General features: G+C 33.7%; 2 protein-coding genes, 2 long non-coding RNA genes and 1 other non-coding gene across 6 annotated transcripts; 3 read left to right on the top strand and 2 right to left on the bottom strand.

The window, feature by feature from the left end:
• The first annotated feature begins 5334 nt into the window (after positions 1-5334).
• LOC136228138 (small nucleolar RNA R71) lies at positions 5335-5441 on the top strand. Its single transcript, XR_010688472.1, has one exon. It is a non-coding gene; the product is annotated as a small nucleolar RNA R71 (small nucleolar RNA).
• A 15628-nt stretch (positions 5442-21069) lies between these two features.
• LOC136226583 (uncharacterized) lies at positions 21070-24621 on the bottom strand. The gene is made up of 5 exons (XR_010687779.1): positions 24357-24621; positions 24116-24276; positions 23309-23345; positions 22317-22387; positions 21070-21925 (listed from the first exon to the last, which is right to left on the bottom strand). It is a non-coding gene; the product is annotated as an uncharacterized lncRNA (long non-coding RNA).
• Positions 24622-26226: 1605 nt separating this feature from the next.
• Positions 26227-36293, top strand: LOC136226138 (protein TOM THREE HOMOLOG 1-like). Its single transcript, XM_066014472.1, has 11 exons — positions 26227-26698; positions 27050-27140; positions 27244-27296; positions 27383-27475; positions 27564-27635; positions 31181-31253; positions 31355-31400; positions 33301-33364; positions 34005-34058; positions 34369-34446; positions 35908-36293. Exons 1-11 carry the CDS (start codon positions 26540-26542, stop codon positions 35998-36000), a joined length of 876 nt encoding a protein of 291 aa, XP_065870544.1. The 5' UTR covers positions 26227-26539; the 3' UTR covers positions 36001-36293.
• On the bottom strand, positions 32226-37202 carry LOC136226139 (uncharacterized). Its single transcript, XR_010687612.1, has 3 exons — positions 36997-37202; positions 36549-36842; positions 32226-32363 (listed from the first exon to the last, which is right to left on the bottom strand). It is a non-coding gene; the product is annotated as an uncharacterized lncRNA (long non-coding RNA).
• A 1555-nt stretch (positions 37203-38757) lies between these two features.
• Positions 38758-46609, top strand: LOC136225772 (uncharacterized). 2 transcript variants are annotated; one of them, XR_010687302.1, is made up of 10 exons: positions 38758-38901; positions 39180-39296; positions 39680-39748; positions 40423-40452; positions 41440-41472; positions 42094-42164; positions 42554-42635; positions 43565-43660; positions 44790-44900; positions 46319-46609. XR_010687302.1 is itself a non-coding variant. In XM_066013881.1 (9 exons), exons 2-9 carry the CDS (start codon positions 39219-39221, stop codon positions 44835-44837), a joined length of 507 nt encoding a protein of 168 aa, XP_065869953.1. In that variant the 5' UTR covers positions 38758-38901; positions 39180-39218; the 3' UTR covers positions 44838-45054. The 2 variants fall into 2 exon arrangements, 1 of the variants encoding a protein (XP_065869953.1); XM_066013881.1 differs by lacking the exon at positions 46319-46609 and having other exon boundaries at positions 44790-45054.
• Positions 46610-72089: the final 25480 nt, after the last annotated feature.

The raw sequence follows: 72089 nt of genomic DNA, 5'->3' as shown, positions 1-72089 counted from the left end.
AACTAAAGAAACAAGGTTTCTGTTACTTAGTGAAAAAATGGTGTTTGAAGAAAATCAGAAATTTGATCTGACAAAGATGAAAAGATCTGTAACAGAACCAAGATCCTTATGGACGAATTTATAAGATTTTAGGACGAAATGAGGTGTTGTTTTGATGCGAAAAGGCATAAAATTACACCCTTCAGAATTGAAGAAACGTAAGTTTTCGTTTATGAAAGGGTTTGTCTGCAGGTTGAAGATGAATTAGGCCTGATAGTGCAGGAATAACGCGTGTCGCGATCGAGAATTCCAAATTCTCGGTCGCGACACGCTGATTTCCTTGCGGAAATCAGGTGTCGTAACCTATTCTCTGATTCACGGTAGAGAATTAATAATTCTCGGTAAGTTCAGAAAAAAACCTAACCTATTTGGACAACTCTGAAAAAGAGGATTCTCGGCTGAGAATTCCAAATTCTCGGCAGAGAATTGCGTGAAACTTTAATTTCGGTCTAATTTCCTAAAATCAAATCTAAAATCATGAAGTAAACATATTTTATGCATTTAAATCATAACATTAAGTCATCTAATCATAAAAATGGCATTTGGAAAAAATAAAATAAAATAAAATTTAATAAAAATGAACAAAAATATAAAAAGAAATAAACCAAAATAAACTGTGTAATAAAATAAAATAAAACTAAAAAAACTAAATGATTTATACGTCAGATAATCTTGTTATGAACTCAATTCCTATTTGTGAAATATTTTCGTAATAGATTTTACATTGATTACCATTAACTTTGAAACGAACTCCGTTAGGACCTTCCAGTTCTAAAGAACCATAATCGAATGTTTTGACGACTAAATACGGTCCTATCCATCTGGACTTAAGTTTTCCTGGAAATAAACGAAGTCGTGAATTAAATAACAGCACTTTATCCCCAATATTAAAGTGTTTGACTTTAATTTTGGCATCGTGCCATTTTTTAACTTTTTCTTTATAAATCTTTGCATTTTCATAAGATAGATGGCGTAACTCATCTAACTCATTTAAATCGAGCAAACGTTTCTTACCTGCTTGTAGTAAATCAAAGTTAAGTTCCCTAATAGCCCAATAGGCTTTATGTTCTAATTCGACTGGCAGATGACATGCCTTCCCATACACTAAGCGGTATGGAGTCATTCCTATTGGTGTTTTAAATGCAGTACGGTAAGCCTATAACGCATTATTGAGTTTAGAAGACCAATCTTTTCTTGAAGATGAAACTGTTTTCTCTAGAATCCATTTGAGTTCTCTATTTGATATCTCCGCCTGACCATTTGACTGAGGATGGTATGGCGTCGACACGCGGTGGCGTACTCCATATTTTTTCATAAGCGTTTCAAAACTTCGGTTCATAAAATGGGTACCGCCATCACTAACAATGACTCTAGGACAACCAAATCGACAAAATATATCGCCAAGAAAACTAATGACTACTTTAGAATCGTTCGTCGGGGTTGCAATTGCTTCAACCCACTTTGAAACATAATCAACGGCAACTAATATGTAAGTTTTACCAAAAGAAGGGGGAAAAGGTCCCATGAAATCTATTCCCCACATATCAAAGACTTCAACTTCTAATATGGTTGTGAGGGGCATCTCATCTTTCCTTCCTAGATTTCCTGTTCTTTGGCACTTATCACAACGAGTAATAAATGAACGGACGTCTTTAAACATCGTAGGACAAAAGAAACCACATTCAAATATTATAGTTACTGTCTTGCTAACTCCATTATGTCCTCCATAAGAGCTAGAATGGCATTCCGACATTATGGATTCATATTCATTTTCACCAACATCTCCTAATTATCCCGTCACCACAAGTCTTGAACAAAAAAGGATCTTCCCAAAAATACTGTTTAATGTGAAAGAAAAATTTCTTCTTTTGTTGGAAAGTTAATCCTTCCGGAACAATGTTGGCTGCAAGATAATTTGCAATATCCGCATACCATGGTGACATGACATCTTTTATTTGGTAGAGATGTTCATCAGGGAAATCATCTCGTATACTGATAGTTTCACCTATAGGACCATTTTCATCTTCAAGTCTCGATAGATGATCGGCGACAAGGTTTTTTACTCCCTTTTTGTCTTTAATTTCTATATCAAATTCTTGTAACAATAAAACCCATCTAATGAGACGTGGTTTTGCATCCTTTTTAGCAAATAAATATCTTAATGCTGTATGATCAGTATAAATAATAACTTTCGAACCTAACAAGTATGACCTAAACTTATCACGTGCAAAAACTACAGCTAACATTTCTTTCTCTGTTGTGGTGTAGTTTAATTGTGCACCGAACAGTGTGTGACTTGCATAATAAATGACATGAAGTTTCTTATCCTTCCTTTGACCTAAAACACATCCGACAGCTAAATCACTTGCATCACACATAATTTCAAAGGGTAAATCCCAATCGGGTTTAGCAAAAATAGGTGCACTGACTAGAGCTGTTTTCAACGTTTCGAAAGCTTTAACGCAATCTTCATTAAAATCAAAGGTTGAATCTTTCATGAGTAGATTAGTAAGTGGTTTGGAAATTACAGAAAAATTCTTGATAAATCTTCTGTAAAAACCGGCATGTCCTAAAAATGATCTTACTCCCTTAACAGTAGTTGGAGGGGGTAATTTTTCTATTACTGAAGTTTTTGCTCTATCCACTTCTAATCCTTTTTCAAATATTTTGTGACCTAAAACAATTCCTTCGTCAACCATGAAATGACATTTTTCCCAGTTTAATACCAAATTTGTTTCTTCACACCTAGACAAAACTTTATCCAAGTTTTTTAGGCACGAATCAAAAGAATCTCCATAAACTAAAAAATCATCCATAAAAACTTCCATGATATCTTCAATGAAATCATTAAAAATCGCAGTCATACAACGTTGAAATGTTGCAGGTGCGTTACATAGACCAAAGGGCATTCTCCTATATGCAAACATTCCGTAAGGACACGTGAAGGTCGTTTTGTCCTGGTCATCCGGGTAGATATATATTTGAAAGAATCCGGAGTAACCATCTAGAAAACAGTAGAAAGCATGACCAGCTATCATTTCGATCATTTGATCAATGAAAGGAAGAGGAAAATGATCTTTCCTAGTTGCTTTATTAAGGTTCCTATAATCTATACAAACTCTCCAACCAGTGGTGGTTCGTGTAGGTATTAATTCGCCTTCTTCATTCCTTACAACTATTATGCCTCCCTTTTTAGGTACACAATGGATTGGACTAACCCATTCACTATCCGAAATAGGGTAGATGATTCCATTGTCCAGAAGTTTAGTAATCTCATTTTTTACTACTTCTTTCATATTCAGATTTAGGCGTCTTTGCCTATCCGCTTTAGGTGGCTTATCTTCTTCTAAGTGAATTCTATGCATTACAATACTCGGATTAATACCTTTTAAGTCTGAAATTTGCCAACCCATACTTCCTATCCTATTTCTAACAACTTCTTTCAATTTCTCTTCTTGAACCTGTGTTAACTTGTTAGAGATAATTATAGGTAGAGAATCGCCTTTGCCTAAGAAAGCGTACCTCAAATGACTTGGTAATTCTTTAAGTTCTAATTTAGGTGGAACTATAATCGAAGGCGGAACCGGTCCATCTTCTCGAATCAAAGGTTCTGGGTCCTTATCTTCTAGTTCCTCACTCATTATAAGTTCTATTATTTCTTCTTTTTGAACAATGTCATTGACACATTCTTCAATTAAATCAAGTTTCATACAAGCGAAATCTTCCATAGGATATTTCATCGCTTGGTTCATATCAAACTCAATCTTATCATCTCCTATTCATAACACTACTTTCCCTTCCGACACATCAACTAGAGTACGTCCCGTGTTCATGAACGGTCTACCAAAGATTAGCGGACAATTAACGTCATAAGCAAAATCTAAAATAACGAAATCAGTAGGAAAAATAAATTTATCAACTTTAACTAAAACATCCTCAATTATACCGTATGGTCTTTTAGTGGTTTGATCCGCTAATTGCAAAACCATATTGGTACGTTTGATATCTTCTTCTAAGCCTAACTTATTAAAAATAGATAATGGCATCAAGTTAATGCTTGCTCTTAAATCACAGAGACAACTGGGAAATTCAATATCTCCCAATTTACACGGAATGGTAAAACATCCGGGATCTTTGAGTTTTGTGGGCAAATTACTTGATACAATTGAACTGCAATCTTCAGTTAGTGAAATGGATGAAATTCCTTCCCAACTGATTTTCTTTGAAATTAAATCTTTGAGGAATTTACCATAATTGGGAATTTGCGTAATTGCATCTATAAACGTCAAATTAATATGCAAATTTTTAAGTTTGTCTAAAAATGTTAAAAGTTGTTTGCCATAGTCCTTATTGCGGACTTTGTGTGGAAAAGGTGGTTTGGGTACAAAAGTTTTTGTACTAGAGTCAATTGATGCATCTTTTTTATTTAATGTATCTTCTTTGGACTTTGGTAAATCAGTTCCAGGTAAAGTCGAATTTCCGGTTATTTCCGGACCTAAGTAATTTTTCCCTGAACGAAGAGTGATAGCCTTAACATGCTCTTTCGGATTTTCTTCCGTATGGCTTGGAAGACTTCCCTCTTTGCGGGATGGAATTGATTTAGCGAGTTGTCCAATTTGAACCTCCAAAATATGGATGCTAGATGATTGGTTTTTAATAAGCTGATCGAATTTATTCTCGATCCGTTTAAAACCATCGTCGTGATTACTTATTTTTCCGCTCATAGCATCAATAAATTTGTCGATTTTAGAAGATAAAGTGCTAATCGTATCTCTCGATTGATTTTGATAATTGGTGGTACGATTTTGATTAGCATTAGCATTATTATTATTATCTTTCCAGTTAAAGTTAGGATGATTTCTCCATCCAGGATTATATGTATTGTAATAAGGGTTATTGTTTTGATTTTGCCCTTGGACAAAATTTACCTGTTCAATTTCGCTCATACCTTCGTAATCCATATCCGTTTGGATTGGCTTACCATTAGGATCACACGGTGCCATAAACCTATCAATTTTGTGCGATAAGGCAGAAAACTGGGCTTGCAACATCGCAATTGGATCAAGATTCACTATACCTTTAACTGATGACGTTGCTGAGGATGATGGTTTCACTACTGGTATGTGTCCATGTTCCGCGGGCCACGTACTGCTGTTAATTGCCATTTCCTCCAGAAGTTCTCTTGCTTGGGCAGATGTTTTCTTCATGAATAACCCTCCAGACATAGCGTCCAATGAACCTCTAGTTGTAGGATTTAGTCCATTATAAAATGTTTGCATTAAAAGTTCAGCGGGCAATTGGTGGTGTGGGCATAAACGTTGAAGTTCTTTAAAACGTTCCCAAGCCTCATAAAGAGTTTCATTATCATTTTGAGAAAAAGATGTTAACTCTTTAATGACTCTTGCGGTTTTTGCTAAAGGAAATTTTTTTGATAAAAATGCTTGGGCTAATTGCTCCCAAGTCTCAAATGATGCGGCTGGCATAGAAGTTAACCACTCTTTGGCTCGATCCTTCAAAGTAAAAGGAAAAAGGCGAAGTTTGATTGCTTCTGCAGTTACATCAGTAATTTTAAAAGTGTCACAAATTTCTAAGAAATTTGTCAAATGGGTATTAGGATTTTCGTTAGGTAACCCGTAAAATGTTACGTTATTTTGCAACATATTAAGCAATGCTGGCTTAATTTCAAAATGGTGTGCATTAATTTGGGGTCTAACTATACTGTTTGTTACCCCGGCCACTCCTGGCCTAGCGTAATCCATGAGTGTAGCCATAATTTCTGGCTCGGTAACTCTGGTTTTTATTGGGGTCTTGTTTTTGTTTTTGTTTTTGTTTTTGTTGTTGTTGTTGTTTTTGTTGTCTCTTTTGTTCTTCTTAAGATTCCTTTCAATTTCTGGGTCAATAGGCTCTGGTGGCATGCCCGAACTTCGAGAACTGCGCATGAACTTGAAATTGTGCACGAACCGGAACTACCTTCAAAACAGAATTTGAAAAATAAATATATTAGTAACTAAAAATAAATAAAATATAAAAGTTTGAATAAGTATGAATAAACCTAGATTCTAAATAAAATACGAAAAATATAAATTTTTGTCAAAAATTTTGGCGTTCCCCGGCAACGGCGCCAAAAACTTGTTGAGCGATTTCCGCAAGTGCACGGAATACGCTTGTAGTAATAAAAGATATCGATCCCACAGGGAACGTTTTTTAACAAAAACTTATTTTGAATCGGTTAAATTTACTTATAAGATTTATAGTAAGGAAAATCGTTAAATCGGTTTTGGTTTTGAAATTGCTAGAATGAGAATTAGATTAGAGTATGAAAATGTTAGAAAATATTCTGATTTAAGAATGAATTTGCAAGACAGGAACGCTTAGTACTTTTTAGAAAAGTAAACAAATGTATTTGTTTGCATTAAGCAAAGAAAACAACTTTAAACTTTGTATAAATTAGAAAGATGAAATAAATGACGGAACCTCTAATTTTTAGGCTTTGAACGCAACAATCCTCCTAACTGGTTTAGATTGCTTCCTTAACCAAATTAAAACTCTACCGAGATAATAATTTGTCTAAGTGTTCAACAAAGTTTCCTTGTAAAGATTTTGAATTAAACTGCGTTTTAATGAAAACACCAGCATCAATCCACTTCGGATCCTTTACCAAAGTGCTGCATAAAAATCTATCGAATAGAACAGACTTTATTAGATGAAATATAAATTGATACAAGTTTATAGAGAACAAGGAGCATGGAAACATTCGACGACTTGCAAGTGAACGGGTTGTCAATCCTTTCCTTGGGTTTCGTTAGAGTTTGTCAGACTCAGGGGCGGATCCTCTACTCAATCTTCTCGTTGAATCTTCGTAATAAAGACGGGGTCTGTCTACTACCAAAATGTAAACTAAATTTGAACAATGTCTAAACGCTACTGTATTTGTTATTGTTGAATAAACAATGTGTGTACATCATATTGTTTTGAACAGAAATGAAATCTAAATTCTGAATCACTTGACTCGGAATTTCTGCATAAATTCTATACTAATCTCTTTCTTCTACATCTCTTCAACTCTTCATCAACTCTTTATTTATAGATGTTGAAGAGTCTTGATTGAAGTGTCGTGTCCATTGTGAAGGATCGTATCCGTTGTGAAAGGACGTCTTTATCCACCCGAACGAACGCGTTTCGTCGAAAACGAAAGTGTGCAATTTGGCTTCTACAGATTTTCTGCTCTTACCGAGAATATTTAATTCTCGACCGAGAATGGGGGAGCATCATTTTGGTCTTCGAACGAAGGGAAGGAGGAGCTGAAGAGAGCGTGTCGCGACCGAGAATTGGGGGAGCCGCGGTCGCGGTACGGAACTTTTTCGCTTCTTCGGCTTTCGTTCTCGTCCTCGATTTGGCGTTATTAATTTTCGTCGTCTTCGACTCCTTTTGTAGGGTTTTTCTTCTGTTTTTGATCCTTTTTCACTCCTATTTGGATGTTACCAAATATTTATGTACCTTGCATGAAAGAAAACATATTCGAGAGTAAAAGTATTCTAAACAGATATAAACAGCACAAATTCATAGCAATATTGATGTAATTATTGATGATATTTTAGGTATATTTTGGGCTTAACAGTGAGACAGAGTTAGACCTTCTGAATTCCTACTGATTTGTAAGACCAGGAACAAATTTAGATTTCCAAGATATTTGAGTGCAAAAATTTGATTAACTGCGTGATGAACCACTAGATCATGGCTGCATTAGTACCTATAATAATTAAATCATCCACATACACAAGGATATAGATAATGGATGTGTGAGTAATATGAACAAACAACGATGCATTAGACTAACAAGCACGAAAACCCTGATTAACCAGATAGTGTTTGAGCTTATTAAACTAACCCTTGGTGCTTGTTTGAGTCCGTAGATGGCTTTGTGAAGGCGACACACATGAGTTAGACGACTAGGATCCTCAAAACCACGCGGTTGTTTTATGTACACCTCTTCTGTTAAATCATCATTAAGGGAAGCATTATTTATATCAAACTGCCAGATACACCAACCATTGGAGAGAGCAATCGAGAGCACTAACTGAATGATGGTCGGTTTGATAATAGGGCTAAATGTCTCAAAAAAATCAATGCCCGCCTCTTGGCTGAACTCTTGTGCCACTAACCGAGCTTTGTGTCGCTCAATCGTGCCATCGGAGCACTGTTTTACCCTGAAAATCTACTTACACCCAACAAGATTAACATTAGTATGATAAGTAACAAGAGACTATGTGTTATTTCGCATGAGGGCATCATATTCTGCTTGCATTATTTTTTTTGCCAACATGTATGTTTAATTGCTTGATTAAAGGTGTGTGGCTCATTATCTAGATTAGAATAAAGGGTAGTGGATTTTTTTTGGCTTGAGGGAGTTGGTGCGGGCTCGAGTAACAATAGAGTGTTGATTATGCTCAGCAGCCCGATAGTGAGATGTAGTAGGTTGAGACTGTTTCGCACGGGAGCTAGCAGTTGATTGTTGATATGAAGGAATGTGGGGTTATGTGTGAGGAATGGTAGGTGGGGTTGAGGAGTGTTGTGATTCGGTCGGAGAAGTAGATGGAGTGGGTCCGAAGAAGTAGACGATACTGGTGAGCACAAAGGAGGCATGACAGCAACATGTTTAAGGAGAGTTGGGGTGGGAGCTGGTGATAAAATAGGAGGAAGATTCGAGATTATGTTTGGTGGTTTAGCATAAGGAAAAATGCCTTTATTAAAAACAACATGGTGAGAGATATAGATACAGGATGATGGTTTGTAAAAACAGAGGTAGCCTTTATGTGCCACACTATATCCAATAAACACACATGGGAGAGATCGAAAATCGATTTTATGATTGTTGTAAGGCCTAAGAAATGGGTAACAAAGACAACCAAAAGTCTTTAGAAAACCATAATCAGGATGTTTATTATAGAGTTTTTGGTAGGGTGATTGAAAATGAAGTAATAGAGTGATAGTGCGATTGTGGAGGTAGGTTGCTATTTTTGAAAGCATGTTCCTAAAATTCTAGAGGGGGAGATGATTGGGCTAAAAGAGTGAGTCCTTTTTCAATGATGATATGATCGCATCGTTCAATGACACCATTTTGTTCTTGGGTTAATGAGCAGGAAATTCGATGTTGAATGCCATGATTTTGTAAAAAAGTGGATACATTTCGAAATTCACCACCCCAGCCCGTTTGAATACTTTTAATATTACTATCAAATTGAGTTTTGGCCATTTGACGAAATTGTACAAAGGTTGAAAAAACTTGTGATTTTTGTGACAAGAAATAAATCCACACAAATTTAGTGCAATCATCAATAAACAAAACAAATAGCGATTTCCATTCATTGAAAATAGAGGGGAAGGTCCTCAAACATTCGAGTACACTAATTCAAACGGTTTGGTAGAAGCAATGTGAGAAGTAAGAAGGGGAAAATGATGACTTTTTCCAAGTTTACATGAATCACAAACATTCGGAAATTTATTTGATGAAATAGGAAGGTGAAATAATGAAATGAGACGTCGTAATAGAGGCTTGTGAGGGTGAGCAAGACGCTGATGCCAGTTGTGGAGGGTCATGCGAACACCGGTAAGAGCCATGGTGGAAAGCTTTTTGTTTGTGGCAAAAGGAATCTGATACAAACCATGATTAACATCCCCTTAGAGGATTGTTTGTCCTTGAAAAATCTTAACATAACAGTGCGTAGGCCAAAATTCCACGAATACATTATTATCTTGGGTTAATTTGGACACACTAAGAAGAATTTTTGTGAGTTTAGGGACAATAAATACACTAGCAAGCAAAGATTAGGCAGAGAACATGAACCAACATGAGAAATAGACATATGGTTACCATTGCCAACTTGTAATTTATCATCTCTGTTGTAGTCTTTAACAACAGTGAGTTTTTACGGATGTCCGGAATGACATGATCGGTGGCACTGGTGTCGAAGTACCAGGAAGGATCAATCACATTGGAGGAATTGCCATGTTGAGCCACATGTGCCCATCGAGGTTGGTCCTTCAGATTAGCACGTCGAGATGGGAAATCAGTTTGGTTAGTTCTTTTCCAATAATCAATAGCCTTGTGGTCAGGTTTACCGTGGAGTTGACACATGACTCGACGACAATGAGAATCATTGTTGCAATCAGAGGAAGAGCCTATACTATGGTTGTTGTGAGAAGAAAAGTTTCTGCCATTAGACCGGTTGACAGTAAAAGCTATAGAGCCAGAAATATATTATGTTGGAGAGGTGGAAAATGGAGGCACAAGAGTGGACTAGTGAGCATATTTGTGTTTTAGACGAGCCTCCTCTTGGAGAAGAAGTTTAGCAAGGTCATCAACGGAGACTACATCTATCTTCATCAGGAAAGCCGAAGCGAAGGCTCCATAAGAGGAATCAAGGGCCACTTAAGAGATGGCCAATGAGGTCTTCATCGAAGATGGGATGAAGATTCTCCGTAAAGGAGTCAACTGTGGAGCTTTTATGCTCGATGTATTCTAACATAGAGAGGGACCTTTTTGACAGAGTCTGTAACTGAGCTTTTATAGCCATTTGGCGATCTCAGGTTTGAGCCTAAAAGGTTTTTTCAATATCGATCCATGCCATCTGAGAGGAATTCGCACGAGCAACCAAGGCAAGTGCGCATTCAGATATGGTAGATTTTAGTCAGAGAAGAACAAAGTGATCTCACTTATTCTAAATAATGAATTCAGGGTTGGGTGTGGTGGTTGTTTCACCGACTGCATCGGTGAGAAAATGAGTCTCCGGTGGTGGGGAAGGATTGAGAATGAAGGCTTCAAGATCGAATGTTTCAAAGGCAGAAATGACAGTGGATCGCCATAAGGAGTAATTGTCGCGATCAAGTTTGATACTGATGGATGGAATTTGAAGATTAAGAGAGGAGGTGGTTATGTTGACAAAAACCAGGAGACTCTAATTTATAGATGCCATGAGAGCTAAATGTAAAACAGAGAAAAGGGAAGAATAACAAATTATATAGCTATGGATACCATATAGAGGAAAATGTTCTTTGTACTTTTCATATCTCTTCAATACACAATTACAAGATATATATTCAACAACATAACAGAAGCCAAATATAATTCCTAATTATAAGGCACTACACTAACAGATTGCATAAGACTAGGAAACAAGTATTTGAACTTTTCAAACTAGTGTCTGCAATAGTGGAACAGATGCATTTGGTTGTTAATATGAAACTAATTGTTTGAATTGAGTGGTTTGAACTATTGAGTATATATGTATTTGTTGTGAAATGTTTGGATGACATGAATGAGATGGTTATATTGCTGAGATTATTGGGATATGATCAGAACAAAATATTGTGAAGTTTGTACAATTTGATTTATGATGACATTAAGATGATTATGAATTATGAATTTGTGTTGGATTATGTTTGAGCTAGAACAAACCATAAATAGCTAGCTTGGGTGGGTATATTCAATGGTCTGGAGGTTTGATAAATGTGATCACATGCACCTGTCTCGTCAAGGAGGCGATAGAGTGTTATTTTGCTCTAATTTGAGCTTGTACTGTGTCCTGAAATTGAGGGTGATACAGTACCATGTTATTGAGATAATTATTATGAGATTAAAAGGTTACATGTCCTAAAATTGTGGACGATAATGTATACATGTGTTGAAATATTGTTAACCACGAGACCATTGAGTATATTTTACTTAGGTCTAGCTGGCCCCTTAAAAATGAACATAATATGTTATAGTTTTGCTGTTTGAATAAATCGAATCATGTACGAGATACTATGTTTATATTTTATTTTTTATTGATTGATTGTTTTATTAATTAAATATATGATGCATGAAATTATTTGTATATTTGTGCGTGTAAATATAGGTAATTATGTTTATTGAGTAGACAGCTCACCCCTTACCATGTTGAAATTTTCAGGCTAGGTTCGGAAGATTCATGTTTGCTAGTTTTCTCAGTTTCATTCTACATTCAGGTTGACCAACACAAGCATCTTATTCCCATTAACAATTTTATGGACATTCATTAGAATTTAGTATATCGTTGAATTGAATTATTTTGTTTAGATTAAATGAATTTTTATTGATGGATTAAACTGTTTTATTAGTTATTTAGCCTTTTGATTATGAGTTTTTGATAGGCAATAATGAATAAGGAAACTTTATTTGGTTATATTATTGTTTGTGTGCAATTATGATAATTGCTTAGGTTTCTATGTATTTTTAATATGACTTAAGACGAGGGTACCATTTTATATGGACAAAGCACATTCATTGAGTAGCCCAATGGTTGTTCGATCACTTGATGTAAATAAAGATCATTTTCGACCTCAAGAAGACGAGGAAGAGATTATTGATCCTGAAATACTATGTCTTAGTGCAATAGGTGCACCAATGTATTTTGTTAACAATACGAGACTGATATTGCTTTTTCTGTCAATTTGTTATCCAGATATAACTATGCACCTACACAAAGGCATTAGAATGAAATTAAGCATATATATGATATCTCCATGGAACTATTAAATTGGGTTTATCTTATGCATATAAATCTAAACCTAAATTAGCTGGCTATGCGGATTCGGTTACTTATCTGATCCACACAAAGCTCGATCACATATAGACTATTTATTCACATATGGAAATGCAGCTATATCCTGGCGCTCTAAGAAGCAAACTATTACAACTGCTTCTTGAAATCATGTTGAGTTAATAGTTATTCATGAAGCAAACCGATAATGTGTTTGGCTAAGATCGTTAACCAATATTCAACAAATTCAATCAAGTGACAATCTGACAGATTTGTTTACAAATGCATTAACTTTTACAACTTTTAAAAAGTTGGTTTATGGTATTGAAATGCGAACCTCGGAGATCTTTAGTAATATTGCGAAAAACATGGTACTCTTTTCCCTTAACCAATGGTTTTGTCCCACTGAGTTTTACTTGGTAAGGTTTTTAATGATGCAGTGTAATATTCGCATGGATGGACTTGTGTAAGTAATTATTTAATATATGTCCATCACATTAAATGAATGTCCACCAAGAATTAAACATGTATTAATTATGCACATATGATGGTTAAAGATAAGTACAAATAGAACCGTTTATTTTGTAAGTCTACTACTATAAATAGACTTATCTCCTCATTTGTAATACACACAAAGATTAAGGCTTTTATACATTTATTATTTTCTCACAATCTAAGTTGTTCATTATAATATATATATAGAGGAGAGATCAGGTGTGACACATTGCTTATGGTACGACAAGCTTTATTGTGTGACAAGGACCAATTTTGTAATTAACCAAAAGGATGGGGCAAATTTGTAAATAAAAGAAAAGAGAAAATTGTTTTATTTTTTTTCTTTAAAATGCATTTTCCCAACTTTTCCAACCTCGTTATTCAAAAAATTTTATACCGTTGGACTCGTCTTAATTAAAACGGTCATTTTAAGATCTATGAAGCTCAAGTAAAAAAAATTCCGGTGAACGGAATCCGGGTGGGCGTTTTCCGGCAAGAAAAAAATTATCCAGAAAATTCTCAAAAAATTCCAGAAAATGTAAAACATTATTATAAGAAACTTTAATTCTTGAGTCAAAGCGAGATTTCTTACGGTTTAGTCCCAATAAAACTTTTTCCTTAATTTTATCCATTTTACATGCTTCAACAATTTGTTGGGTAAAAACTGTAAGGAATCTCGCTTTGAGCCAAAAATTAAAGTTTCTTAAAATAATGTTTTACATGTTTTAGAATTTTTTGATAATTTTCTGGACACATTTTTTGTCCTACTTACGTTGTTCCAAATCAATATACCATTTGTTCCAACATAATACTTGTATTGTTCCAACAGAAAATTGTTTTATTTATTTTATTTAAAATACATTTTTCTGACATTTCTAACCTCGTTTTTCAAAAATTTTTATACTATTAGACTTGTTTAAATTAGAAAGTCATTTTAAGATCTCTGAAGCTCAAGTAAAAAAAATTCCGGTGAACGGAATCCGAGTGGACGTTTTCTGGCAAGAAAAAAAGTGTCCAGAAAATTCTCAAAAAATTCCAGAAAATGTAAAACATTATTCTAAGAAACTTTAATTCTTAGGTCGAAGCGAGATTTCTTACGGTTTAATCCCAATAAAACCTTTTCCTTAATTTTATCCATTTTACATGCTTCAACAATTTGTTGGGTAAAAACTGTAAGGAATCTCGCTCTGAGCCAAGAATTAAAGTTTCTTAAAATAATATTTTACATGTTTTGGAATTTTTTGATAATTTTTTGGACATGTTTTTTGTCCTACTTACGTTGTTCCAAATCAATGTACCATTTGTTCCAAATCAGTGTACCATTTGTTCCAACATAATACATGTATTGTTCCAACAGGAAAATGTTTTATTTCTTTCTTTAAAATACATTTTCCCGACATTTCTAACCTTGTTTTTTGAAAAATTTTATACTATTAGACTCGTCTAAATTAGACGGTTATTTTAAGATCCCTGAAGTTCAAGTAAAAAAAATTCCGGTGAACGGAATCCAGGTGGGCGTTTTCTGGCGAAAAACAAAGTGCCCAGAAAATTCTCAAAAAATTTCAAAAAATGTAAAACATTATTCTAAGAAACTTTAATTCTTGGGTCGAAGCAAGATTTCTTACGGTATAGTCCCAAAAAATTGTTGAAGCATGTAAAATGGATAAAATTAAGGAAAAAATTTTATTGGGACTAAACCGTAAGAAATCCTATTTCGACCCAAGAATTAAAGTTTCTTAGAATAATATTTTACATTTTCTGGAATTTTTTGAAAATTTTCTGGGTACTTTTTTTCTCACCGAAAAACGCCCACCCGGATTCCGTTCACCGGAAATTTTTTTACTTGAGCTTCAGGGATCTTAAAATGACCGTCTAATTTAGACGAGTCTAATAGTATAAAAATTTTCAAAAAATGATGTTAGAGATGTCGGGAAAATGTATTTTAAAGAAAAGAAATAAAACAATTTTCTCTATCATCTCTTTCATTTTATTTACCAATTTGCCACCTTGCCCTTTTTAATTATCATCAAAACTACGTAGTTTTGTTATGTCACACAATAAGCTCATTGTCACAACTTAAGCCCTTGTCACGCTGGATCAAACCCATATATATATATATATATATATATATATATATATATATATATATATATCAATCTATATATAAATGTGATTATAATCACATTATAATTCGGTAAATTTTATAACATATATATATTTATATATTAATGTTATTAAGGGGGTGTTTGTTTACCTACTTTTCACCTCCTGTTTGCCTTTTGAGTTTAAAATGCAGAGTTTTAGGTATTTGGTTAAACACCCCCTGTTTGCCTTTTACAGCTGAAAAGTAGCTTTTTACAAAAGCAGATAATCTATGCTTTTTGGAAAAGCAGTCTTTTCCAAAGACAAACAACAAACAGGACAGCAACCAGCAAACAACAAGTAGCCAAATGGACCCTAAATTCTAATGTTTACTTTAACTTCACTTTTTTTTTTCTATGACTTATTGTCGTACCTTTTGTTTTCTTTTAGATTGTACATGGCTAAATTGAAAAATAAAAACCGAGCTGCTAAGAAACTCTTCTTTTCTTCATCCAAATTTTGTTTGCTTTGTTTTCCTTTTTCTTTATTGAATAATTTTTTTAATGATTTATTATAGTAGCTTTGTTAGTTTCTTCTTTATATAGTTTTTTTTTTATATTTCCTTTTTTATGAGTATTGTGGTATGTCTCTCTGTATTTTTTTTGGTATTATGGATGTTTGGAACCAAACAGAACAGAAAAAACAGGAATAAAAAAAACCAAAAAAAAGAAAAAAACCACCAGCAGCTACATGCTCTCCATAGGATCAGAGACCCTTCTAATTTGGAACACTCCTCTAAAATCCTCATCCAAAAGACGTCTCAGATTAACAGGTGGTTCCACGAGGATATGTTTTCCCCAAGGCGAGTTCCTCGCCTCTCCAGCTAGCCAGTCCGCACACTGGTTTGCTTCTCTATATATGTGCTTGAACCTAACAGTTAGAATTTTTTGGAATCCTAAGATGTTACCCAGGATAGCCTTCAGTGGGCGGATACATAATTGGTCTTTAGCCTCAATGAGGAGGGTGATCAGTGTTGAAACACCTTTCCACATGATTTTGATTTGACAAAATTATTTAAGTAAAATTAAATATATTCTAAACACACTAAGTTTAAATGCTTTGATTTATTACACTAATGTGTTTGTTCAATGTTGAGTTAAATTGTTTATAAGACATAAAGACTAAATGGCTTAAAGCCCAATACGAAAGTCAAAGCCCAAGTCAAACAGATCAAGACCACTCGGCCCGCGTGTGCAAAACGCTGTCGTTATGAACAAAACGCAGCTCAGCGAGAGAAGGATCTAGAAGACCTTCGTTGAACAACTTCGGAATGAAGCTGCTGAGTTGAATCGACAAAGAGTACAAGACAGCAGCTGAGCAAGAACAACTTCCAGACAAAGTGTTTCCACTTTGGGTAAAGTTCAGAAGACACAAGACGATGTCTAGTTGACCTTACCATAAATGGAGAGACATTCTGCCGAACTGACTAAAAGTTGACCGAGGACAGAAGATACTCTAATCTGATTGGCCGAGAGCTCTGAGTAAGACTGAGTGACAACGACAGGAAGCCGTTTCCCTCCAACGGTTATTTCGAAATTCGAAATGACTGATGCCTCAGACGTCTCTATAAATAGAGCCCTTCAGTTGCTTCATTAAGACACAGAACTTGATCAAGCCATTACGCTGACCAAAATTCTACTCAAAGTTCTGTGAGAAAAAGCAAAGCAAATACTTACACCAAATTATATATCTTTCGTGTAAAAGTCTATAGTGATTATTCAATCATCTAAGGTGTCTTAGCAATTGTTGTTTAGGACAAATCTTTATCATTTCTAGAGATTAGAAAGGAGAGGCTGAGTACTCGGTTATAGTACTCAGCGAGAGATTAGGAGTGAGTAGAGGTATAGAGGAAGGTACTCTTGTTATACTCAGCTTCTAAGTTGTAAAAGGTTTGATGCTCTACCGTTAAAGAGCTCAGTAGAGAATTCGAAAGCTCGGAGCGTGTTCCGGGGATAGGACGTAGGCTTAGAGGCCGAACCTGGATAAATCTGCTGAGTAACATCTTTCTAACCTTAAACTCCTTAATATATATATTGCTTGCTTAACCAAAACTAACCAAGTAAAGAGATCACGCTGAGTTGTGTTGCATTGAGTATCTGAGTTCAGGAATAGACTCAAGTGCTATCTCCTGACTCAAAGAAAGAAGCTGACTTAGTCACCAGTTGACTAAGCTAGTGTCTTAATTTACTCAGCGCGCTGTGTAATCCTTTTTCAAAGAAAAAGAAGTCAGCCTTAACGTATTAAAATTTTAAATAGTTCCTATCCCCCCCTTGGAACTAACTTGTTACGTTATAAGGGACCAACAATCAGTTCAAAGCAGTCAGATTCGACATAGATGAATTTTATTTCGAGCTCTGCCGCCATGTCTCTCTGTATAGGTATTATGTTTTTTTTCTTGAAGAAACAAAAAAGTTTTATCTATCATCACATATATCTTATTCATTGAAAGATTGTGAAGTCATTTCTGGAGAAAAAAGATAATAAAGTCGATTATGGATAGAGTGTGTTTCTCGTTGTTGTGTAAAAACAGTTTCAAGCACTGTTTATTTATTATTGCTTTATCACGATCTATGATATTGAAGATGTAAATTTAAGTTTCTATGATATGCTTTTAGATTATAATTTTTTTATTACTTAGGTCGAAATGTACTATTTTTTTCCATAAATGAAATAATTATCTTTATTCCAAAAAAATCATTTTACTTTCTTATTTATTTTAGTCACATATTCCTTTCTTATTTTGCCTACACTATTTTTTGTACAGAGCAAATGTTTATAAAACTATAGAAGATACATCAGTTTTCTCTCTTTCAACTTCCATTCTCCATCCGAAAACTATTTCTTCTTCACCAAAATCGCTTTATTCTTCTCCTCTTCAATTTTGCAGCGCAGCTTTGTTTTTTAGCAAATTCATCAATCGATTTTTTTGTTAATTGAGTATTCTTCTATTTCGAGTTGTAGTTTTCTATTTGAGGAGGAAGAAGGAAGATTGTCTTCCTTTTTCCTCATTGCACCGTTCTATTTTTTTTTTCTTTTTTTGTTCTATAATTTCTTTGTTTTTGGATTTCATATATTATATCGGATCGTTTAATCCGCTTGAATTGCATCTGTTGTTTATTATCTTTTCATTTATAATGTTTTCTGATTTAGGAAGAGCAGAAATGATAGATCTTATATGTAGATCACTGCATCTACATGGTTGTAAAAGAAAGAACTATGATCCGAAGATTCAAAAGAGTTTAAATGATGAAGATTGGATTCCAAATGCTTCTCTTTGAATTTGGAGTTTCAAGAAATATATGTATCTATTTGTGTTGTTTGTGCTATTAGTACCTGTAATGGTTTGTTTTGCTCTTTGTAGTCTTTTTCTTGCCTATATGGATTTTATATTAGATATAGCCTTGTGTAAGGTTTTATTCCTTACTTTTCTTGTTGTACTTAATTTTTTTTTTTATCTGATGTACTCATTTTCATAAAAAAAAATGTTTATAAAACTTTTCATGTGCACCCTTATTCTTTTTTCGAATTTTCATTCAATAAATCAATTATGAAAAATAAATTTGCCCTTTCAAATAAATAAAATTACGAGATATTTGATTATTAAAAATAAATTAAATAAATTAATATAAAATATTTTATTTGATTATAAATAAATAGTTGTTTTAACGTCTTCACGAAATTAATTTTGACCACGTTATATATTGGAAAGATCTTCGAGAAAATTTTGTAATTTCATATTTGCAATTTAAATATATTAATGCATTATTTTTCTTATGAAGCGAAGCGCTATCTTTCTAGTAGATTTGTTTATAAGTTTGTTAGTCTGTCTTAGCCCGTCTTTTATGGGTGGGTTTGGTTATATATGTTTGATAATTGATCCGGTCTACCCTGAAACTGTTCAAGCCCGCACATCAAATAGATTGAGTTTGAAATTTATTTTAAAAGCCTGAACTTCACTCGACCATATCTGCCTTTATATTATAATATATCTTTGTACATATGTTTTTTTTATCTAACTAATTTTTATTACTTTGTTAAATATTTATTTTTACATAAATATATTTTTGTTGTGTTTTATTGAATTAATTAAAATTTTAAAATGTTGTATTTTTTATTTTTGATATTTATAATTATTTTTTTATATAAATATATATTAGTTAGATGTACTAGCTGGGCTTGGGATTAACTTTCTTGCTCTGATCCAACCTGGCTCGAGTCCAATATAATTATGATGCGAGAACAAGGTAATTCATTCAGTGTGAAATCCGATTAGACCATACCCCATCCCCGAATCCGAACTCGTCCCAGTCTATGAACACATTTAGTTTCATAGCATATGATATAAGGGGGCGTTTGGTTAAAAGTTCGGAATCAGAATCGGAATCGGAATCGGAATCAGAATGTTACGGAATTGGAATCGGAATGACTATTTATTTCTTTGTTTGGTATAAACGGGAATCGGAATCCAACTATAAAAATTGTTTGGTTCAAATTTTGGTATCGGAATCGAAATGAGATGAGATCAAAATTTATTAGATTATGATAATAATACATTAAAATAATAATAATAATAATAATAATATATTTAACAAATAAGAAATTAGAAACTCTATTTATAATAAAGAAATCTAAATATAAAAATCAATATAATTATCAACAGTATTGAAAATTTCTAATAAAAAAAGTTAATTAAAAATATTTACTAATATCAACTTACATTAAAACAGTTCTCCATAAAAAAAACTTACATTAAAACATAGAAATATAAAATTCAAAAAATAAAAATAACATAAACGTGGAGTCTAGTATAATAAGGCTGGTTATTTATATATATATATATACTAGTTGTAGACCCGTGCTTTGCACGGACTTTTTTTACATTATACAGTAATATCATATATTGATTGCATTGTAGTAATTTTTCATTAAAAATAAGAAACTGAAACTAAAAAAAAAATGTAGTAATAAATTAATGACAAATTTTAGGAAAAAGCTGCTTTTTGTAATTTATATAAAATTATTGTTCCATTCATTAGTTGTGAAACATATATATACACTATTGGTAATTAAATTAAATAAAAAAAATTAATAACGTAATAAGTCAATTTTTTCTTTTAACTTTAGAAACTACACGTACAATTGCCATGGTTAAAACATGAAAGCATATTTTCAATATTCTACAAAACTTTTTTATACTTTTTTTTTTTTTTTTGCAGATTTATAGCCCATTTAATTCTCATTTTTGTAGCTTTTTTTTAAGTTCTAGTTCAAACTATCTTTCAATCAAACCGAACATGCCTTTAATTTGAGTTAAATTATTTAAATACTTAAAGTAATATTGTCTTAACTTGTTAGATCTATATACTTTAGCTCTAAATTTAAATCTAAAATTTTATATTATAAGGTTTATGTGTTACAGTTAATCTATAATTACCAAACAATTTTTTTTTTTTTTTTTAAGAATAACATCAAATAATATTAAACTTTAGAGTTAATCTCTAATTTAGTATAATCATAAAATTTTCACCATAAAATAAATAATTGTCCTTGCAGAACTATGGACATTATAAAACCTCATAATACATTATAAGAAGGTCATCCCAAGTTTAATTTGATTAGCTTAAAAGCTTATACTAATACATTAACAGACTAATCATTATATTTTATTTTTTAATAATATAATAAAATTTCTCAACAATTATATTTTCTTTTTTTAATAATATTGCAAACTTTCTCTGTAATTATATTTTCTTTTTTAATGATATCCTAAACTTTTTATATTTTCTCTTTATTCTCAAGAAACATAAGTGATACTGTTTAAGAGCTTGGAACATTACAACTTGGAACATTACAACTTGATAAACTTATGTACTTTACATAATTTATACAAAGACAGTATTAAAAGAAAATTGAATATCACATTAACATTAACAACACACATGAGATGGTCCTTAGTCCTTGTTGACTAAGTCATGATGATTCCCAAGTACGGTGATACAACTTGGAAGAATTGAACCCAAAAAAACTTAAAAGGTATTCTTTAAGTATTTGAGTACCGAAACCAGAGCTGCTAGAGTGTCTAGACCAGTAGCATGGAATCCAGGAGGAAATCGGAAACACAAACACTCCTATGTTGAGGTTGGATTCAAATAATTCTCCTTCACCACCCGCTAGAGAGGTCATTGACCCCATAAAGTTATGACCTTTGTGACTGTACCATTTCAAGAATTCCTGACGCCCATGGAATGCTATGAATTTCATTGTCTGCAACTTCAAGAGACATGCCAAAGATAATGATATTCCTCGTTGAAACATGAAGCGGAGTGCCTAAATATAGAATTCTCACAAAGAAAGAATACATGTGAATCCACCAAATATCATGTAGTTATCAAATAGCAGAGCACAGTAAACAAAATATATCATAGATAGAAACTAATCCCATATTCATTATACAGTTAACATGGTTTATATCCAAATTCAACATCCTTGCCACATCTAGCATATTACGAAGGCCATTCCAGTCAATGTATAATAAGAATAATCAGAAAAGGTTCAAACATCCATCCATACAGAGTGTGTAATGAGTCTAAACTACTTCAAGGAAATGATTTCACATCCAAAATTCATAAACTAAGTCTGTATTAATTACTTACAATTGGGAGAATAGGTATATGTCTCTTCCATAACACCTGCACATGGGAAGATTGCAAAGTGAGCAGGAATTTAAAACCTGCCAAAAACTTTGAGCACAAAGATGAGGTTCATTTTGCAAAACCATAGTGAAAATGCCAAAAAATACTTGAATTCTGAAGACTTGAAACAAATGTAAGACCCGAGTAAAAATCAATTTACACAAACAATCACAAATACATAAGAAATAAAGACTTGAAACAAATGTAAAACGGAGTAAAAATAAAGTGAACCATGAAAAATAACTCGTAACATAAAAAAGATATAATTATTTAATGGCAACTGCATTTATGCAATCATAAACACCATGGTTGGACCAGATTGGAAGTACAATAATGCCATGTTAAAGAAACAACTCCCATACAGAGGATATAGGTGAAATATATTTACCAAAAATCAAGGAGAAGACGAAAATAAATGGAACTGCCCGTTTTTGCAATTGGAAGCCTTATAGAAACCGTCTGCAATCAAGATCAGAGTCTTAACGAATTCATTAATGGCGGAGAGCTTGATACACAGATAGTAAGTGTCAAAAATTCATTAAAAGAAACAAATCAAATCAAACTTGAAAACGGAGAAGAAGAAATTGATAAAAGGGAAAGAAACGATAACAGTCCATCACTCTGTTCAAATGCAACCGAATTCCACAAGCATCATTAACATTCAATCACATTTCATAGTATCATAATTCATTAATGGCGGAAAATCGATTCATGAAAATTTGCACTTTAAAATCTACATGTTTAAAGCCCCAAAAAACAATCCACAACTCCGTAAACAACCCAGGAATTTTTTTTATCTTTTCACATTAAGAAAATTTGAAACAGTCCGTATATCAAGGGAATGAACAATTTTTTCAATTAACTCGTTAAACAACTCCAATCATTCTCAATATCAACCCAAACAAAATAATAAACTTGGAAGAATTCAAATGTTTACAGAGACCCAGAAAGACAGATAGTAAGGGTAAAAAATTCACTAAAAGAAACAAATCAAATCAAACTTGAATTTACATCAGGATGCTCAGGTAATACCAGGGTTGTAGCCTTTGGATAACCGATGAAATTAAATTTCAAAAGAAAATCTATAGGGTAAACAAAAAAGAACATGAAAAGGGGAAACATGTAACTTCTAATGACTGAATATTTTTTGAGCATATAAGGCTGCCATGACAATGTCTATAAAGGTAATTTATTTAAAAATTATCTGGAAAAGATAAAGAAAACCAGAAATAGTTTGCAAGAAGATTAAATTGCATACTCTAAATCCTAATATTTTCTACTTGTCTTTCTTCCTCCATAGCCTTTAGCTTTATCACATGGGATTAGGGCTGATTTATTTGCACACAAAGGATATAAAATTTCAAAGAGGAAGATGATTACCTGCATAGTTGGAAAATCTTGAGTTGAAGTTGAATTGCTAGAAAAAAAAAACAAAAAAAAAACACTTTCAAATTGATTTAAAACATATTTATGAATTCTAAGCTTTAATTTAAAACTTATATTCAATTATGTGTATATATGTACTATGAGAGGTCAATTAAGTTGCTCTTGAAATTCCACCCACCATCCATAACAAATCCAAATTAAAAAAAAAAAAGTAGATATTTATATAACACAGTTGCTTGAGTTTGCAACTGAGAATGATGCAGTACATATTTATACACTAAGAAAAAAAAATAGGAGGCATGATCATTCTTAAAAAACTCAACAGCTAGGGAAATCCAAACTGCCAAAACCATGGTTTCCACCACCCTCTAGTTCAAATGCAGCCTTACCCAAAAGCAAATAGAGAGCAACCTTAATGTCTCCATCCTCCCCTCTAATTTACACTGTATGTTTTCCCAAACAGCATTTAACAACATGAAAATCTCAAATACTCAATTGCTCCCTCTTCTAACAGTATGTGACACCAAAAGTGAATGTGATTAAATTTTATCCAGCCTCTGTCATGAGGATTTTCTCACTAAAACCCAGAATTGTGTCTATCAAGCAAATTAACATGCAAAAAGTTATAACAATGGTTTGATCATATTAATAAAATAACCAATATTACTCTACAGATACATAATTTGGGAACAAAAGAGACTATAATAGCACCCAAAAAGCCCTAATTGAACATTTCAAGACACTACCTGTATGAACCAAAATTGTAAAAATTGAGAGAGAAGTGTGGCGAAAATAGGTTACCTAAAATCATACATCACAACAACTGAAGAGTATAATCAAAACTGAGAATGGCTGAGGAAAGTGAGAATGCATCTACCACTTTGGAGCAATTTATCCAGTCTCTGCCAAACTGCGCATTGAGTTTCTAAGAGTTTCCACTTTGGAACAATTTTATCCGGTCTCTGCCAAATGCGTTTATATAAAAATAAGAAACTTTGAATTCGACGGTGAAATTAGCATCTCGATCAGAAGATAGTGGAACCTGAGGTGGACGCGGTCCAGTCGAATGCGAAATTAGCATCTCGAATTTTCTCCCGATAGAATATTCAGATCCAGGTAGAGAGCAGTTGAGAGAGATAGATTACAGGAATAAGAAGTTGAGCGATGATTGAAATTGAAGAAGTGGGAGAGAAACGGTAAGAGAAATTTCAACCAAGAAATATAAAACTGTTCGAAGGTCGTGTTAAAAGCGAGAATGGGAGTGTTTAGAAAATTGACACCTCAACAGAGAAGGTTTTAGAATACGACACATCAGAAATACTCTCTACAGATTTAGTATATATATATAGATATATAAAAATTTGGTTAAAAAAGCAAAAAAATAACCATCAACAAAGATGATGGATAAAAACGTGGATGGGGTGTTTGTTAGAAGGGATATAGGAGATGAGATAGGGATAAAAAAATACGAGATAAATTATTTTGTGTTTGTTAGGGAGATAGAAGAGTGAGACAGATGAGGGATAAGCCTCTTACCCCTCAAATCCTGTACCCAAGAGGAGGTGGTATAAGGAGGTGAGATAAGCTCATGCGATTTTAATATGATGGAAAAGTCCATCTTATCCCTCAAATTAATGTTATGTAGTTTAAATAAGGTTAAAATAGTAAAATGTATTATTTTATCTCTATCCCTATCCCACGTACCAAACATTGAATAATAATTCTCGATTATTATATTTTTATCCTTATCCCAACCATTTATCATTGTCTTATCCCAACCATTATCCTTATCCCTATCCCAATAGAATACCAAACGCCCCGGGAGTGTAACAGATATAAGTGGGAATCAATTTGATTACCATGGCTAAGGGAGGGAATGACTCATTCCATGATTTATTGGAATCACACTTCCATTCCATGATTAGAATTACTAAGGGCCCGTTTGGTTGCTACTTTTCACGCTCCTGTTTGTCTTTTCATTTCAAAAGGGAGAGTTTTAGGTGTTTGGTTAGTTATCTCCTGTTTGCCTTTTAAATCTGAAAAGCAGCATTAGGTGTTTGATTAGTGACCTCCTGTTTACATTTCACACCTGAAAAGTAGCCTTTAAATCAAACATTAGGAATGAGATTAACTCACCCTCATTCCCATTCCATGGTATCTTTTCACACAACCAAACACTCCCTAAATGTAAGAAAAGAATGGATAAGGTGTAAACAACAACAAAAAAAGAAAACATTAGGAGAAATTTTACCCCTAACATCCAAAATGGCGTAATTTTATTCTTAACTTTCACAATCAAAAGCAACTTTACTCATAATGTTGACAAATTGCATCAATTGGAGAAATTATTAATCAAATTGTCTTATTGGTTATGAATCTTGTCATCTACACTTCACATGTGCGTCATTTCATCACTTATTAGTAACTGGTCACAAACATATGATTGAACATGAAATTTAAAAAAAAAAATATTGCATTTTGTACGAGTTTCAGAAAAAAATTTCAAAAATTTCACCGAATTTAAAAATATTAATCTTCAATTCTATCATTAAATCATACAAAATATGAATTTTTTTTAGAATCAACTTACGTGCAATTGTTGTAGAACAAAGAATAAAATATCTGCGTTTTATATTAATGTCTAAAATTGACTTAATTTGCCAACGTTAAGAATAAATCGCTCTTGGTTATCAATGTTAGAGATAAAATTGCACTATTTTAAACGTTAAAGTAAAATTGCTCATATCCGTAAACGTTAGAGATTTTTTTTTTTTTTCCACATTATCTTACAAATGGTGTTATCTTATTACAATTTGCCACCCTTATTTTTCAAATAACCAAAAATAGACCACGTGGAAATGTAAAATCTTCGAGAAATACACAAACATTCACCTAAAAATCATCCAAAAATATAACACCGGCTATAGCCGGTCACGGTTGCTTCCTGAGCAGAAAACCCTCCTCTCCTTCCTTCCCTTTATCGCCGGACGTTTTATGCCTCCATTGAATCCCTTTTCTTTTCCGGCAGTAAATTAATCATTAGTAATTTATTATTCAATTACATTACGTAATTTCCAGAAAGAAAGATAAAGAAGTATCTGAAAGAACCTGATCGGATTCGGATCTCCTTATAGTATTTAGCGATAAATTTCTGTTATAATAATAATAAAATACACACAGAGATTTCTCATTCTCCGGCGAGGCGAGGGTGGCTAGGAGTAGGAGATGTGGAGGAACGGCGTCGAGATACCGGAGGCAGTTATGGCTTACGAATTGAGAGACGCGTCCAATTGGTGGGAACAGATAAATCACTCGTTAGTTTGGCAGGATCGTATCTTTCACGGCCTTGCTGCTCTTTATGGCCTTGTCGCCGTAGTTGCTTTAGTACGTCTCTCGATTACTTTTTATTTCGTTTTTTCTGTGTATATACATTTGGAAGCTAAGTTTGTTAGTAATGATTAATAAATTTTACCTTAACTTGTCAATTGCGAAGCTAATTTACAACCGCACTTCTTACTCATTAGCAAATTCATGCAATTATGAAATTGGAGGAAATTTATCATGGATTCTAGGTTTTCCTTTTCTTTTCTCTGATTTCTTTTCATCAATTATCATATGCAGTGGAATAGGGAACACATTGTGATGACTGATGATCATTTACATGGCTGATTATTACTATTGCTTTTGTTTTATTTTTATGGTGATTGCTTCTCACTAGAAATTGTACGGTATCAGGTTCAACTTGTACGGATTCAAGTGAGAGTTCCAGAGTATGGTTGGACTACGCAGAAGGTTTTCCACTTTCTCAATTTCCTGGTTAATGGGGGTTCGTACCTGTTGCTGTTCTGTGAACAGTTCTAAAATTCTCTTTGTTATACATGTGGGTTTGCTGTTTTGATGTTGACCCCGTTTTCTCCTTCATCTTGCAGTTCGCTGTATTGTTTTCATCTTTCGGAGGAATATAGAGAGCATAAACCCACCTGTTAGTATCCCATTTGAAATTAAATTTTGTGATTTTTTTTCCTTTTATAATTGCTAATTTGTTGGTTAATGATGAATGTCTGTTAGATTCTCCAACATATCCTAATTGATTTGCCAAGTCTTGCTTTCTTCACCACATATGCACTCTTGGTTCTGTTCTGGGCAGAGATTTACTATCAGGTTGGCCTTTTCTTTTGCTTAATTTGTTCGTCGGGTCTGCTTTGCATTGAATTGGTTATGTTACAATGTTGGTGTATGTATTGAGCAGGCACGTGCTGTATCTACTGATGGACTTAGGCCAAGTTTCTTCACAATTAATGCAGTGGTTTATGCTGTTCAGGTGAAATTTCTTTTTTGTTGTTTCACTTATTGTAAGACTCAAAATGAGAAATAGGATACATATCCAAATAGTTTCTGCATGGAAGGATGGAAGCTTTGACTTTGTAGTTGTAAGATGTATGGCCGTTCAACTTCTTTTGCTGGTTTTGTTAGTTTTTGTTGAGGAGTTGGGCTGTGCATGTGGGAGGCCTTGACAAGTTCATTGGTCTTTAAATTTTGTTGGGATTCTCTGAGGTGAAAAAAAAGGGGATGAGTAAAGTTGTGATGAGGTTACAATTCAACTTGTGGTGTTTTAATTTTGATTAATGTGGTAGTAAAAATACAGTGGTAATCTGCTTCCATGTAGGTTTTTAGATATATGGAACGTGGAAAGACAAAGAATTGTTTCCCTCCTATTGTATTGGGTGGATGGGATTAGCCCTTAAATTAGCGATTGATTGCTCAATGCATTCTGCAGACCGAATAAGATGCAGTAAAAGAGTCTCTTCGGGCCTTATATGGTCCATGTCTTACAAAAGCAATCATGGGCCTAGTTATATTGAATCTTGTTGATGAGTGTACAAGACCTTCCAATTGGTTTATTTTATAACGACTCAAAATGCCAGGTTAAAGTTTAGCTCAACCCAAGTGTTCTTAGAAGCAAAAGAAATATTGGTAGCTTAGTGAGATAAATGGTTGTGGTGAAACTAATTTCATTTCAGCTCGTGTATATAGGGAATCATTCTATCCATTTTGGTTGAGCTGCCTTTTGATATGCTTGTATTGTCAAATTCACGCATGTTCTGAACTTTTCAGTCATTTGTAATGACATAGTCTTATCATAGAGTAAGGTAGCTTGTGTGCTGGACTGGTAATCTGCATATTCAAATTCCTTAATTGAAGTGGTGGCGTGGCATCCTCACTTACTTGAGTTTTGGTTGAGGTTAATGGTTAGATGTGAGGCTACATATATAGTGAGCTTGGTTGTGTTGGTTTTAAGTAGATGTTAAGGATGCTAATTGGTTCACAAGAAAAGAAGGATATCCGTGAATGTTGTTTGAAGGGCTTTTGTCATTTGAATAGTTGTCAGTTTTTTTAGACAAACTATTCGGTGGGCTATTTGAATCTTTAATATATTTTTGTCTTCTCTCTGAGTACGTCACACAAACTTTGCTTATTAATGGCTTTTTAGATTTTTCATTTGTATTATTTAAATGCTTTCTGAAATGTTATGTCATAGGCATGATATATGCCATCTTACACAATCAATCCTCTATAATTGAAATGCCAACCATGCTCCCATTGTTACGTGCCCGCAAACTGGATCTTTGTCACAAGTCTTTTCACAAGAAAATCCTTGATTTCTCTTTGCTTTTTTCGTTCTCCAAATCGCATATCCTTGAAGCTCAATGGTGATTTGTAAGAGATCACCAAACTTCCTCATTCTCTTTTTGATTGGAAAACTCATCTTAATTAATTTTATTGGATATGATCCTCCCCTCTAAATAGACAAGAATCTTAAATACATAAAGACTTCTTATTTAGAAAAAATCCCAAGTAGTAAAACTCCTATATAATGGAACTTCTTAAATACTACAACTCCGAAACAATGAAAATCTCTAAAGAATACAATGTTAAAGGGCGGCCCGGTCGCATTACGCGTCCCCGCTGAGCGAGGGTCCGGGGAGGGGTCCCACCACAAGGGTGTATTGGAGGCAAGCCTTCCCTTGCCAATTTAATTGGCAAGAGGCCGCTCCTAAGACTCGAACCCGTGACCTCTGGTCACACGGCAACAACGTTTTACCGTTGCGCCAAGGCTCGCCCTCTAAAGAATACAATGTTAAATAAAAAAAATTCCTAAATATTTTAAAACATTAAATAGAATAAAATCCCTCTACTTTAGCTAAAAGATCTAAGCCCTTATTGCAGTGCCGTAACACTCAACTTGTTTCAGGCAAGCAAATAAAGAGAATTATGCTCACAGTTTCCAGGCATGTATGAATGAAATAGAAAATGGTGTATTTAAGATATTCGTGTTCTTGGATGGTGATTTTGTCAAGAAGTAAATTTGAGGTACTGCTTAGGAAACACATTTCTCAAAGTATAGAATTAACAATTGTTCCTTCTACTTTGGTTCCCACGCAATAGAATTTCTACGAGGAGAATTAGAATGCTAATTAGCTAATGGAAACAAATAATGAATTAGAGAGTTAACATTATGTTCATGATTAATACTATGTAGCACTCATCCCTTAATAAATGAGGTTAAAATTCATTTGTTTTGAGGAAGATATTTTCGTAGAAAGCAATCTCTTAGTGGCTGTTTAATAAAACTGAATATTAAGTGTTGAAAAAAATAAGTATCGAATATTATTAGTACTGAAGTTGTTAAAAAGGCTAAGGTTGTTTGATAGATAATGAGAACAAAGTACTTAATTTAAAATGCGGAAGGTTTTTATAAGATATAAAAATTGTCTTCTAGTAGAATTTTATATGAAATGATATTATATATATTTGAAGAGTATTCGAATAATTTTTTATATAAAAACTTAAAATACTATTGTTGGTAATAGTCAACTTGAAGGTAAAAGACTTAATCTATTAATTGCTAGTGTTTATTAAGGTTATTAAACATCCCCTTAATTTATAGAAAATGTTCTCATTGTGAAAGATTAAGCAATTTATACTTATATAAACCATCTACTGAGGTAATGAAACAATTTGTATTTTCCTTTTTCTTATATATAGTTTTCTTTTTCCTATTGAAAATTTGATATTTAAAAGTTCAAAATCTAATATAAGATATAGGTCCCTATGGGTTTTGTATTTTGATCATAATCATAAAAATCAAACAAATAATACCAAATATTTTTTATTAACCAAAAATAAAAACCTTAAGATTTGAAATTAGTACTACTTGTTTTGTTTCTTCAAAATTTGAAATTTGGCGCAACGGTAAAACGTTGTTGTCGTGTGACCGAAGGTCACGGGTTCGAGTCTTAGGAGCGGCCTCTTGTCAAAAAAAAATTGGCAAGGGAAGGCTTGCTCCCAGTACACCCTCGTGGTGGGACCCCTCCCCGGACCCTCGCTTAGCGGGGACGCGTAGTGCACCGGGCCGCCCTTTACTATTGTGGATGAAAATTGTACAGTTTTGAGAGAACAGAGTGTTTGATTATATAAAATATCGACAATTGGAATTTCTACTGTATGATTGTAACAAATTCGAGAACTAAATGCAAATTTGAATCAATAGTAAGTTATTTTTTAAAGTCAAATTATAGGGTATTCTTTTTGGAATAATTAATCCTTTTCATATGGTCTCTCCACTTAAGTTTTTTTATTATATAACTATCAATTTTGGTACTTGATATTTAATTAGTAAATCACTTTTTAATTGTAGAACTAACGTTGCAATTTGTGAAACTGTAAGATTCAAGTGTTTTAACGTCAAATTTTGTTCCTTCATTGTCTACTTTTTGTTTTAATTTGCCATTAAATTGCCCCATTTTTATACCGGTTACTACTAGAGTTCCTTACCCATACTTTCTGTGATTTAATTTGTTTCAGATCGCAATGTGGTTGGTTTTATGGTGGAAGAACCACCATCTGGTGGTCGTCATCTCTAAGATGTTCTTTGCAGGTCTTTTCTTTTATACAAAACACTAAAGAACTTTACATCCCTAGGTACTTTCTCATCCTTGTGACTGATATAGGCTGTTTTGACCTGTATCTACTTTACAGGGGTGTCATTGTTTGCAGCTCTTGGTTTTCTACTTTATGGCGGAAGGTAATTTATTTTTCCTTTTCTATCTGCTACGGAAGTCATTTATTTGAAGTTAACTAAGTGGACAGTGTGGCTTTGCCATGCTATTTTCTTAAAAGAATATGTTAATTTTTTGATGGGATTGCATTCTTAGCAGGTGGTGATTTTGCCCAACCTACTTTACAACCATGTCCATATGAGACTTAATTATTTGTCAAAGTCGTACTGTAATCATTATTTGGCTTCCAACGACCCATCACTCTCTCCACAAACAAAAAAACTGAAGTTTTGCTTTTCTATAGATATCCGTTTTGTTGATTCTAAATTTATAACCTCACTGGCATAGCTATAGAATTCGTTAATTCTGTTGCTGCTCACATTGTCATCACCAAGTTTTATAAGCGACTTTGATCACCTTGCAACATCATGCCCCTGTGATTAACACAGTTAAACCATGTCAAGTTGACTGCCAATTTTGTGACAATGTTTTTTTTAGTTCATTGTTTGATTACGGGTAGAGTGGATATGGAATTGTGGACTTAGCTGCCTGTGGTTCTTAGTGAACGTTGCTTATTCTTCCACTTAACCAAAATACATTTGGATCCATGCCTTGCTTGCAATTTTTTTGGGTGGGTGTGTTTGTATTCTCCAAAAGCAAATTAGTTTAACCTTACCCGCTCCCCCCTCCCGCCCACCCCGAACGAAAGTAAGTTGGGTAGGGAGTTCTTTTAGGCCTTCCTATCTTGTAGGTAAGACAGACTTGCATCATTAGGGTGTCGTCTGAAATATTGAGATTCTTGAGGCCTCTTTTGGTAAAAATTTAGGAGAATGCAGTTACACCTTTAAAAATATGCCTTCTTAACTTGTAGGAGTTGACTGGTAAGATAGTCTTGCATAGGTTGTCTGGAATATTGAGATTGTATTTCATGCATAGTTGCTAAAGGCGCTAGGGGTCTTGGAGCCTAGGCACAAGGCTCAGGCACGCACCTGATGAACAGAAGGTGCAAAAAATGAAAAAAAAAAAAAAACGATACAAAATCTAATCATCAATATTTGATACTAATATCGCTAATACTCCATTAGTAGTTGAGGCACAAGTTATGATGAACTAAAAAGCTCACTTATAACCACACAAAAAAGACAACCACATAAAAACATAATATTAAACGTCAAAAAAAACCAAGTGTTGAGAACAAAAAGACAGATACTAGAACTGCAGGAAACATTTGTTGGTTTCATGTGTCGCACGGCAGAAGGAGCTTCTCTCCGTTACGTCTCTTACTCTTCTTCCCTCCCTTCTATTTTTGAGTCTCTTATTCTTTTTTACTTTTTTACGTTGATCAACTGTTTAGATTTAAGTTTTACTAAATAGAATCAATGGATGTGATTGATCAACCTTTTATTTTAACGAGAGCAGTAAAAAAAATAAAAACCTAATCATTAATGAAAACGAAGAAGAGGCGTGCCTCAGGAGAGCCTGCGAAGCCTAGCCGAGGTGCACAAGGTGAGAGCCTTTTAAGCAGAGCCTCGCCTAGGACTTATCAGGTGTAATACCTTGAGCCTCGCCTGAGGCGCGCCTTTAACAACTATGGTTTCATGGTTTATGATGACTAGCGGATTTTTTTATGTTAAGGATGTCCTCATTATTCTGTATTTTGAATTTTTTTAGGAGAATGCAGATACACCTTTCTATTGTTTTGTTTTCTATGTTCTTTTGTTTCTGGAACTGTATCTATTTAATTTGACGACGCCAGTTGGTTTTGATGGTCCATGATGTTATAAAATGCAATAGATCTGATAGACTTTTTTTATTTCTCTGATTATCTCATCACCCTGTTCCTTCCATGTTCCATCAAAGCTTCTCCTATAGGAATCTTTTATGCAGCAATCTTACGTACTATCTTTGAACTTCATTTTTTGGTAGGCTCTTTTTAATGTTGCAGCGCTTCCCTGTGGAATCCAAAGGGAGGCGTAAGAAGTTGCAAGAGGTGTGTATTTATTTGAAAGTTATTTTCTGTTCTGTATTATGTCAATTTTTTTTATGGTTAATTAAAAAAAAACCCATGTGGTTTTGGTAATTTGCAGATGGGTGTCTGTGTTTTTTTTGTTGAAACAAGAGGACTGAGGTTCTTGCCTAGTTGCAAATCAAGGATTTTTAGGTTGACATTGTCAATTTGACCGTTGATGAATCACAAAATAGCAAATTCCAAGAATTGATGATATTCTAAGCAACTTTAATTTCAACTTTTTAATTTTGAGGTCATTTAGGTGTTGTTTGGTTAGGAGAGAGAAAGTTAAAGTTTAGGGAGAGAGCTCCAAAAAATGATGAGTTTGAAAAATAAAAAATGTGGTTCCATTTTAATTCTTGGAATTTTCTATTTTGAGGTAATCAACTGTCAAATTGACAATGTCAACCTAAAAGTCTTTGATATGTAAATGGGCAAGAACCTCAGTCCTCTTTTTTCAACAAAAAAACCACAGGCACCCATATACAAATTAGTGAAACCCAAAGGTTTTTTTTTTTTTTTTTTTTTTTTTTTTTTTTTTTAAATTAACTTTAAAAAAAAAAATAAATGAATTTTTTATTATTTATTTATTAATTTTCTTTCTAATGTTCTCTTTCAACAGGTTGGTTATGTGACCACCATATGTTTCTCTTGCTTCCTTGTCAGATGCATTATGGTGAGTTATTGTCATTCTATTGTTTTTCTGTCTTGTTTTCGTTTTTCAACCGATGTTCATTTGATGATGCCATTGCGCCTTTTTGAAAATATTAAAGCAAGGGATTAGTGCTTACTCGAAGTTGTTCATGATATTGCACAACTATTGTTGGGTTGCATTATTATTAAATTCTTTTGTTGGTGATCGTTCAAGCATTTTGTTCGACATTGCTTACAGGAGATGGATTTTTATGTTGGTCACATATTTTTTTCATTTAGTTTTCTTGAAGCGCGTCTAATACTTGGCTTGCACTGTCGTTCTTGTGCCTCAGATGTGCTTTAATGCATTTGACAAAGCTGCAGATCTTGATGTATTGGATCATCCAGTTCTGAACTTTATATACTACCTGGTAAGTCTTGCCAAATGAGTATACTTGATAAGCAAATATCAGTTACAGTACATTGTGACAGCAAGCTTTCTCTATACAATGGTCTGATTGGGACATGGGATAGTTTTCTTTTGTTTTGTAGCACATACATGCTTATAACATGTTTATCGTATAAATAGAGGTTTGCTGAAGAAGTTATAAAAATAGTTTCTATAAACATTTTGACCATTCCGTTGAAAGGATAATAGTTCAAAACAAATTGAACTTTGATGAAGTATCATAGTTGTTAAAGGCGCACTAAAGCGCTAAGGGGTCTTGGAGCCTAGGCTCAAGGCTCAAGGCGCAACGCAAGGCGCGCTCCTGAGGAACACGAGGCGCAGGAAAAAAAAATATATACTTTATTACTAGTTAAAGCATATCAATATTTGATATCAAATATCACTAATACTCTATTTCCAGTTAAAGCATAATCCAAAAAAACACACTTAAAGTTAAGTTCATACTTCATAGAGACATTAACGTATAACAGTAAAAAAAAAAACCCTAGTGAAAACAGTGTATGTTACTATTCTTATTTACGTCTCTTGATATTCTTATTTAGATCAAGGGTTAAAATTAAGTTTATTTAAATTAGATTAGTGGTTGAGATTAATCAACCATTTGTTTTACACAAAACAGTAAAAAAAAAAACCCTAGTGAAAACAGTATATGTTACTGAGGCGCGCCTTGACTCGGACTCTGAAGCCCAGGCGAGGCGCACAGGGTGAGAGCCTTTTAAACTGCGCCTCGCCTTGTGCAATCAAGGCTCACTACCTTGAATTTTGCGTAGGCGCGCCTTTAACAACTATGTGAAGTATGCAACTGCAAGCATGTGTTTTCAGATGGTAGTATTCTTTATGTTTAAGAGTCTTGATATGTTCAATCCCTTAAACTAATTGGTAGAAATCTCCAAAATAGAATGAGCGGAACTTTGCTAATTATAAATCAGCTTAGCTGCATTATTCCGCAAAAAACAAAATTTTCAGGTGGCTGCATCTTATTTGGAGATATTTGGGTTTCGTGCATATTACTGTTTTGAAAATTGGTTGCTGAAACTTATAATTTCATACCGGGAAATGAAACGGAAACGGATACCGGGAAACATTATTTCTAAGAAAAATTAGCTAGGAAACGGTAATGGATACGGAAAAGAAATGGACACGAAACACGGAAATGCTATTGAAGAAGAGTTTCCGTGCAACATAGTTTCATACCCATATCTAGCTCATCTATGAGATTTTGGCAGCACATATAATTTCCAAAGTGTTATTGAGTGGTCAGTTCGGTACTCTTGATATTTAAAGGCTCTTTTAGGTTTTTTACATCTACTTTCTGAATTGGGTTTGTCATAGCTTACATGTTATACCTATATATGTATGTATTTTAACCCTAATTTCCTATGTGTTTCTTTCATCACCAATCTTGCAACCCTTTTTATTGCAGCTGGTGGAGATTTTACCTTCGTCATTGGTGCTTTTCATTCTGCGGAAATTGCCCCCAAAACGTGGTATAACACAGTATCATCCTATTCGTTGAAAGGATTGGAGAGCACACAGATAGATATCTAAATTTCAAATTCTTGAGGATGGATGTAAAGTTTCGTTTGAGTTTCGTGTGATGCCTGCGTGCGAAGAGACCAGCAAGGGCGAGCAGAACAACTGACTATTGTTTTGTTTATTTCATTGTCTTTGGGAGTTGGAAGCTGATCTCAGAGTATATGAATAGAAATGTCTGTTTCATGTTGTAGATGTGTTGAAGAGCGTACGTACTACTGCCTAAGGATGTAAAATATGTGTGATAATTAATATTCCGTTCCTTGTATTCGTATACGTCTGTCGTCTGTCTTGCGTGTGTCTCATAGTTCTTGATTTCGGGCATTTGCATACACAGGAGATAGGGGAAACAAAGGTGTTAATTATACTGTGCCGCACTTGATTGAAGTTGTGATGTGTTTGTTAAACTGATTTTTTTCACTCCTTAGGTGTATGTTTTAACAAGAAACAATTTGCATATTTAAGAAAGGAAACATGAGAGCTTGAAATGCAGTAAAAACGTTGTGAAACCGAAATTTAGGAAAACTTTACCTTCACTGCCACGAATCGGTCTTGTAGTTGATGGACAACAGGTGAGCGATGGGCGAAATTGTGCATGTTTTCATGGCAGATTTCGATTTTCTGTGAGCTCTGTTCATCTCTAACAAGTATGATGATTTTGTAAAATATGATGGGCGAAATTGTGCATGTTTTCATGGCAGATTTCGATTTTCTGCAAGCTCTGTTCATCTCTAACAAGTATGATGAATTTGTAAAATATGTGGGATAATTAATATTCCGTTTCCTTGTATTCGTATACGTTTGTCTTGCGTGCGTCTTATAGTTCTTGATTTCGGGCATTTGCATACACATGAGATGGGAAAGAAAGGTGTTAATTATATCCGCATCACCCTTGATCGAGGTTGTGATGTGTTAAGGAAACATGAGAGAGATTGAAATGCAGTAAAAACATTGAGAAACCAAAATTAGGAAAACTTACCTTCACAGTCACGAACTGATCTTGCTTGCACGGTCAGGCTGATAGGCGTAGTCGATTGACAATAGGCGAATATTCCTGTACTACCCTTTGTTGATCCCGAGAGCTGCGTGTGATGGTCGAAAATGTCCATGTTTTCATGGCAGATTTGGTTTTTCTGTGAGCTCTGTTCATCTCTAACAAGTTTGATGAATTTGTAGAATGGAGGTTTGAATTAGATAGCTGTGCTTTGACTGTCAGGTTGATGCTTATTATACTTTACTCTTTTGATTTGAATGGTAGGTTTTACTTCATGGAACAAGAAAATATAAGTTTGTTTATAAATTTAATACAGAGACTGAGTTTATTTATTTTTTAAGGCCTTTGAAATCTATGACTTTAGGATATACAATTGGGCTACTTTGAAAAGAAAATTCTTCCAGGATATGTAATACTCATGTCTTTTGGTTTTGTCTATTAATCAAAGTGAAAATTAGCATTAGTTATAGGGTAAATAATTTATAGGTCCCCTCTTTTTTACCTAACATACTGTTTAGTCCTCCTATTTTGAAAAACACATTATAAAGTCCGTATCTTTTATCAATATTAATCATTTAGTCCTTCTGTCTAGTTTTTTTATATTTTTAACCGTACATAGTTTAGCTTTCAAGACCGTCATAGTAAATACAAAATGATCATGTTACTTTGTTATTTTCTGTCTGTCTGCTTATGCCAAATATAACGGTTAAAAATCTAGAAAAAAACAGACAGAAGGACCAACGAGTTAATATTGATAAAAGATAGGGATCTTATAATGTGTTTTTCAAAATAGGAGGACTAAACAGTGTGTTAGGTAAAAAGGAGGGCACTAATAAATTATTTACCCTTAGTTATATGTAGCTCGACTGATATTCCGAAGCAGGAGAGTTAGCCAGCCGAACCAAGCTCGAGTCTGGATAGGTTTCTATTGGCTTGTTAATATTTCTAGTCGAATCCTTTCAAACTGAGTTTAGAGTAGTTTTAATACATTATGAGCCCATTGAACTTAGTTCAAAAAGTTGATTAGTCTCTGAACATGATTAACTTTTTAAATTCACTATACGGAACAAGATTGCTTAAAACATGATTTTTATGTAAATTTCCCCTTTTATAACTACGGGTTAATTACATAAAAGTTAAGAATTACCTAAATTATTACAAGTGTTCACATATTTCCTCTAGGGGTTAGTTACATATGAATATCATAATTAACTATAAAATTACAACTAAATCAGATTATCAAATTTAATTTTGAATATGTCATTATTTTTCATATATAATAAATAAAGTATGCATTTAAACCCTAATTAAAAAATTCTAAACTCCAATTCATAAATTCTAAACCCTAAACAATATATTAGATCCTTAATTTGCAAACTCCAAAATTAATGATTTTATTAGTTTGATATAATTGAAAATTAGGACTTGATATAATTGAAAATAGTTTTTGAAATATGAATTTATATGTAAATTTCTTTTTCGTTTTTATAACCAAGTATAAGTTACATGTTAATCATGATTAAACTAATTATTTATTTGAAAGTAAAAGTGTTTTTAGCATCAAATAAAATATATGAAACTGTTTAAAAAATTTTATTTTTAAAAACCAAAAAAATAACTATATAAAAGTGGAATAAAAATTTCAAATCGGATTTTACATGTAATTTCCTCTTATAACTAATTATGTAAAAAGCTCAAAACAAAAAATAGAGAAAGGCTTTCTTCTTGAGGAAGAAGAGAAAGCCCATTCAAAATCCCAAAAATGAAAAACAGCCGAAGAAAAACCGCCAATCAGCCACTTGCCTTTCTCTTTCTCCCGCTCCCTCTCGAACTTTTTGAGTTCTCTCTGTCACTCTGCGTTTGTTCCTTCATCATCCTAATTCAACAAAGGTATGTTCTCAATCACATAGCTAGTTCTGTGTTTTTCTTTCTCTCTTCCTTAGGAATGATGTTAATGCTCTAATTTGTATCCGGAAATTGTTGTTTTCTTGCCACTGAATGTCGAAGCTTCTCGATACACTAATATTGTTCTTAATTTGAGGGATTCTTCGCTGAAGTCTGTTCAAAATTCAAATTCTATGCATCATTTTCATATACTGCTTCTTTTTCTTCTTTATCTGGCGTTAAAACCACTGTTCTTCTAGTTTAAGGGTTTTTGTTGTCTGCAGATTGAGAGACGAGGATAACTGGAGAAGAAAGGTACTGCAATGGAATCAAGACATTCCAATTTCACTAAGTCCTTCAAGCTCGCAATCCATTCTCTTCTCACTTCTTGCTCCAAAGAGGTGCAGAATCTACTGATTTAAGTTTGGTGAACTCATAGACGTTATTTTTAATTCTTGTGGATAGACAATTGAGCATATTGATAGCCGATATTTATCGAGATTATACTTTCTCCTGTTCTGTTTAATGTAATCTCGAATCCATTGAGTACTGCATTGATGTTTGTTGTGCGTGTTTGTGACTGTTTAAGGTGAGAGGTGGAGGGAGTTAGGTTTTAGCTAGTGTCAAGGTTGGTACCTAAATCGATTTTATGCAAGTTCAGTTGCTAGTAATGGTGAAGATGGAACTGGGCATTGTCATCAAATAGTGATATCTTCTTTGATTTATTTCATGGATTTTATTTATGTTTAGAAATGATTTTGTATTTTTTGGTATAAACGTGAAGGAATTCTCCAAAGCATTTTCAAATTTCAACAGGGAAGAGCAGCAAAGTCTCCATGACCTCTTCATTCAGGTATTTGTTGACTATCTAGTGACAATTTGGTATAATTGCTTGTCATATAATATTTTATAGCAAATGTTCTTGAAATGGATATAACTATTGGGAATAGAGTTGTTGCTATATGCACATAGTTTGTAGCCTTTTAGGAATCCCATGTGGTTTTATACATCATAAAGTTTTATCTCAATAAAAAGAAGATTCACGAATCTGATAGTTATCTTGTTGTATAAGGAGTAAAGAGTCTTCGGTTTTGAGAAGTATGTTTTCTGTAAAACAAAACATTTACTGAAATAGGCTACAGCAGAAGTTGAATATTATATACCCATTCCTCAAAATTGACACTAATGTAAAATGAGAAGGCAAGGAGTGTTTTTATATATTCCCGTGTTTTGAAACATTAGACATTATCAGTACTTAACATGATTGTTCTTCTTTTTTCCCTTTACGTGGCCCTTTAGTAGAAAATCAATTTTTGATATCATATTACAACTCATCATTGGTCCATAAATACAAAAAAAAGGAGAGGTGAAATGTTATAACATAAAAACTTTGATATGCGTCATTCATTATCTCAAATGTGCTTAATAGTATGTTGTTGCTGGCAAATTGTTTAATGATTTTGTTTCAGTTGCACTCATTTTTCTCTTTTGCTTATTTCTGAAATTCTCTTTGTATATAATTTTCAGGTTATTACCTCTCTGCACAAAATCATAGAGGTATGGATCTTCTGTTACCATTCTGCTTAAATTGCAAATAATTATTGCTCACTTTTGGAGTGAAGGGATTGTGTTACATCATAAACTATTCATCATTCATGAATTCATATTTAATGCATGGATTTGATGTACTTCTCTCATTTGGTTGGACTGAGCTCTCATTATCAACCAAGTCTTTTGTTGGATTAGTGGTTTGTTTTTGTAGTTTGGTTCACAAAAAATGTACTTTCCCATGTATTCAAGCAATTATCAGTTCTTTGGAGACTACTACATCTTTAATCAAACATGTAGCTGTGACCATGACCATAATAACAAACAATTGTTTTGTCTTCTCAAGAAAAGTGAATTATCTTTTAAACCTAGAAATGCAGCAAAATCTATTGTTGATTGTTGATGGCTGTCTTGTTAGATAAAGACAGTGGGACTGTGTAGTTGTTGATGTCAAAAACCAAGGTCTCTGTTTCAGTCCCTAAATTATATCCCCAAATTTCACGAATATCCAGTTAGGCCCCTTAGCCTTTTTAATTTGTTTAATTAATCCCCTCCTTTCTAACGGCTGTTAGCACATGAAAAATAAAGAAATGGGCCCCTTAAGCTAGAAGTAAAAGTTACCTTCATTGATTTGTGAACTGGAGATCCAGGTATATTCATACGCATAGAATTGTAGCTCTTCTCTAAGCATCTATAGAGATCCATAATTCCTTCCATTTCCAAATCTGGTTTCTCCTCGAAAGCAGATGCTATTGCCACATTAAAAGCATACTCTAAAAGTACATACTGAACTAAAAGAAATCGTATTCTTTAAAATATATAATGGTGAAATTAGGAGAGAGCGTTTTCATTTCTGTCAAAGTGTTATTGTGGAAACCGAGTATAGTTTTCTCTTGAGGCCAATGCAACTCTTTCTTGTTAATATTTATTTAAATATTAGCTGGATTCACTTCAAGCACAAGTTTGACTTGTAATATCTTTTTCTGAATATTGCAGGATGAGTTTGAGTCGTTAGGCCTTGAAAATCAGGTAACATCTTTGCTAAAATTTATTCTCTTACTATTTTGTGTTATTACATTTGTTATGATTGTCAAAGGATCTTCATAGGTTTGCAATTACATTTTTTGTCATAATGGAAAATGATAACAGATACCTGTATTGATGAGGAACTTAAGAAGATTTTGGTACAGAGTTCATGGATATATTTAGTTGTCTGGGTCTCTTTTTTGCTGTGTCTTATTGAGGTATCAGGTGAATATAAGGGCACATTCCACTAGAACGTATGTCAGCTTATAATTGGAGTGTCTCTATGCACTTCTCTGTTCCTATTGTTCATAAATCTTTTGCTTTGTTTGTGTGTGGGTTTGCACATCACTGTTAGCTTTTATATTTAGAATGTGTAGTCTTTTCTTATTGATGGTCCGCCTTGATAACTCTCTAGAAATGAAAGACTTCCCTGATATGAAATTCTGGAGATTAGCGCATAAGCTTAAGTCAATCTCCTTGTCATCTCTGCTAATCAACTATTGAAGTTTTGTTGCTTCAGAAATAAGAGAACCATCCAAATTTCACAGTTCTTGTCTTCATATTATGATTATGGCAAAAAACTGCAAATCTGTTTTGGTTTCCTGTCTTTACTTGTCATTGCAGGTGGGAACAACTTTTGACACTGTGGACCAACTTGTGGAGGAACAATGTCTGGACCCCTTGTTTTCAAAAAGGTAGACAATCTCTACTTTCAGGCACACACACAGAGGTGAACGGCTAAAAGTTCCTTAGAAATAGCTGTTGCTGAAACTTTTATTAGAAACAGTTTAGCCTTGACACGTACAAAGTGTGGTCCCAAAAGAGCAGTCAGAACTGAATCAATCCCTGCCTTTGTTTATCCTGTACTTTAAGAAGCTGAAAAATCTTCAAAGAATGAATCTTGACCTCTGCATTATGAAAGTCCAAGAAAAAAATGATACTATTGTCATTTTATAAAAGGAAAATTGAAGTGATGGCATCATAACAAAGAATAAAGATTAGTTGCTCAGTAAATTAAAAAAAAAATCCAGTCCCATTTATATTTATTTTGGATCCTGATTTGCATATGATATCTTATTTGCAGGACCAATGTTACTGATGTTGCACAGAGTCTGACAACAGAAAAGAAGAATGAGATTCAGTGCTTGATAGGCATGTTGGAAAGGGTGAGTTTCAGTTTGTTTTAATATCATTCAATTCAGTGTTGTTAAAAATGCCAAAGGCACTTGCCTAGATGCCCAGGCGAGGTGAGGTGAGACTGTAGTGCCTCAGCACTCCCTGGACAAGGCAAGTGCCTCAGTCCAGGTGCTAGGCAAATAAATACCTTTAAGCTGACTTGTTTTAAAATTTTAAATTGGGAACTCAAAAAGTAAAAGGAAATATAGTTTGAACCTTGAGGTAAGAAGTCATACATAATTTTGCTTTTTTCTTAAAAGAAATTGTTTCCAAAGTAAATTAAACCTACTAAGAAAAGAGTAGTAGAAAGAGTCAGCAAATTGCAGAAGATATATTGGGAAAGGAAAAAAGAGACTGCAGAGAACGCTACCCCTTTTGTGCCATATACAGAATTAGTAAACACGCTGGAAAAAAATCAGCTTTTATAAGCAAAAAATTAAGATTGATTGAGAAGAATTTTACTTGGAAAAGATGATCAGAGCAGCAAGTTAAAGAATGAAAAGATTGTTGCTCTCTGTTTTTTGTTTCTTTTTCTTTCCTTTGCGTTATGAGATGCAACATGCAAGTATAGTGATAACTATAACTTACATGATTCTATGCTTTTATCAACACTATTTCTATTTGAAAACATAAATAAATGGAAATAGGAAACCAGTATTACCAAGCAAGCATTGTCAAGAGATTATTGCAATTTTGGAATGGAGTATTTTTTGGAGAACCAAAATGTAAAGATCATCTCATCATCTTGTGTGAGAGACTGATTTGGTGAAAACTGGACAATTTTTTACTAAACTGAGATGGATGGTAGTTGCAGACTTCCAACTTCATGAATAATATCTTCTACATGTTAAATTTCACTGCTTGTATGTGCTATTATTGAGATACTACTAAGTAGAGAAATTTCAATCTTGTTTATCAGGTTGAAGAAAAGAATAGCCTCTTCCGAGCTCGTATTGAGCTACTTAAGAAAGGAAGACAGGATGTCTCTGGCACAGGCACAGCAGATGTTGAGAAGGTGTGACATTTTTTACTTTGTCATTATACCTAATTTATAAGCACCAAGGAGAGAATGAACAAGGGCAACCATCTTGCTATTGCTGTTATTTTTGTGCTAGCATAATGATAGTTGAATTGATAATTCTCATAAATATAACCAATAATGAAATATGTATCAGCTTCGATTTATATGAATAATAGATAATTTTATTGTCTAAGGGTAATAGGTGGAAAAAGTACACACGATCCGATTACATGATACAAAATCGATACGTAACTTTAGGTTGGGTTAGAGTTGACATGCTAACTCGAAAATGACATGAAATGACACAAAGATTTAAAATCATTATCATATTCTCTCATGTTTTTAGATGTCATTTTTATTAATAAAGGTAATAAAATTACAATTATTACTTTCAAACATAACTTGAACCTCCCACGTTTTTACAAGTCATCCTTAATAGAGATAGTAAAATTAGACGTGACTTGTAAACACATTACATTATGGTTAGTGTTAACATGCTAATCCAAAAATGAGATAATTTTTTAAAAATATTACAATAGCCTCCTATGCGGCCTCTTGCCAATCAAATTGGTAAGGGAAGGCTTGCCCCCAATACACCCTTGTGGTGGGACCCCTCCCCGGACCCTCGCTCAGCGGGGACGCGTAATGCGACCGGGCCGCCCTTTTTTTTTTATTACAATAGCCTCCTATAGCAGCCTCTTGCCAAAAACAAAAAAGGCAGGGGAAGGCTAGCCCCCTAGTACACCCTTGTGGTGGAACCCCTCCCCGGACCCTCGTTTAGCGGGGACACGTAGTGCACCGGGCCGCCCTTTTATTACAATATCTTCCTATATTTTTAAAAGTCACCATTAACATGCGTACATATTAAAATCACATGTGACCCAAAAACATGACACAAAATCGACATAAGAAAATTTTTGGGTTGGGTTAGGGACTCATTTGACACTAACTCGATAACTGAAAGCATATGAACACGACACAAACTGGATTATTACCGCCTCTAGTTAATAGGTCTGATGCCGTAATATCTGCTGTCAATATTCCCTGATTGCAAGTTGTGCTAGATTGTTCTTTTGACTATCTAGAATTACAACTAATGCTTTATAAAATACAAATTTTGCAGATGCAAAGTGGGATTTTAAATTACTGGGCATCCAGTAATGCTCTTTAGGTATGCAACTGGTGCAGTAGATATATTTTCCGGGGGTGTTCTGTCAACACTTTTTGAGCAAAGGTATATCTAAAATATTTTTATATAGACATGTCTGTTGTATATTTATGCAGTATAATGTCTTTATGTGGCAATAAAATTTAGACAGAATGATATCATATGCTAATGACAATACTTATTTCTTTTTTTAATGCATAGTGTTACTGTTTATTATCAAGCAAGTTGCTTATATGGAGGTGTCATTTAACTTTTCTTGAGTTGCTCAGATGGCATGATGAATTGCAATTGAATAGGATCAGAAAAAACTTGATTCTTATTAGTTTTCATAATTCTCTGGCTAAGCTTAGATGGGCAAGTACTTTCAATTTTCTTTATCTTTTTACTTGTTTGTATTGTTGTTTTGAAGGCTTAATGCATATTTACACCCTTAAACTTGGCAACTTTTACCTTTTGGCACCCTGAACTTTTAAAATAACCTATCACACCTATAGTTGGCTTTAAAAACCGATTACACACTTATAGTTGGCTCACTCAGACCATCTACACACAAAATCGCCGACCTGTCATTTATGACAGATGAGGTGACATGTGCATACGATAGAAAAAAGAAAAACGTGTGAGTTCGTTTTGTATGTCGCCTCAACTATCAAAGATAACAGATCAACGATTTTGTGTGCAGGAGGTCTGAATGAGCCAACTATAGGTATGCAGTAGGTTAATAAAACCAATTATAGGTGTGTAATAGGTTTTTAAAGCCAATGTGTGATAGGTTATTTTAAAAGTTCAAGGGTGCCAATAGGCAAAACGTGCTAAGTTTGAAGGTGTAAATATGCATTAAGCTGTTTTGAATGTAGCCGTTAACTATTTGATTACGAGGAAATAAAATCATACATAAACTGCTAACAGATCAGTCATTATGAAAAAGTTTGCTGCATAAACTCAACCGGTAAGTGTGTATTACACTGGAGTTTTGATTACTGTAGTAAGAAATGTATTTAGTAGAGTTAGATTTACTTGGAATTAAGGGTCAAAATGACCCTTAAAGTTGGCAGGTAGGATCCGTTTAGTTCAAATTGAAGTTGATACCTTGGGCTAATTTGTCAAATATTGTCAACTTACTGGGTTGGTACCTAAACTTTGATTTGAATTAAACTGATTATGACTGCCAACTTCATAGGCCAAATTGACCCTTAATTCAATTTACTTGACTACAATATGAGGTAAGGTGAATAGCCTGCCATTTCGCTATTGAAAGTGGTGATATTTAAGTGAGATTTGGGTTTGTTTGATTCAACTATTGTTGTTTACTGTTTTTTTTATTGCTAGTAGTTTATCGATGTTAGCTGTCTATTTGATGTTTGATTTAACCGTTGTTGTTTACTGTTTGTTATCGCTGGTACTTGATCGATGTTAGCTGAATTTCCTTTGAAAATAGTTATGAGCTATTGTTTTTTAATCTAACTTAACACTTCTACATCTAGAGTAAAACAGACAAAAAGGAGCTAAAAAAGAACCAAATCATGTCTCGTCTAAGACTGCAATCAAGTCGAGTCGAATTGAGCTTTTGCTTGCCATGATTGACTCGACATAAAATGGACGAGCTCGGTTCGAGATCAACATTCTATTCGAGCTCGGTTCATTAAGAAAATTATCTGCTTGCGAAGAGCTCATTAATCATGTTCATAAGCAAGGTTTGCGAACAACTCATTAATTCTGTTTAAAATGAAGAATTGAAGGTGAAGATATGTTTCAATCTCATTTGAAATTTCTTTAATACAAAACTACTTAGTTTTAAAATCTATAAAACTATGTAGTTTTACATTCTTTCTTTTATAGAAATATTATTTAGAAAATAATTGAATTGAGTTTGCTCACGAGTTTGTTCATGAATATTATATAATCAAGTTTGTTCACAAACCTATAATTGGGTTTATTCGCGAACTTTTGAACCGAGTTTTGCTGTGCTCAAGCTCGGCTTGTCCTCAAAATTGTGTTCAAGCTTGCTTTGTTTATAAATCGAGCTGAATATTATCGAGCTTTTATCGAGTCGAATGTTAAACCGCTCGTGACACTTCAAAACTTAGAATTCACTTGAAAGTTAAACACAGTTTATTCAGCCTAAAGCTGGCTGCAATTTGCAAACAAGCGTACTAGATATATGTGTGGAATGCATTAGATCATATTATAATGTTTTAGCCCGAACTAAATCTTAAAAAATTTAAGGAAAGATTGATCGTTGAAAGCCTGGCTAATTCGATGATGAAGGTTTTAACCTGAGGTTGGTGTCTAACATTCCTTGAGGGTGATGGTTCCTCGAGATTGATGACTGATGCTCTTGGGTCTTCCTTGATGCGAGACATAAATGTAATAATTGTTCTATCTCTAAAAAATCCAATCCCTGTAAGCTATTTGTAGCTTTCAGGGATGGAAGTTACCTTGAAATATTTTTAAAAGTTATACTATGCTCTATGTCGGCGAGCCTTGGCGCAACGGTAAAACGTTGTTGTCATGTGACCTCTGGGTTCGAGTCTTAGGAGCGGCCTCTTGCCAAATAATTTGGCAGGGGCCCCCAGTACACTCTTGTGGTGGGACCCCTCCCCGGACCCTCGCTCAGCGGGGACGCGTAGTGCGATCGGGCCGCCCTTTTTATACTATGCTCCACCTTGTGATTCTAGTAAGCCTAAATCTAACGGTGAATGAGCAAATTCTACATTTATATGTATATTTATATGTGTATATATATATAAAAAAAAAAAAAAAACGTAAAATGTTGCTGCCCAGGTAGCCTTTATACTCCTATCGTTTGGTATTAACTTAATTGAGGAGTTAATGAACTTTTCATTGAGCCCTCATTTGAGATGTTCTAAAAACATTTTTAACTTTAACTTTAAGTTTCTTAGTTTTTTTCAAATCACTGTGGTGGATCTCCATTTCCTCTATATTATTGAGGAGCCTTTCTTTGCTTTTTGTCCTTTATTTCATTTGTTATTAATAATTTATTATTGATGAATCTTTTTCTGCTCACTATAGGTAAATATAACATATATAATAATTTTAATGATAAAAATAAATAAAAAGTGAGTATGAAGTATTATTGCATATGAAATGTATTTTAATATCTTAGGGCATGTTTGACATAGCCTTAAAAAGCATATTTTTCTAGTTAAAAGCAGCATTTGCTAATGCAAAACTGCTTTCCTTGAGAAAGTTGCTTTCAAGAAAAACTATTATTTGTAGTTTTTGGAGGATGTAGTAGATTTGACGACTATGTGTTGGTTAATTTTATAAAAGAAAAGGTTTAAATTTTTTATAAAAATAACTGACACATTGCTGGCCGGTGACATTTCGATTAGAAATCCAAGTTGACTCATTTTGGTATGTCAGTTATGATATTATTATGATGTCTTTTAACAATTGAAATTGATAAAATGATCTAATTGAGATAAAATTTAAAATTGAGTTATTTTATTAAGACAAATTGAAATTTAGTGATCATTTTGAAACAGGTGTATAAACTTAGTGACTAATAATACATTTAATCCATATTTTATTTCTTAACTTTTAATTTTTTCACTGTGTATTTATTAAACATTTATCTGTTTTTTCTCACTGCATTTTTTATAAGTTAGCCCGGGATTAGCCTAGGAAAGCTAATTCTCACGTTATCTTCCGAAAGCAAAGACAAAAGGAAATTAGGGAGAGACGAGAAAATTGAGACGCCCAAAGCCCTCTCATGGTCTTCTGTAGCAAGCCGATCTGCCACCCGATTCTGCTCTCTGTAAACATGGCAGAAGTTGATACTATCGAAAGAGGAGTAAATCTTTCTAATTGCCTTGACTAAATTATGGTTTCCTAAGCAGAGAGCCCTTTTATCATAAATTAAATTGACTGCTTCGAGATTGTCTGACTCCATGAGCAGCTTCCTAATCCCCAGACCCTCTGTCATCCTAAGCCTAGAAAAGATACCCCAGAGCTCAGCAAGAGCCCAAGTCCAGATTCTGAGCAAAACCAGACAACCAAACACCTCCAGCATCTCTTAACACACCACCGACAACCATTCTTCCATTTTCTTTACACGACCCATCGGTATTCAACTTCACCATCCTTCACCAGGTCTATCCCAGCCTAGCAGATGAATAGCTGTCTTTTGTATAGAACCTGCTAAACTATCAACGGTAAAATTCTCAACAATTAATTTAGCTTTCCTAAAGAAGAACTATCCGGAGTCTTTTTTTTAGAAATGTTATATTATTAACATTTTAGAAATACTATTTATTGCATCACTCTTTAAGTCTAATGTCAGATATTATTAAGTGTTATAGATAGTGAAATCCATTACAGAATCTGGTATTCATATATCACATTGAAATCGGTATTATAAATATCAGTACCATATGCCATTAAATACCGGTATTGTAAATTCCGATGCCTTTTTAAAGATATTTTCCCCCTCCAAGAAAAAAAATACCCCCAGTAAATTTATTAATTACTTTTTCGCCGCAAAACGAAATTAAAATATCAAGTTGGTAAATAATTAGTTATGAAACGTGACAACTGAGAACATTGTCAATTATTATTATTATTATTATTATTATTATTATTATTTTATTTTAAGTAAGAGAAGTTCAATTTTGGAATACCCAGCTTTTTTTTGATATTTTTATTTTTATTTATTTATTTTATCAATCATGAATTCCTGATAGATAGGGCAGGGTGTTTGTTTATTATTATTTCTTTTTTTTGGTAATAGATAGTTGTTATTATTATATTATTTTATACCCTCCAAGTTGTGTGTAGTGGTTTACTTCAAAACCAGGGGTTATCCAGGTTTTGAGGTAAATTACACCCATGGTCCGTAAACTTTTACATTTATTTTCATCAAAATCAACCAGAACTTTACATTTTAGCTTATTACATTTGTTGCACATGTACATTGACTAAAACTTCAATTCTCCCGCTAAACTTTTAAAATTTTCAAATAACATTATATTCTTATCCAATTGCGTTAAAAAAAACTTCATATTCTTATTCAATTGCTTTAATTTTCCCCCTTTTTTTATTTTTTTTAAAATTTACACAATGCGCTTACATTAAAGAAAAAAGAAAAATCCCCACCAGACCCGGATGTGATTCGAACCCATGACCTCCCAAGGCATAGGTAAACTCTCAACCACTAGGCTAAGAGCTTCCTCTTTTTTTTTCTAATTACATTTAATAATCTTAAAATTTCAATTGTCTCGTATAGTTTCAAAAGTTTTTATTTATTTATTTGAAATTTTTTTTGAGACGTGACGGAACATATCTCATATTTTCTACATATGTGACGGAAATAATTCCATCACAATATTCTGTCACAAGTTGATAAAAGTTTACAGGTAAAGTTGAAATTTTGGACCAAATAAAGAGCTACACATGTAGTAGGCCTTATATTTTTCTAACATAATCATTCATTTTACCATTGATCAAAATGACTCCTACAATAGCAGGTAAGCAATTTTAATTTTTGATTATTTTATTTTATTTGAGGTCATTTAATTGAACGATTTCATCATTCTAAACAATTTTACTTCTTGAAATATTATATTCCACTATAGATCCTATTGAAATAACATTTTAAACAATTTTAATTTTTAATTTTTTTTTAATTTTTAAGATTATTTAGATATTGTTTAATTGGAAAAAGAAAAATTAATCATTTTTCTTTCCAAATATATTGATTTAAAAAATCGAAAAATGATGGTTCTAAACAAATTTAATTTTTAGAGTCTGTTTGTTTTACTTACTGTTTGGTATTACAGTTTTCTGTTTCCTAATGGAAAAAGCTGATTTTCTAAAAATCTTTTGTTAAAAGCTACTTTTTAGGTGTAAAAAGCAAACAGAAGCTCCCTAATCAAACACATAAAACTCTCAATTTTGAAGTGAAAAAACAAATAGGAGCATGAAAAGTAGTAACCAAACACTCTCTTAGACTTTTTTATTTTTAGGTCACCGTCGATCATTTTCCTTGATTACTGCATAAAGCATAAAGTTTAAGAATCATAATATTCAACTTTAAAGTTTATAGGCTATCATGGAAATAGTTGTAAAGTTGAGGGGTTATGGATGTAAAATAGCCCCTAGTTTTGTTATGGTATAGTATTGTGAAAACCAGGGGCATTTTGGTGGGTTTCTTAGTTTGTTCCTATCTCCTACCTACAACCCCAATAAATTTCAAAAGTTTAAATTTGTCGTTTAGCTAGCCCATGCATCGAAACTACCCACTACTGTTCCACGTGTCTCCTTTCATCACCTCTATTGACACCAAAGCTCACAATTTATTTATTTATTTATTTTTATTTGGAATATACTTTAATGTTTTTGGAAACTCATCGAAACTATAACTAGTATTCAAAATTTATATATATTTAACGTTTTTTAATAGGGCAATTAATTTATTAGTTCCTCTATTTTAACAAAACGTACTGTTTAGTTTTTGTATTTTTAAAAATATATGTAAGGTGTCTAACTTTTTTTTCGATGAACTGTTTAGTTCCTAACGTTTTTTTCGGTGAACTATTTAGTCCATGCCGTTAGACTCTCATGAAGAATCTGTTAGTCAATTTGGATTAGCAAAAACATATTTCGTCATCACTGAAGCAGTTGGCAGTAAACATGAGTTGAGAATATGGAGGCAATTAAACTCACCATTGAGAGTAAGAGGATTTCCACTTTCAATTCTAATAGGAAGAGTAAGCGAGAGAGATTTGAATCGATTTCTACCTTCAATTCAAACAGAAAGAGTGAGCATGAGTGATTCGATTATGAGTTATGGATTCAATCTTTTCTCCATTTTTTTTTGTGAGCGCGAGTTGTGAGATAAAAAACATATAGGTGTGAATTGTTTTTTACTGATAATGGTAATTAATTTACTATTCCTGTTAGAATTGAAAGTGGAAATCCTTTTACTCTCAATGGTGAGTTTAATTTGACTCAAATCCAAATTGACTAACAGAATCTTTATGAGAGTCTAACGACATGGACTAAACAGTTCATCAAGAAAAACGTTAGGGACTAAACAGTTCATCGAGAAAAAGGTTAGGGACCTTACCATGTGTTTTTAAAAATACAAGAACTAAACAGTATGTTTTGTCAAAATATAGGGACTAATAAATTAATTACCCTTTTTAATAAGATAAGTAAATTTTAGGGTTAAGGTGCAAAAATATTCCTAACGTTTTGGGTCAGAAGTAATTTTACCCATAACGTTTAAAATGATGCAATTTTACTTCTAACATTAGAAACCAGGAGCAATTTTACCCCTAAATTGGATCAATTTCAGATACTATTATAAAACACAAATATTTTTGTTTCTTATTTTGCACCAATTACATAATAATTCGTTTCAAAAATGGATTTCGTGTTTTTTATAATTTAATAATAAAATTAGAGATTAGTATTTATAAATTCGGTGAATTTTTTGAATTTTTTTGTCTACTTCTAGGCCACGTCCCTTACGTGGCAACAAACGTGTTTGAGTGGGAGTTTTAATGCTCCGTTTAGGATGTCGGGGTGGTTATTCGCTTTACCCGCTTCCTTTATTCGGAGCCCGTTTGATCTTGGACCATGGGTCTAAATATAGATTGACCCGTGTTTATGATTCGGCCCGTTTTAGCTTCGCGAATCATCAATTTTATTCCGTTATTTTTACGCGAAGCAAACGCTACTTAAGATAATTTTATCCGTTTTCTGTTTCCACTTTCATCTCTTTCAATAAAATCCCCTATGCTCCTTTTTTCTAGGCAAAGTTTGGATAAGCTTAATTTGAAATCAACGTAATTTTTTTGAATTGCGTGTCAAATGTAAATTTGTGAGAAAAATATCGGTTCCCTATGATTCTATCACATTTTCACCCTCAATGTTTAGTATAATTTACAATTTTTACCCCTATATTATTATTTGCTTGATTGGCTTCTCAAGATTGCTTTCATTTCTTATCTTGGTTTAGATATTTTAAAAGGAGAATATTACTTCATATTTATATAAAGAGTTATGAGGTAATATGACTCACCAATTAAGAGAGTATTTATTCAGTTTTTCGGAGAGGTTTTTAGCGTTTCACTCCAAATTACAAGAAATACAGTGTTTGATTAGGTTTATAAAATAATAACTTTTATCTTTTTTTTTTTAATGCAAACTGATGTGATTGAATCCTGAAAGTCTATATGTCAATGTACAACTGCACAGATATAAAGTTAAAGGGAGTCGTTTATAAAGCGAATCCGCTTTGATGTTTAAGTCATTTCATAGAGAAAACTGTAGGATGGTCACAATCAGTAAATTAAAAATTAAAGTTGTAATATAAATATGAATGAACTTGTTTACCTCGATAAGAAGATAGGTCACAAGTGGCCTTACTCTCTTTGTTTCGGAATGAGAAATAATAATAAATAATATTAAGTATATTAATATAATAAATATATATATATAATCTTCTTAAATAATATTCTAATTATATGTTTTTAATATTTAGACTATCTGAGCTTGCTCTATTCATACTGACGTTGAGCTGTGGAAAACAGTTACAAATAGTGGATCAGGGTGAGCCACGTGTCTCCTATTGATAGGAGGGGGTGAGCCTAGATACTGAGGCCCGATCTCTCTCAAGATCAATTGGCCCATGATTCTTGAGACCGAGAGCAATTATGGTAACAGTTGGATTCTTGACTGGGTTTAGTTAGGCTTCCTGAATCAAGCTTTAGTAAGCCGTTGTTTGGCTATGTTTTAGATGAGGAGAAGCTACACATTCTATCTTTTATAGGGTATGTTCGAGCGTTTGCGGTTTTACGTAGTAAAGCTATGTTTCTCTGATATCACAAAAAATAACGTTTTGAAACTTTTAACTAAAAGTTGTTTGTATTTATATAATTTTGACAAAAGTATCCTTTTTATTTCCACAAAACATGTTTCTTTTTTAACGTTATTGCTATCTCTATAATATTATTATCGAAAGAATAAGATTTTACTTCGTTCAATAAATTATTATTTGGTTATTTATGTTATTTTTATTAATTTATATTGTATTTTTTATTTTTATAATTTATTTGTTGATTGATATAAAATATACCAATATTAGATATTTTACATACTAGCATAACATTTTATCACGATTTTATCAAGCATTAGGAGGTGCTTGTTTCAACTTTTCGGAGAAACCTTTAGCTTTTCACTCCAAACCGCATGAAATATAGTATTTAGTTAGGTTTATAAAACAACAATTTTTAGTTTTTTTTTTATGGAAACAATAACATTTTTAAACTTTTTGTTCATTTTTAAAGTTCATCATCAAAATTTGTTTGTATCTATTTAATTTTGATAAAATTATTTTTTTTTATTTCCACAAAACACGCTTCTTTTTTAATGTTATCCACATCTCTATAATATTATTATCGAAAGAACAAGATTTTACCCCGTTCAATAAGTTATTTAGGTTATTTTTATTAATTTATGTATTACATATTTTTATTTTTATACTTTATTTATTGATTAATTTAAAACATACTCATATTAGAGATTTACATACTACCAGTGGAGAATCCAGGATTTGAGGGAGCGGGGGGGCAAAATTCTACGTAAAAAAATTTTAGATAAAAAATGTAAAATTGTTCAATTTTTTATGAGAAAAAATGCAAAATTGTTCTATTTTTGGTGACGAAAAATGCAAAATCGTTCAATTGTCATGCATTATTTTCATGATTTTTTTTTATAAAAAACGTAAATTATAATGTTTCCGACTCGTAATCATCCATTTTCGGGATTCTCGGGTTGTTACGAATCAAATATCCCTAACGTTTTGGGTCAAGTGCAATTTTACCCCTAACATCTAAAATGGTGCAATTTTACCCCTAATGTTTGTAGCCAAGAGCAAATTTATCCCTAACATTGATAAATTGGATCAATTTCAGACACTATTATAACATACAGTCAATTTTTTCTTTATTTTGCACCAATTGCATATCAATTTTGTAATTTTGCACCAATTTTACCTCTAACGTTGATAAATTGGATCAATTTCAGACACTATTATTCATGACCGAGAAGAAAGTTTGATGAATTATTTCTCAAATTGACCCAATTTATCAACGTTAGGCGTAAAATTGCTCTTGGCTTCCAACATTAGGGATAAAATTGCTCCTAACCCAAAACATTAGGGGTATTTTTGCACTTTAACCCTTATTTTTGGATTTAATTTTTTTTAGTGGGATGAAGGGGGGAAATGCCCCCTTTGACCCCCCTACATCCGCCCCTGCATACTACAATAACAGTTCATCACAAATTTATCAAACACTAATAACTAATGTTACTGATCCTATAAATGAAAGGACCAATTCGAAACGAGCGAAAGACTCTCTAAGAGGTCCAGTCCTTTATAAACCCAGAAGCCTCATGGTCTCTTTTAATGGGACACTAGCAAGTATACTAGGTCGATTGTAGTTGGACAAAACCAAGTGTCATTTCCACATGGATTGGGTTAATATCAGGAATAGTTACCTTAATCACTAGATCTAATAACTTTGAAATGGGTATAGTGAACATGCAATAAATCAAGAAAACATGAATGAGTTGAATTAAATATCAGGCTAGAACAGCTGCAGGTCTAGCACTATGCCGAATGGCAATTGCTCATATAGCTAATCTATTAACACAAGCATCTTTAAAGTTCTTGACTTGAGTCTTTCCTTCTTAAGTTACTAAGGTCACGTGTCCTTTTTTCCATAGATTCTAAGAATAGTGCTTAACCAAGTGTCCTTGAGCTAAGTTATTCTAACATTACGATTTAGGAGCATTCATAAATGAAACCTCAACATATGGTTATATTCGTGTCCGTCCAAAACAATATGCATCAAATGGCTGTTTCCATGAATCAGGAGCACAGTCATGTCATCCTTATCACTAGCATTTAGACTTGATCATTATCTAAACCATTCAATATACCATTTAATAGTCATTCATTGATAAAGATACTTCATTAACAAAAAAAAAAGAGAATACTTACAATCACCATTTATAGCTGGCTAGACGGTAACAAGTAAACTACTCACTCATTTCCATGAGTGAACAGGATGTTCGTTCCTAAAATAAAACTAAAAACAGAAACTTGAAAGAAAAGCTAAGAGAGTGGCTCCCGGTGATAATCTCTTTCACATACCACAAATCAAACTATTTATAGGATGAAGTTTTAACCCTAAACAGTAAGGGCAAAATGGTACCAAAAGCAAAAATATAAAAGAACAATAACATCACAACCATCCATTTCATTTTGGTGCACAAAAGTTGTCTCTGACGTTTCACTCTCTCATTGGTTCCTGCTTGACCCGCGTGTTTATCGGAAACGTGTCTGTCCGGCCTGTTTCTGTTGCTGAATATATGATTTTTGCACTTCTTTGCAGTTGTTCAAGAGGAATCCTTGGTGAACTGTTATTTCTGGTTGTTTCTCTCATTCTTGGTGGAAACTTTTGATTTTTGTAGCTCTTTTCCATGAATGATCTGCCTCACAATCTTGTATATCTTGCTCGCAACACCTCACACCGACTGACATTCACCCCCTCACCCAGAGGCATTAATGTAATCTCACCTCTTAGGATCCTCTATAAAAAAAAGGTATTTTTCTCTCATTTTTAGGATATATTCTAGATTCTTTTAAAATACTTTCCTTGCATTCATACTAACTTTGACATCAAAGTTTACCCAAGGAGCCCACCTCAGTGCAGGCCGACCTCTAAAGACCAGGTCAATGATCGAGCTCTTGACCAAGTCTAACAATTAATAAGTTAATAATAAATAGCTAACGACAACAGCAAACATCTAGCTACAATAGTAACACCTATAAGCTAACAAATAAACTAAACATGCCCTAAATAATGTACTTATGTATGTTTTGAACCATCTGAATCGTAAAGAAAATATGCATTAATGACTCAACTTTAGAATAAAGACTTTAAATTAACTTGATTAGAATTATAATGAAGAGTCATGCTATTTAAGGAAAAGTCATGTGTTTTAGTGAAGAGTCACACACGTGATGAATAAGAACCATTGCTTTAATATATAGGAGAAATGCTTCAATAATTGAAGATTGGTGAGAAGTGCATCAATAAAATTGATTTGGTGAGAAGTGCATCGGGAAGCAAGTGTGGGAAGAAATGCTCCAACTACAAGAGTGATAATGAGAAGTACATCTGTAAGCTTCATTTAGAGGCAATGTCCATGTTGATTGTTGCAAAACGGAGGATCAAATAACGGATATTTTCACAAAGCCGTTTAAAACCACTTAGTGGATAAATCTTTAAGAAAAATGTAAAAGCTTGAGAATAAGAAGCAAGTTTTATTTAAGGGGATTAAATTAACTTGGTCAAAATTATACCCTCCATTTCAAAATAATTTACGTTTGACCAAATCACACATATTAAAAAATTTATTGATTTGCATTAAATTTATGGAACATCGACTATAATACCATTTATCTCTCTTTATTAATAATTCTCATTATTGACACTTATTAAATTGAACCGCTCTTTATACATTGAAAACTTAAAATGGCAAGATGTGCAATTAATATTAAAATCAATAATGATAAGTGTAAATTAGGAAAAATTATTTTGAAAACTAAACCTAAAAAATAATATGAAATGAGAAAATTTAATGAAATGTGACAGTTATTTTAAAATGGAGGGAGTACTAAAAAGTCGTGTTGTTTAATGGAAATTCATGTTGTTTAGTGAAGAGTCGTGTATTTTAATGAAAAGTCATATATTTTAGTCAACAATCATTTTAGACCATAAATATTTACATTACAATTGAGTCAAGTTGAGAAAAATAAACTAATAAAAAACAATTTATTTTTACTGCTTTATTATTCTCTAATTCAGTTTATCTTAACATTTATATTGTGAAAACCGTTTACATAATTTATTAATTTGTTTTAATGTAATTATATAATTTGATTCATGTTAATGAATTTGAATAGACCTAATACATCTCGAACCTCTTAAGTTGTTCAGAAACTGCAACTGGTTCTTAACTTCAAAACGTTACAACTCAACTTACTTATTTAGAACAAATACCATCTCAAATTGTTTATTTGGAATAAATAATCACTAAAACAAAAATAAACATTCAACATAACACTATGACAAAAATAAAAGATGTCCAAAATATCTGCTACTACATCTAACTAACCTGCTGATACATTAACAAAATGGTAAAAAAAACTCCCAAAATCATATATATTAGGCCTAAACCATACACAACCCCTGAACTTGTCAATTTTGGTCATTTTCCCCCTGAACTTACGGGACGATCTATTTGCCCCCTCAACTATTTAAAAGTGGTATTAACAACCTCCTCTTTTCATTATAACAGAAACAATCATGACATGTTCTCATTGCAAGCACCAAAGTCATAATAAAAAGGTTGTACACTAATAAAACAAGCTGCAAATCAGGTTAGTATAAACAATACACAAGTTCTCTTGTAAAAATTGCATATAACTTTAACTCCTTCTAAATCGTCTACATATATGCAGGCTGGTTCCAATACTTCCATGTACACTTGTACTAATGTTGGAACTTCATCTTGTTTCCATTATAATGAAAAGAGGGGGTTACTAATACCACTTTTAAATAGTTGATGGGGAAAATAGGTCGTCCTATAAGTTCAGGGGCAAAATGACCAAAATTGACAAGTTCAGGAAGTTGCGTATGATTTAGCCCTATATATTAACCTATTTGAGGAGTTATTGATTCCAAATAAACAAGTTGATAGAGTTATTTGTAACATTTTAAAGTTTAGGGGTCGGTTGCAATATTTGGACAACTTAGGGACTAAGGAGGTATTAGGCCTTTTGAATATACAATAGGCCTAATATATCCTAAGTTGTCCAAAAACTATAATTGACTCCTGAACTTTAAAATATTACAACTAACCCTCCCAACTTGTTTATTTGGAACAAATAATTCCACAGATAGGTTAAATTTATGATTTTGACAGTTTTTTTTTGCCCTTTTGTTAATGTATCAGTAGATTAGTTAGATGTAGCGACTGATATTTTGGACATCTTTTTTATTTCTGATATAATATTATGTTGAATATATTTTGGACCGTGGAGTTATTTGTTTCAAATAAGCAAGTTGATAGGGTTAGTTGTAATGTTTTGATAGAGTCAGACGTAGTTTTTGGACAACTTAGAGGAATGTGGATGTATTAGGCCTTAACAATACAAGAGAAACATTGTGCTAACATTCACATATTATCTTTAGGTGAAAACGTAATAACAAGAGTAAGGAAGGATCCACCAATGCTATACCATCCCACATGGCAAGGAGTAGGATACGCCATGTTGAGACATGCGCAAACCGAGTTGAATGGGTAGGATTCGCCATCCATTCTTCACCCTCGAGGATCCGCCATCACGTCTTCCCTAAAACGGTCTCAAGGGAGCTCAAGGGTTATTGCCATTAATAATATTAAAGGCAGGAACAGACGAACTCTAAGAACAATCAATAAATATAATAAAGAGCATTAATAGTATGATTGTTCAGATATAGTACCATTAATGCTCAAAGGTTACATGAATCTATATAAATACCTCAATCCCAAAGTGTTCCATGTATGCTTTCTAATTCCTAAAAAGAGCTCTTATCAATTATCCTTATTATTCTCAACCAATATACCGACTTTGACATCGAAGTGTCCCTCACCGATCCCAACGACACCTCATAGTAGAGAACTGGCTCATCCCGCCATGTGTTTTTAATTCCACAAATTAATAAGATTGTCATGACTCGAACCCTCGGCCGTTTGGTCCTAGAGGCTCCGATACCATGTCATGGAATCAATTTAACTAAAAGCTCAACCTGATAGTTAAAGTCCAATCATATATCTTATATTAATCTCGGACACATCTCCTCATGCAAACGCCCATTGAGCTTGCAGCGTGCACAATACATTATATTAATCTCGTACACATCTCCTCATGCAAATGCCCATTAGGCTTGCATCGTGTACAATACAGGCACATCCCTCTATGTGTTTTTAATTCTACAAATTAATGAGGTTGCCAGAACTCAAACCCTCTACTGTTTGATCCAAGCGTCTGATACCATATTATAGAACTGATTGAACTAAAAGCTCGAATTGATAGTTAAGGCCCAATCGTAGATTTTATATTAGTCTGTGGCAATACTATTATTTTCCAAGGGATCAAAGAGACTTAATCGAAGACTTAGTAAGGAAATCTCATAATTACCCCTTCATTGGCATCAACTATTATTATTTTTCTATATTTTTTTGCATATACTTCTTCCTACCTTATTCGTACAACACTAGGGCTTGATTGGATGAAGAGTAGGGAAGGGTAAATAAAGGAAGGGTAGAGAAGGGTAGGGAAAGGTAAGGAAGGGGAAGGAATGGAAAGGAAAGGTAATTTCTAACCCTTCAAAACCCACCAAATTGGAGGGTTGAAAATTAGAAGGAATTTCTTAAAAACAAACCCTTCAAAACCCCTCCAAACCCTTACCCCTCTAAATTTTTTGTGTTCCAAACATGGGTTTGTAGAAACCCTACTAACCCTTCTCCCTTCTAAACAATGGTTTCTATCAACCCTTACTAACCCTTCCCTTACTAACCCCTCTAAACCCTCCATCCAATCAAGCCCTAAGTGCAAGTGTCATTGATGTGACATTATTAATGTTGGTAGTGAAATTAATGTGATTAACTACTAAAATGAAGCCACATTGGTAGATTAATTAGAGGTTAGAATCTTAATTAGGTATATAATTTTTAATTACTTGAATTATGTTACTATATAATATAACTTCATGTTGATTATAATATATACTTTGTGTCCATAAGGACCTTGCATCAATTGTGACTTGATGCAATGAAAATATGACACATACATATGCATATATATTCCTTTACTATATTTATTTGCATAGGGCTAAATATATTATTCACTCCTTGAACTTATCCAAACAACTTGATTGTCCCTTTAAACTTTTAAACTATTCCAATAGCCCCTCAACTTATTTAAAATAACTGGATAGCCTCATCAACTCACTTAAAATGTAACTGATTCGTTTATTAAAAAGTAAACTGCATGCAGAAAGTGTGTTGTACGCGCCTTGAAATGTTATTATATAATTCACATAATAGATTAAAATATAAGATAAAGTCTAAAAAAATCACGTGCTTTCACTTTTTTTTTTCAAAATGGTATCTATAATTTTTTTTTATCTAAACGGGATTGTGGTTTTTGTTTTTACTTAAAAATGAGGATCGTTTAGTTTGATACTATAAAATTGACCGTTAACGATCTTAAAATGAGAAATTTCAAAAATTAAAGTTGTTTAGTACTGTATTTACTATGAAACTAAGTTTTTTATTTTTCAAAATCATCATTTTCGGAAGTTCTCTCTAACACATTCACTTTCTCTCCCCTCATCAAACAACACCTAAATGACTTTAAAATTAAAAAAATTAAGAATTAAAGTTGTTTAAAATATCATCAAATCTATGAATTTTTCAATTTTGAGATCGTCAATGCTCATTTTAATTTTGAAGTTTTTGTTTTTAGTAAAGCAAAAAATACATCTCTTGGTCACAAACGAAAACCTCAGTCCCTATTGGACAATTTTTTTTAAGATACCAGTTTGACGAAAAATGAAAGCACGATATTTTTTCTTTTGTACTTTACCCCAAAATATATTAAAATTAAAGTTTTTACTTGCTCAATTATAAAACTTGTCCACCCTGATACTAGAATTCATTATCCCAACCTTGATCGTTTTACTTTTTCTAGACACGTACAACACATCTTCCGCATATATATTTTTTTTTTTTGCAACTAAATAATCAATTGACTACAATTTATACAAGTTAAAAAGACTATTAAATCATTTTAAGTAAACTGAGTAAATTATTAAAACATTTTAAAATTTCGTGAGTCAATCAAACTTTTTGAACAAATAAAACAACGTTGTATTAAGTGTTTGCAAGCAAATCAAACAAACAAAAAGAAAAGTTGGTATCTTTTTTAAGCCCACAACTCAATTCATTTAGCCTACCAGAGATAGCCAAAACTACAATGCAGGGCTGGCAATGAGTTGGATACAAGTATATTTTGATCTTTTTTTAGTGCTTTTTTTTTTTACTTTCTTTTCATAATGACATGTCATCACTCATACAACTAAATAAATAAGAAAAGGACAAAATCATAGTTCTAATTCCTTTTTTTATAAGAAAAATTTAGACCACAAAAGGTTGAGGAAAAAAAGAAGTTCATGATTGATGTTAGTTGGCATACCAATCTAGCTCGTTTTGGTGAAAATGGTATTGGAAATTCAAGAATAATAATAATATCAATCATGATGTGATGAGGATATCTCACTTGAGGAGTCTTTTGAGGTAAGATATAAAAATAATTAAAGAGGGATCGTGAATCAGCGCAATAAGCTAAGTAATTCTTTGTCGAGAGTTTCCTCCTCTACTAGGATAGGTACTAACGTTATTATTCCGGTTTACAGGGTTCGGATTTATGGAAATAGCTAATCTAGTCTGAAGGTACCACTACTTAGAGCTGCTTCGGTGCCTATGTTAGTGATGAGGATAATTATCGAGTTGTATAAAAGCTTAGGTGAGCGATATGGAAGAAGTAGAGAGTGTCTTTTAATATTGTGTACTTTGTATTTATAAAGGAGTCGGGTTGTATGTGCCCTAAATGTGAGCGATGACCTATAGATCAACGGTGAAGGCGTATTGTTGATCAGGAACGATTATAATGGTATCACCTGTGATTCCGGAAATCACGTTGCCAAATGCGAAGAAGAACATGTGTGATCTTAAGGTCTCATTTGACTGGTGGACGTGGCTCTGATGGGTACTGTTCATGAAGGAGCGTCTGATTGGTTTACATGTATTATGATAAACTGTGTGATATCACATGTTCACCCACCCGAAGTTTCCAGACGGAAGTCTTTTACGACCTTGTTTTGAAGGAAGGACCGAAGGTTGATTCCTTTTGGGTGTTGGCTTGTGTGAGAACCGAAGACAGCCTTCGGCAAACAATAAGCTTTTGTTTGAATGAAATTGTCCTTCTGTTCGATTATTAAAGATCTTTTATTTATTTTTGGAGATCTTTTGCTCACGTATTTTACCTTTTTTTTCCTATGAAGGGGGTAGCAGGTTGAAGCGTGTGACAATGTCATTTAGTACTGACATGTGGTGTATGGAACAGTGACGCTAGCAAGTGTACTAGGTCAGATGAAGTAAGGATAAATCAAGTGTCGTGTTTCTCCAGGATAGAGAGTGAAATTAAGTGAAAGATTACCTTAACAGCTAGTAAACCTATAGCCGAGAAAGTGTTGTGTTAAGAAACTTAAGCATGAAACATAAACAAGCATAGACTATGTGATTTATGATATATTAGTGAAGGCACAAGCCCGACGCATGCATAGAACATGTGTTCGTGTTATACTACAATTACAATCATATAAGGATGTTATGAAGAACAATGGTTCAAGTCTCTTAATTTATTTATCACTAAGGTCTAGTCTTCCTTTTCCCAAAGATTTTAAGGATGTCTTATAACCAAGTAGGGGTGTTCATCGGTCGGTTCGGTCTAAAAACTGAACCGAATCGAAATAACCGAAAACCAAATAACACCTAAAATGAGAACCGAACCTAATCGAATAATAATAGTAAACCGAATCGAACCGAACTGATTATTTCGGTCGGTTCGATTCGGTTTTCGGTTTTAACCCATGCTAACTAGTTAAAATAAAAAATAAATTAATATTTATAAGTTTTAATTAACTTAGTTTAATCTAAAGTCTAAAAAATAGTTACGCAAGTTGAGAAGTATACAACATAAAATTGATGCAAAGTTTGAAAATTAAAAATAAAACTTTATTAAAATGTAATTACAAACCTTCTACGACCACAATTAGCATTACAACCATAATTTGCACTAATGTTATTGATTTGATCAGTATTAGTGCAATGTTTGAACAATATTAATGTATTTTTTTTAGTAGAACAATATTAATGTATTAGACTTAACATTGATAAAAAAATTTTATAAATAGTTACGTTCTTTGGATGGTCGGAGGAAAATACAAAGTCTAGGTCATATAAAGTCTCTACCTAAATTATAAATCTAATTAATCTCTATTTCGATCGGTTCGGTTAATTCGGTTATTTTGTCATAAAAACTGAACCGACCGATATTACCGATATTGTTAAATATTTAAAACCGAAACCGAACCTAATAGACTGAAAACCGAATCTAATAGACCGAAATTCATCGGTTCGGTCGGTTATTTCGGTTCGGTTCGGTTTTTGAACACCCCTATAACCAAGCCTCCTTACATTATAATAATCAGAACATTAAGTTTTAGGAAGCATTTTACAAGTAGAAACCCTGATATATAACTATTTTCGTCTCCCTTCATAATTATACATATTAGAAGGTAGATCCATGACTTGATAGCACTTTCATGTCATCTCTCATCATTAAAACATAGATTGATCATATCTAAACAGTTATAACTCCTTCAACAACCATTAAGAACATAACATTCTTTAGTGATAAGAAAAGATAGTACTTACAAACACTAGTAGAAGCTGGCTGAACTTGCTAAGGTTGACTACTCATTTATTGCCATGAATAAACATTCAATCGGCATAAAGACAACTTCTTAACTACTTGGAGCTTTTACTACTATAATAAATTCTAGAGGTAGAAGATGATCCCCCTTACCTACCGGAAACTTTTCTTTTTATACAAAAACAAAACGTCTCATAGGCTAAAAGGGAAAGACTGTCAAACAACTGTTCAATTACAATCAAGATCATTCTTAGCCTTTAGATCAAAAACTAATTATTACAAATCAAAAAGTTACTGCCATTTGTAATTCTTATCTTCTATCTTTCTCTCTTCCTCGGAAGATCGGTGTGAAAAGCCGGAAACCCAACAAAATACCCGCATATGAACAAAACAAGTTGTTCAACCCTTATACACAACAGTTCGCAAGGATTTCTCTTGAATTGTTATTTCAGATTGGTTTACACCTTGAATGAATGCAAACTTCTTATTTTCTTGAGCTTTTTCATGAATGTTCATCCTCACAATCTTGTCATATTTGCTCGTATTAACATGTCACGTGAAGATGAGATATGATGTCATTTTACTGTATTTACAGATGACGCTCTAAATTCTTGACATGTGTCTTTTCAGTGTGGAATTTCTTGTCACTCAATGTCATTTATTGTCATCGTTTTTAGCCTTTTCGATTTCTTTGAGATAGAGTCATGATTAAGAAATCTATTAATAATTGCGCCGTCTCATTACCTTTCACTAGAAGTCTATAAAAGGATTGTGGTGTCCTATCTTAAGTTCAATAAGATGGATACCGGTCTCCCTTCTAACAAGCACATGGCATTCAATCCCCTAAAATGGTAATTAGGAGTATTTACCTAACTTTTAAAGTGGGGACTGCATTTTTGTCTTTCTGATTCTATATTGAATGTATTGAAGGAGTTTAATCTATAGTCTTGCCAAATCTATCTGAACGTTTTGTTGGAGTTTTTAACCTTCGCCAAGGTCTGCGAGGACTTAAATATTAATCTAACTGGGCCCCTATCTCAGTCTTGCTGGAAACTCGTGAAAAAGATATAATAGATGACACGATCTATTAGCATATGAGCGGTGACCAAAAGGCTTTTTTGGTGGGTAAGATGTATATACTGAAGGTTTTCCCTTCCATACCATTTGAATTTAAGATCCCCTATAACTCAAGCACTTGAGAGCCCGCTCAACAAAGTGCATGTTGATGATGCATATAAGAATGCTTCAAAAATTTCTTTAGATATGGAATTGCTCATCCATGAAAATACTAGACTATCGACTTTTGACCATCGCTCATAGTCAATAGATGATTTTACAGGTTCAAGATCTTGTAGGATGAAATTAAGCATTCGCTTAGCTCGTAACACATATTTCATCAATTGACTCCATGAAATGAAATTCTGACTACCTATTAGTATTGAGATCACAAGGATAAAACCTTGATTATCCATTAGCTATGAATATCCAAACAAATTTGTAGTATTTGATACTACAAAAAATATCGTTGTAGACACCGAGTCGGAGGACCTGTGACGAAAACCTGAAACAAGACGGTCGAAGCGATTGATTCCGGAAGTTTTGAAAAATATATAAAGAATAATAAGCTGAGGAAAATTAACGGCACGGCGCGGGCACACAACGGCATCCCGCACGCGGACGACGATGGTCGAACGCCCGCTTGACGGCTCGAGATGTGCGCGCGGCGTCCGTCGGACGCACCGCGAGTGGCACGCTCTCGACGCCCGAGCAATGCCTGGGTCCGCCGGCGGTGCGCGCCCTCGTGGGCCGTTGAGCACACGTGCCTGGCAGCGCGGGGCGCGCGTTCGGCGGCCGCGACGTGCGAGCGTCTAGCTGCGCGGAACGCGCGCTCGGCGGCCACGGAGCGCACGCGTCCGACGGCGCGGGGCACGCCCCGAGGGTCGCCGGGCGGGCACCCAACCACGTCGGGCGAATGCCCAACGCGTCGGGCGAATGCCCAACGCGTCGGGCGGACGCCCGACGAGGGTTGGGCGCGGGCGCCCAACCTCGCGTTGGGCGCTCGCCCAGCGCCGTTGGGCGATCGCCCAACGAAAGTTGGGCGGCCGCCCAACCACAATGGCCGACGCCCAATTTTTTTTGGGCGTCGCCCATTGTTCCGGGATCCGTTTTCCTATATAAGGGCACGGATCCCAAGGTGAAGGGAAGAGGCTTTAGGGGGGAAAAACTTTCTCACTCTAAACATTTTTAGAGAGAGAGAGAGTGGATTTTTTTGAGAAAAATATTTTTTTTTCAAAAATTCCAAATTTCCTAAGTTCAATTTTTACTAAATTTTTATTAAAATCGGGAGCTCGCGGTTCGTGGAATCAATCGGCTTCGACTGTCAGATACCGAATCAAAGGTATTATCCGAGGACTAGACTCTTTATTTTATTTAATTTATTCTCTCCTTCTATTTATTTTTTTTTATGCTATAGTTTTTATTCCTTTAGTTATTTATTTATTTTGTCACGTTTTATTTAATTAACGTATTTATTTAATTTTCGTTTCGTGTTAAATAATATTCGGTTTTGTTTTAAAATAAAAACCTCGTTTTGGATATCCCAATACGAACCATGATCCGATAAAAAGGTAGTTCGGGTATCGAAAATGTTGTAATTATAAGTTTTTTGAAAAGAGGTTTCCAAATAACGTTTTAAAATGGAAACTTCGTTTTAGGAACTTCCGTGTTCGGCTATGATCCATCTTTGGTAGTTCGGAAGTCCAAAACGATTGAATTAGATTTAATTTAAAGCTTTTGAATAAATCTGGAAAATATTGGAGTGCTGCTGTAATTTGCCAATTCTGTCACTAAATGTTGTTTACCGACGAATTTTCCGCCGGTAAATCTGCCAAAATGTAAAAAATGCCATTTCAGTCCCTTTTTTCTTAACTTTTAGACTTTTAATCCTTAGTATATATATATATAATTAGGTAATATATTCTTTTCAAATTGTTTTAAAATTTTAACATATATAATTATTTTAGGAGATTGGTATTCCATTTTTATTCTAATTTTTTTGTATATGTACATATTACTTTCTTTTTATTATTATTCATTTAAATTACATTAAATTCTATTTTAAATGTTATTTACTTGGGCATTGTGGGAGATAATTAGTAGATATTGGGGGATGAACATATAGTCTTTTTGACATTAGGATTATATTAGTTATGTATATATATAGTTTTGGGGTATATTTGGGTTGTCTTAATTATTGTTAAATAAAATTATTTTGAGTGATAAATGCTATTTTCTTATTTATGAATTTCATTCACTATTTTCTTATGTTTAAAGTATAAATATATTATTTTCATTATTCTTTCTTATATATGTATTAGATAGTATATTTTCTTTTACTCTTATTTTATGTCTTTTGGACTAAAATGTGTAAATATATATCTATATTATTTTCTTTATTTCTTTTGGTCATTTATAAGTCCATGTTTCAAATGGGCTTCACTTGGAAAAATTAATTTTTGGGCCTAAATGTGTTTATTGATGTAATTATAATAGTTAGAGAGTCCATTAAATAAGTGGGGAAAATAAATCACAAAAAGAGAGTTTTCAATTAAATTATTTAAGCTAATGAGCTTTCTTAGATTTCTAATGTAGATAAATAGAGTCATTTTTGTTGATATTTTAAATCGTCTTCAAAACACCACGCTTTAAAACCTTGGTCCGTTCCAACGACGGATTAAGCGAACATTGTAATTAAAGTCGTTTTCGTTGTAAATAAGGAGTTTTGAATCGTTTTCTTAAAGAATTTGTACAAAGTAAAATTGACTTGTATGTTTAACCATGTTTTCTCATTAAAAGGTTTTCATCTCTAACGTTTTCAAATACTCGAGTCGTTCCAACGGTGATTCGGGTAAGCATCATCAAACGGGGTTTTAAAACGCGCCCTAATCGTTCCAACGGCGATTAAGGTGCGAACCATGTAAATAAATCCGTTTTGGGGAAATAAGTTAATGTAGAATAAGCACACGACATAATATTTAACACGGTTGTAAATAAACCACTTCTTTCTTCCCCCTCTCTGTGTATGTATAAACATAAATGGGTGATTCTTTACTGGTGTGGCTTTTCAATATCATATGCTCAAACGGTTTCTAAAAAGAGAAAGAAAAGGGTTTCAAATGAATTTTAAACTTAAAGAAGTATACGATTAGTCCGTTATCGCCTACCATGCTGAGTAGGAGGCCGGTGGTTCATAACCGGGCGATGTCGGGGTGCCTAGTAGCCTTTCTCCGGAAAGGAGCTAGCCTTCTCGGCTCGTACCTAAGTTTCCCGAACCTTCACCGGTCTCCCGCAAGGGATCGGTGTTCATTTTCCCATTCGTGGGTGGCGACTCTTCCATATCTCCGAGCTCCGGTCCTGCCGAGCAGCTTGATTCCGCGATTGGTTGCTTTCGGCGCCAATCACCGCTTACGTCGCCATGAGGTTGTCCACCCCCCGGTCCGTCCGGGAGATTAGGCCGCGGCACCTCGTCTAACAATCGTGTTACTCATCTTTCTTTTCTCTCTATCATCATTTGGATCGCGTACATTGTGTGTAGAATTTCGTACTGTTGATTGCTGAGAACCATCATTGTCAGTAGGATCTCACGATTCATGTTCAGAATCAGACCGACCTTTCTTATTTTCAGTTCCAGTTTGCAGAGCATAAAGATAGTCGTTTTCACTCATTTTAGCAGAAAGAAAAATGTATTCCTAAATTCTCTCATACCATAAAAAGATTTATATAGAAGTTTGAACTATATTTGTATTCAACGGAATTGAGAATTATAAAATCTAATAATCTAAACATACCTTTTGTATGTTATACAAGAACGTCACAATATCAATTCTATCATAACAGAATTGTGCGATTTCACGTCAATACTTCCTTCTATTTATATGATTATGTTAAAACTCCATCTGCTTGTTCACTTATACACGTGGCAACATACTTCAACATATATTAAATCAAGAAATTAATTGACTTAAATCAAAATTTTAGGTTAATGGAAGCAAAGGATGATCTTACAAATGAGCTAAGGCTTCCTTATATAGGAAAAACCTTAGGAACAAGACAAAATAAAAAGATAAGAATAACATCTTATCTTATCTTACACACCACTCATCACACCATTATCTTTTTGAAAGATAAGATAAGAATCTTACCTTTCTTACACACCACACCATTATCTTTAAGAAAGATAAGAATCTTATCTTTCTTATTACACATCACATCACACTAGATTATTATTACAAGAAAAATACAAACTTGATACTTAAACCACAACTTTCTGGACAAGTGGCACTTATGTCTTCTGGATATTTTCATATGTAATGACTAGGAGAGAGATTGAAGTTCTTCCAATCTTCATCATCCGAATCAATGTCGCCATACAGAGATTCGTACCATGGTCCTTTCCTTACTCGTGGGTCCGGATAAGGGTCTTGGGAATCTTGGAAGTAATGAGGTGGAACTTGAGGATCTTGAGTTGGCACTTGAGTTGCTTGGGGTGGCATTTGAGGTGGCACTTGATCTGGAAGAAGATGCTTGTCCTGGTTCTGGTTGTTGTTATGAAGCCATAAATGGAGTCCGATTTGACACTAAGTGAATGTTGACTGGCTTGGCAGGGTACAGTGTTGTACTAAGAATTTGGTTAGTATTGAGATCATAACCATTAAGGCAACAAAGATAATTTTTGAGTGCCATTTTTTCATTGCCTTTGGTTTCCTGTATTGGAGTTAAGAAAGTATTCCACTCATAAGCTTCATTTTGAGTCCAAAATTTCCCTTGCATGTCTTGGAAGTATGGCCTGTGGATGATAAAGACTGCACTGGTTGATAAATGGGACGTTGCACTATCCCAGAGCTTGAGTCTTTCAATTATTTTATGGAGTTCCTTTCGCCACCACGAAAGGGGGGCATACCAGTCCATTAAAGTCCATAACAGAGAATCACATTGCTGTTCTTCATGGAGGTGATGAAACATTTCCAAGACTGGTATTTCAATGGCAATGGAATAGAGAACCGTTAAGCACCAAATGCACCATAATTCGGAAGAGAGGAGATCTTGTGTGGGTTTCAGACGGAAAAGGATAAGGAAAGGGCAATCTTGGTAAAATTCATCAGGTTTAGGGAGGTTCCTTGCAGTGAGGAAGTCTTTGAAGTGAACAAACAGGTGGGTTTTGGCATAGCACTGAATTTCAAAAATATTTTTGAAATTAGTTCTAGGAGGAAAGGGGCGAAGGGCTACAGGATTCTTAGGAGTAGAGGATGCCATGAAGATGAAAGGTAGGGAGGCTATAGAGGTAATAAGTGAAGGTTGTGGTCTGGAAAGCAAGTCTGGGATGAGGTTCTGATGTCCTTTTATATGCTCCACATGGAAGTCATATTTTGCAAACCAGTCCTTAAGTCTCAATAATTGTTGGCTAGGGAAAGACTTATTTTTGAATTCAAGGATTTTCGGAAAAGATGAATTATCCATTCTGACAGTGAAATGATGGCCGATGAGATGGAATTCAAATTTCTTTATACCATTTTTTACCGCAAGAATCTCTTTGATCGTGGTGTGATAATGTTGCTCTGCAGCTTTGAATTGTCCACTAGCATGTCCACAGTAATGAGAAGTTCCATCAACTTCTTCAATAAGCAATGCACCCCAATGTTCATCACTAGCATCTGTTTGTAAAACACGCTTTCCAGTGCCAGGTATCTTTAATGCTGGAGGATTTTGAGCCACAACTTTAAGTTGCTGAACAGCTTTAGTTTGGACATGACTCCACGATGGTGCATTCTTTTTCAGCATTTTTGATAATTGGCTAGTGTGCTCAGAGACATGAGGGATGAATTCCCGGATGTAATTGATGATTCCCAAGAATTGCTGAATTTGCTTTACAGAAAGATTCTCATCAGGGAATTTCAATAATTCTTGAGAAATGTGGGGTCCAGGCTGATATTGGCCATCATGGAATCTCATGCCTAAAAACTCCACTAAGTCCTGTCCAATAATGCTCTTCTTTTCAGAAAGCATTATGCCATGCTGGTCTACAACGTGCTGGAATTGGGCAAAAAGACTATTATGGGCCTGAACGTCTTTTGAGAAGAGTAAGATATCATCAATGTAGATAAGAGCACTATGAAGGATGGGCTCAAAAATCTTAATCATGGCCTTTTGGAACAGAGATGGGGCTGTTTTCAACCCAAAAGGCATAACTCTCCATTGATATTGTGCTGTAGGAATGCAAAATGCTGTCTTGTAACGATCTTCTGGATGAATCCCAAGCTGCCAAAATCCTGCTTTGAGATCAAATTTTGAAAAGATATGGGCTTCATTGAGATGGACAAATAAGGAATTAATCCTTGGAAGGGGGAATTTATCATCTCTTAGAAATCCATTGAGGGGCTTGTAGTCAATCACAAGCCTTTTCTTTGCACGAACTATTTCTGACGGCTTCTCGACATAAAATGCTTGACAAGCCCAAGGAGATGTGGTTGGCTCTATCAAGCCTTGTTGCAACAATTGAGCACATTCTTCTTTTGCCAGGAGAAGGTCAGCAGGTGTCATGCCCGGATGCGTTG

The sequence above is a fragment of the Euphorbia lathyris genome, chromosome 4, assembly GCF_963576675.1.
Source record: "Euphorbia lathyris chromosome 4, ddEupLath1.1, whole genome shotgun sequence".
Classification (NCBI taxonomy): Eukaryota; Viridiplantae; Streptophyta; class Magnoliopsida; order Malpighiales; family Euphorbiaceae; genus Euphorbia; species Euphorbia lathyris.
The sequence above is the reverse complement of the archived record's forward strand: the minus strand, read 5'-3'. Positions and strand labels throughout refer to the sequence as shown.

What these genes read in the sequence shown, in the direction of transcription:
- LOC136226138 (XM_066014472.1), top strand. Translation starts at nt 26,540, where the DNA reads ATGTGGAGGAACGGCGTCGAGATACCGGAGGCAGTTATGGCTTACGAA. An exon ending in TCCTTGTCAGATGCATTATG is followed by an intron (nt 34,059 to 34,368) that starts GTGAGTTATTGT and finishes CTTGTGCCTCAG; the next exon opens with ATGTGCTTTAATGCATTTGA. An exon ending in TGAACTTTATATACTACCTG is followed by an intron (nt 34,447 to 35,907) that starts GTAAGTCTTGCC and finishes TTTTTATTGCAG; the next exon opens with CTGGTGGAGATTTTACCTTC.
- LOC136225772 (XM_066013881.1), top strand. Translation starts at nt 39,219, where the DNA reads ATGGAATCAAGACATTCCAATTTCACTAAGTCCTTCAAGCTCGCAATC. An exon ending in CTCTGCACAAAATCATAGAG is followed by an intron (nt 40,453 to 41,439) that starts GTATGGATCTTC and finishes TGAATATTGCAG; the next exon opens with GATGAGTTTGAGTCGTTAGG. An exon ending in GACCCCTTGTTTTCAAAAAG is followed by an intron (nt 42,165 to 42,553) that starts GTAGACAATCTC and finishes TCTTATTTGCAG; the next exon opens with GACCAATGTTACTGATGTTG.